Source organism: Humulus lupulus, chromosome 6 (genome assembly GCF_963169125.1).
Source record: "Humulus lupulus chromosome 6, drHumLupu1.1, whole genome shotgun sequence".
Classification (NCBI taxonomy): domain Eukaryota; kingdom Viridiplantae; phylum Streptophyta; class Magnoliopsida; order Rosales; family Cannabaceae; genus Humulus; species Humulus lupulus.
In genome coordinates, this window is record NC_084798.1 from 213620627 (window position 1) to 213692715 (window position 72089).

Sequence of the window (72089 nt, forward strand, 5' to 3'; positions counted from 1 at the left end):
CTTGTCTTATTTAAGAAACAACCATTTTTATCATCATTTGGGAAACTTTATAAGTGTATAGAGAAAAATGAAACCAAAAAAAAAAAAAAAAGTTAAGGTGAGTTTTTGTAAAGTTGACTAAAATTCATTTAAACGCAAACTTACATAATAACGAGCTACAATAACAAACAACATACATTTAAACAAAATGAAACACAATATACTAAAAATGTAAACTAATCTCTTCTCTCAATTTCCAACATTTGGACGAGCCCTTTTCTGCTTTGATCTTTTTGCCAAAAGATGCCATTGTTCTCCTTTCACTGTTTTGACAAGCCCATCAATGATTTTATCTGAAAGGAACATGTATCCCACCGAAATTCCAATAACCATTCCACTTCCAAATCCCATTAACACAATTTTCCAATCAAATCCATTCACATGCTCCTCATCGTCTTCTTGCTGAAATTGGTGTGTGGTGTTCTCGTTGCATGATTCTGAAATTGGAAACCCACATAAGCCCAAATTCTTTTTGTATGAATCGTTTGTGAATGTATCAAATTGTCGACTGCGAGGTATAAGCCCCTCCAATTGGTTCACAGAAAGATTTAAAAATTGGAGTTGATTTAGATTTGCTGCCAATTGCCATGGAATCTTCCCCACAAGCTTGTTCGAGGAGAGATCTAACCCTTCTAGATTGGTCAAATTTCCCAAGGATGGTGGAATACTACCAGAGATCTTGTTATGTGAAAAATTGAGCCCTTTGAGTGAGTTGAGCTTACCAAGCAATTCTGGGATCTCTCCTGTGAAGTTATTTCTTGAGAAGTCAATGACCATAAGCATGGTTTGGATTTTCTCTAACTCAGCATAATATCCTTTTATTGTCAACGAAATGATTTCATAGTAACTACCATATAGATTTGCTTGCATGTATCTCAAGTCATCTGAAGTAGCATTCATCATTCCCACAAAATTCTTAAAATACTTTTGCGGCAAATGACCAGTGAATTCATTGCCTGAGAGATCCATAATTCTCAAATTGTGAAAGGGATGTCTCACCTTGGGATTGCCTATTGGACCTTGAAATCTATTAGATCTCAAGATAAGAACTTGAAGATTCAGAAGAGATTCCAACCACCAGGGAAATGATCCATTTATCTTGTTGTTTCCAATATCTAAAAATTCCAACCATTCACAATTGAGCAAAGACTTTGGTAAGGACCCTTCCAATTGATTTTCGTTGAGATTCAAAACATGTAGGTAGTTTCCCTTTGCAAAATGTGAAGGAATGATGCCATGAAGCTTATTCTTGTGCAAATCTAGCACATAGAGACTTGAATTTCCTAAGCATTGAGGAATGTTCCCACTCAAATTGTTATTTGACAAATCAAGGACTAGAAGCTCACTGAGATTGCAAATCAAATGTGATATTTCCGTTGTAGGTGGTGGGATTGGAAGATGACCTTGAAGTCGGTTGGAGCGGAGGTTAATGTATTTTAGATTCTTCCATGGAATCTGATCTATTTGCGTTAAAGAGTTGTGAGAAATATCTAGGAATTCCAATGAATCCTTACCCACATTCCACAGCCATTTGGGAACACTGCCTTCAATTTGATTGTTGGAGAGATCCAAGTATACTAAATTTTCTAAGCTTCTTAAGGAGTATGGGAACTCACTTATTCCACATGAAGACAAATATAATTCAAAAAGAGTATTGGGCAAGGTATCATTATTATTACTAATAGATACCAGTGATAAGCTATTATTAGAAAGATCAAGAACTTGGAGCTTTTTTAACTTTGAAAAGTGGTCAAACTGCAAGGCGTCACTCAAGTTATTTGAGGAGAGAAGCAAATTCGTGAGATTGACTTGCTGAAAAATTGATCTTGGGAAAGAGCCTTGTAAGTTATTAGAATATAAAGAAAGATACTCCAAAGAATTATGTTGGAATTCCTGAATGCTACCACTGAATTTGTTGGAAGTTAGATCTAAATATTGTAAAGATGGAAGGGAATATAACCAAGATGGTATTGTCCCATTAAGCTCATTCATATTTAAATCTAGATATTTTAAATTCAATGGAGGAGAATCCACTAATTGATGTTTTGAAGAGACACACGAAAATGATTTTTTTGTTGAGTTACTACAAATTTCTAGAATTGGGCCTACGAAATTATTGTATGAAAGATCCAAATGGGTTAGTTGTTGTAGATTTAAAATGGATGACCATGGGATATAACCACCAATATAATTAGAAGAAAGGTATAAGGAAGTGATTTGTGTGCAGTTGTCAAGTAATGTGAGAGAAAGTTTTAAGAAATTGTAATTCGTTAGAGACAAAATTTGTAAATACTCCAACTTTCTACAAAGATGAGGTAGATCTATCACGACTCCAGATTCGGATAGATTCAATACTTTAAGTGGGCTGCTCCAATTATATTGTGGAAAAGAACCATTGAGATTTGGGTTGTGACTCAAATCAAGTTGTTGAAGGTTTGGCAAACTGAAAACATTTTCTGGAAGTTTCCCCTGCAAATCACTGTTACTAAGATCAAGAGATGTCAAAGAAGTTTCCCCTGCAAACATTGGATTTTTTTTTTTTTGACAAAATTATTAGGTTGGATTTGGTTCAGTTGTGAGTAAATTTTATTTTTATTTTTTGTCACAAAGATATTAATTTGATAAATGAATTTACACTTATGTAAACTCTTCCTCAATCCATGTTGTCATTTTCGATTTTTTTTTTCTTTTCTTTATTTTGAAGTGGTCATTTTTGAATTGGGTTGATATATCCTAATTTATTATAACTTTTAAATGATAGTTTCAATAATATATAATTAAAAATATAATTTTTTTTATAATGAATAAATTTATTATTACTCACTTGTGTTTTTTTATAATTATTTTATGTTGAGTATTTAAAAATTATTTCTTGGCGGATATAAATTGATTAATCTATAAAATGATGTATAATGAAATCTTGTTTAGTGCTAAGTGTTTATATATTAACAAATCTTGTTTAGAGATCCTTATATGTAATGCATTCAATAAAAAGAGATCTATGGTCTGCCATTTTATTTGTAATTTTGTTAAAGTAGAAATAAAAACTTTTATTGAGAATACTAATAATAGTTCAATAGTACAGTGTGAGATAATGATAAAATTTATTCGACTCAAATCTTATATCACGTGGTCTAGTATACATAAAACAGTATTGGTCTTATTATGTTTGTTTTGTTTTTGTTTTTTTATTTTTTATACTTTTCAAAAAACACAATCATTTACTTAATTTATGCAAAAAAAAAACTTCCTTAAAAGGTAAGCATATAGATATATTATGATTAACATGAACACAAACCAAAAATTTGTATTATTATTTGGATGAATTAATCAAGTAATTAATATGGCTTTTTTCTTTTCTTATCCTAGTTTCTTACCAAAGAAATTAAAAAGAAAAATTCTCTATCTTATTGTAATGCACATCATCTCTTTATTTTTAGTTTTATTTTTCATTCAAGTAAAGTATTTTTATTGAAAACAAAAAAGAGGAATATATTGCAATGGGAAGAAATGTATGTCCAAACCATAAATTAATTTTGGAATTGTATTTGAGTTATACATTTTCTTGTCTTATTTAAGAAACAACCATTTTTATCATCATTTGGGAGACTTTATAAGTGTATAGAGAAAAATGAAACCAAAAAAAAAAAAAAAGTTCAGGTGAGTTTTTGTAAACTTGACTAAAATTCATTTAAACACAAACTTACATAATAACGAGCTACAATAACAAACAGCATACATTTAAACAAAATGAAACACAATATACTAAAAATGTAAACTAATGTCTTCTCTCAATTCCAACATTTTGACGAGCTCTCCTCTGCTTTGATCTTTTTGCCATAAGATTCCATTGTTCTCCTTTCACTGTTTTGACAAGCCCATCAATGATTTTATCTGAAAGGAACATGTATCCCGCTGAAATTCCAATAACCATTCCACTTCCGAATCCCATTAACACAATTTTCCAATCAAATCCCTTCACATGCTCCTCATTGTCTTCTTGCTGAAATTGGTGTGTGGTGTCATCGTTGAATGATTCTGAAATTGGAAACCCATATAAGCCCAAATTCTCTTTGTATGAGTCGTTTGTGAATGTATCAAATTGTGGACTGCGAGGTATAAGCCCCTCCAATTGGTTCACAGAAAGATTTAAAATTTGGAGTTGATTTAGATTTGCTGCCAATTGCCATGGAATCTTCCCAACAAGCTCATTTGATGAGAGATCTAACCATTCCAGATTGGTCAAATTTCCCAAGGATGGTGGAATATTGCCAGATATCTTGTTATGTGAAAAATTGAGCCCTTTGAGTGAGTTGAGCTTACCAAGCAATTCTGGGATCTCTCCTGTGAAGTTATTTCTTGAGAAGTCAATGACAATAAGCATGGTTTGGATTTTCTCCAACTCAACATGATTTCCTTTTATTGTCAACGAACTGATTTCATAATAGTCACCAGCATCTAGTACATATGTATACATGTAGCTCAAGTAATTTGAAGTAGCATTCATCATTCCCACAAAATTCTTAAAATATTTTTGGGGCAAATGACCAGTGAATTCATTGTCAGAGAGATCCATAATTCTCAAATTGTGAAAGGGATGTCTCACCTTGGGATTGCCTATTGGACCTTGAAATCTATTAGATCTCAAGATAAGAACTTGGAGATTCGGAAGAGACTCCAACCACCAGGGAAATGATCCATTTATCTTGTTGTTTCCAATATCCAAAAATTCCAACCGGTTACAATTGAGCAAAGACTTTGGTAAGGACCCTTCCAACTGATTTTCGTTGAGATTCAAAACCTGTAGGAAGTTTCCCTTTAAAAAATGTGAAGGAATGATGCCATGAAGCTTATTCTTGTGCAAATCTAGCACAAAGAGACTTGAATTTCCTAAGCATGGAGGAATGTTCCCACTCAAATTGTTATTTGACAAATCAAAGAGATAAAGCCTACTGAGATTGCAAATCAAATGTGATATTTCCCCATCCAATGTATTATTTGAGACTGAAAAAAAATGTGTATAAGGTGGTGGGATTGGAAGATGACCTTGAAGTCGGTTGGAGTGGAGGTTAATGTATTCTAGATTCTTCCATGGAATCTGATCTATTTGCGTTAAAGAGTTGTGAGAAATATCTAGGAAATCCAATGAATCCTTACCCACATTCCACAACCATTGGGGAACACTGCCTTCAATTTGATTGTTGGAGAGATCCAAGTTTCTTAAATTTTCTAAGCTTCTTAAGGAGTACGGGAACTCACTTATACCACATGAAGACAAATATAAATAAAAAAGAGTATTGGGCAAAGTATCATTATTATTACTGTTAGATACTAGTGATAAGCAATTATTATAAAGATAAAGAGCTTGGAGCTTTTTTAACTTTGAAAATTGATCAAATTGAACAACACCACTCAAGTTATTTGAGGAAAGATCCAAACCCGTGAGATTGACTTGCTGAAAAATTGATCTTGGGAAAGAACCTTGTAAGTTATTAGAAGATAAAGAAAGATCCTCCAAAGAATTATGTTGGAATTCCTGAATGCTACCACTGAATTTGTTGGAACTTAGATCTAAATATTGTAAACATGGAAGGGAATATAACCAAGATGGTATTGTCCCATTAAGCTCATTATCAGATAAATGTAGATATTTTAAATTTAATGGAGGAGAACTCACAAATTGATGTTTTGAAGAGACACAAAAAAAAAAAATGAATTTTTTGTTGAGTTACTACAAATTTCTGGAATTGGGCCTATGAAATTATTCTCTCGAATATCTAAAAGGGTTAGTTGTTGTAGATTTAAAATGGATGACCATGGGAAATAACCATCAAAATTATTGGAAGAAAGGTCTAAGAAAGTGATTTGTGTGCAGTTGTCAAGCAACGCGGGAGATAGTCGTATGAAATTGGAATTAGAGAGAGACAAAACTTGTAAATACTTAAACCTTCGACAAAGGTAAGGATCTACCACGACTCCGGATTGAGAAAGATTCAATGCTTTAAGTGGGCTGCTCCAATTATATTGTGGAAAAGAACCATTGAGATATGAGTTGTAACTCAAATCAAGTTGTTGAAGGTTTGGCAAACTGAGAACATTTTCTGGAAGTTTCCCCTGCAAATAACTCTCACTAAGATTAAGAGATGTCAAAGAAGTTGACAGATTCATAAAGGAATCAGGTGAAGTAGAAGACATATCAACATCATTAAGAAACAATTCTTTGAGATTTGTTAGGTTTGCTAGAGTTCTTTTCCAGCTAGATGTCTCTAGTTTCAAATCATAATTCCTACTCAAGTCAAGTGTAACCAAGTTGGACAAGTGAGACAATTGGAGAGGGGCATGACCAGTGAAAGAGTTATAAGTTTAGTGACTATTTATGGTTTGATTTTTTTGACTTGTAATCTCGGTTGAAAGAGTTTGTTGGTTTTTTTAATTTTTATTTAACTTGTATAAGAAATTTTACCTCATTAATCTTATTTGTCTTTTAGGTGGTCTATAAGCCAATTTTTTGATCGCTCGTGCTTTTCTTGAAGGACTTTTTTGGGACTCAAGTGATTGATTGTGTCAAGTGGAAGCTCTTGCTTTGTTTTCTCAATTGTGTAATTTTTTTTCTAATTTTCTTGGGATAATTCTCTCTTTTGTTGGTTGCTTTCTTAAAAAGTAGCTAATAAATTTGTTTATATGTCTTTTGGCTAGACAATAAGTTAATTTGATGGAAATAATTCACCCATTTAGTTTGTTCTCTACAATTCTATCTATGGTGATTTAATTACTTTGTTTTTTTTTTTTTAGAAGTGTAAAAACTTGAATAAGAATGGATGACCTCAATGTATTAGATTGGAAACTAATATGGTATTTTATTCGTTATGTCTTCTTATTATCTATCATTAAGACACTATGGACCTCATTATTAAACATCTCAAAGTCTTCCATGTAAAACAAAAGTATACATAACATAACCACTTTAATAATTGTTTGTCTAAACTTTTTTTTTGGGGTTTGGAAATATTGATTCATCCTATCTTATTCTATGCTAGACTTTTTGACACATCTATTGATTGTAGTAATATTGCTATGGTCTAAGACGTGACTTGCATTAAAGACTTTGATGTAGAGTTTTTTCTTTCTAAAACTTGACTGTATGAAGTTTTGTTAGCTGAATTTTTTTAGCTCGTGATAGTTACTTTCACTCTATCCATCGAACTCACTGTTTACTTTATCAAAATTATTTGAATGGATTTTTTTTTACCTCTAATTAGCACTTTTTATTAAATAAAAATCGAATGAGAAATTTAGGGTTGTCATCATTTTAATTTGTGCATGTTCTTGTTAAGTAAGTATTGATTTATATATAAAATTTGGAGTAAACATATTAAAATTTGGCCGTCACATAGAATAATATATTAACAAAAAAAATTTATAAAATTACCTTTGAAGTAAGTTCTTTACTTTTTACTGCAGCAACTGATTTTCCAATTGGTTAAACACTTTGTTTAATAAGATTTTTGAATTTTGACATAAAATTTTACTTTCCAATTCCATTGCAAGGGCATATATATATAGACAAGTTCTTTGTTTTCTATTTTTTTTAAATAAATTTATATATATAAAAAAAAAGCATGAATTGTTTTCAAAAGGTTTCTTACCATTGATATCATATTTTGATATCATGATCACTTCAATTAGTAATCACTATTCTCGATAACCATTTTTTGTTGAAAGAATTTGGTCATTTTTTAATTTTTTTTATTTATGTGTGTTATTAAAGAAAATTGTTACAAGTATGATTAATAAGGATTGAATTTTCTTAGGCCACTTCAAACCTAACAATTTAATAATTTATGCTAGAAATGATAAGGCTCATCCAACCAAGTATTTGTTTCAAATGGTGACTCTTTTGGCATAATATGCACATCTATTAATTGGCTCTTTCAACATTTACTTTTGGGACTTTGAATTTTCATTTCATATTAATTAGTTATGAATTTGTCAAAGTCTTTTCAAGTAAAACAAAAGTATTATCATTGTGGAATGGGACATAACAATATGACTTGATCATATCATCAATTATATGAATCTTCTAACTTATATTTTGGGTTGGAAAATTCTTATGTGGACGAGTATTATGTGGTGTAGAAGTAATGAATTTGACATCCACATACATTTTAAGGCCTTGTTTGGACCATATTTTTGAAGCTGCAATTCACTAAGAATCAAGAGTAATTTGATTTGTCTTTTCTATTTTTAAGAAATCTTTTCCTCGTATAGAAAAGATAAAAAAAATGTGTATTTTTATAAAGACAATTATTTTTTTATGTGATTAATTATCTTATTTGCATATTTCATATATCTCACTAAACAGTGCAGTAATTAAGATTTTCGAAAATGAATATGGTTCTTATGGTGAATTAGATTCGTAATTGGTTTGTTGAGTCAACTGAGAGAGTTGCTCAGGCAAACATGTTTCCTTGAAATATTGTCTATTTTGATTGTCTTTGATTTTACATAATCAATTTGATTGCTGTGAAGGTTTTTGATTAGTTATTGAAAATGTATATTTAATGTTCTTAATATTTTGGTTAATATTTTTATGAACTTAATGTAATATATTTTATTATTGAAAATATTTGATTTGAATTGAGTTTATGTTTATTTTGCATAAATAATAATGCATTATGACAAATATGAAGAAAGAAATTAAAAAGAAATAAAGATGCAAGCTTTGAAAGAGAAATTGACATTTCTGAAAATTGAAGGCCCACAGAAATATGACATTTTTAGGGAAAGAAGCCAAAAAAATAGAAGTGACATTTGTACAATGGATCCTCATATTGATATTTAAGGCCAGTTTGGCATGAATTTCAAAATTTAGAGTTGTTTTAATATTTAATGAGTTTAATTTTATTTTATTTTTAACTTTTTTTAAAAAAAGCTCTTAAATTATTTAGTGGCGTATTTCTAAAGTTACAGTAAATGATATTTTCTATCAAAACTAAATCAATGTATGTTTTTGTTGGTTACAGTTCTTTTAAAAGTTTTAAATGGTATTTTTTTCCCTATATTGAGATAGTACTTTTTCTTACCTTTTTGATATGCATGGAAATGAAATATAAATCTTTTCAAAAAAGAAAAAAAGAAAAAGAATTATAAAAAATTCATTAAATGAAAAAGAAAACAAATTTTTTTAACGTAAATGGTGATTAGTTACTTACTCATATCACGAGAACCTCTTGTGATGAGTAAAACGATATAAATTGTTATATTATTTTATATAATATAATATTAGATTAAACAATGTGACATAATGTGATTTGTCACACTTTTTAATATAATATTGAGAATTACAAAATTTGACATATGTGTATGTCCAAATGTAACATATTTGGAGTTACAAAATCAGTTACAAATTTGTAATTCTGAAATGCTAGCCAATAATGTGTAGATTGAGAGTTATACATTTTGTTTGAATTTCACAAAGTCATAATGTGATATGATTGTTGACGATATGATTCTAACTCCCATTATGTGTATAGAGGTTACAAAATCAAGTAAGAAAGAATTTGAGACATTTTGGAAAAAGTGGAAAATTTGGAAGGCTGAAATAGCACGCTGGCCCCGGCCACCAGCATCCCAGACTACGAACTGAGAGTTAGGGACTAGCAGTCGCGGCCGTGAATGTCACTGGCTGCAGACGGGTGTGCTGACAGCCAAATCCCAATTTTTTGTTTTTCAATTTTGAACGGTTTTAACATCCCAAGTAACTCTCAAAACTTCATTTTAATTCCATAAATATCCAATTAAACATTGATAACAACCAAGCAGGTTAGTGGAATTTGAAATTCAAAGGATGTCTCAAAACTCTATAAATAGGAATAAAATGCTCACTTGCATGAGACACAATTTTCTATCCACAAAGTGTAACGACCCGACTTTTCTTAACTAGCCCCACCGAAATACGACTATGACTATCTGGGGTCAACTGGACCCTTACAGTCAACTTTGGTAAAAATCAAACATTAAGAACTAAATAAATTTTAAAGTAAACTTTAGAAAATTTTACATTGGAGTACTTTGAAATAAAATAGTGATTGGATGGGATCCCATAGTTTTAAAAACAAAACGTAGTTAAACGTAACTTAAGAAGTTGTCTGTGGCCATAGGGCCTTCTTTAAATAAAACTAGTAAACATGAAATTGATAAAACTGTTACTAGACTTAGCGGAAAACTTAAGAGAACCCTGACAACCCTGCAGGTCGGTTGTTTCACAGTATACATACTTCAGACGGAATCCCCTCCAGCTTATTGCGCCGCTCCTTAAGCTTTGCCCTTACCTACACACACAGAGTAACTGATGAGCTATAGCGCTCAGTAAGGAAGCTAGCTACAACTTATGATTCTACTAACCAAAACAAGCTTTGCATAACGAAAATGCACAACTGGAAATTGTAAACTGAGCAATATGTCTAGCATATTCACATAAGTCAAAGTATTGCATAACATACTGAAAACATATAACTGAGCCATCGTGTTATTTGTGGGGTCTTAATCCTCGTGTGGCCTCCGCGGCCCAGAGAATACTCACCTCCCGTGCCAAAGGGGTACACTCCGCTAAACACACGATGACTTTACTGACTTGGCAGCTAACCCTACTACACGACTGCATGGGATCCACCCTCACAAGGTTTCCCTTGTAACTGAGCCATCGAGTTATCTGTGGGGTCATGATCCCCGGGTGGCCTCCGTGGCCCATAGAATACTCACCTCCCGTGCCAAAGGGGTAGACTTCGCTAAAACACGATGACTTTACTGACAAGGCGGCTAACCCCACCACACGGCTGCATGGGGTCCACCCTCACAAGTTTTCCCTTGACAATCACAAATATTGCACATTTGCATTCATGATAACTTTATTGTACTAAGCACATTCAAACCTGATAGATGGGTACTATTATGCACATCCAGTCATATTATCACACACACACACACACACACATATATATATATATATATGTGACGACCCTAAGGTAGGGTACGTCCGCCACATACTCGTAATTCGCCACATACTCGTAATTCTAGGGTTTACGAGTATGTTAGGCACTTGAACAAAATAATTAAATTAAATAATACGAAGAAATACAGACAAATTCAAAACTTTTATATAAACTTATTAATAGAAATTATTACTGTTAGGCTAAGTTTAGCCTACTTTTTTAGTGTCTTGATCATTGTCTTTTTAATGGTTTATGTGTTTTTGGAGCAGATTTATGCTTGTTTTGCTTGATTTCAGGTTTAAGCATATGTTTTGGGCATTTGGAGTGGATTGTGGAGAAAATATGCTAAACTGAAGGGTTATTCAAGTTTTGCTGAAATTGCATTAGGGCCGCGGTGCTAATGTGTATTAGAGTCGCGGCGAGCCCTTTTCCAGAAACTCAAGATTTCGAAATTTCCGAGTAGGGCCGCGGCGCAGGAATTGGCGCCGCGGCGCTGACGTCCGTACGCCTCAGAATTTTAAGGGCAATTTCGTCATTTTGGGAAAGATATAGAATGAGGTCTTCATTTTGAAAAGGGGATCGCGATTTTGACAGTGGAGACAGACAAAAGGAGAGAAAAGACAAGAGAAGACAGATTTTGGGACAAGCGTGGGCGATCTCCGACAACTCCCCATCTAGTTTCATCCTCTTTTTCTTTGATTTTTCCTATGTTTACATTCAGTTTGATTATGGATATGAATATTGAGATTATGAACTAAACTCTTATTAGGGATTTGATGGATATTGACTGAGATCACCCCATGGTTAATGTTATTTGATTATTTCTTCTTGCTTGTTTATGAAATTTGTTCATCTTTATGCTTAATGTATGTTTGAGATTGATCACCTTAAGCATGATTCATGATCCTAATGTGAAATCTGAAAAGTGAATATTAGGAATGCTCTAAATGAATGAACATATGTTTTGATGCGAAACGAAAGTATTCCCATAGCTTATGTGACTTATGGATTATTACTTAAAGCGAATTGATTGTTGTGCTATCTCAGAAATGCAATAGTTGACAATGCAATTTAGAACCTAAATGATCTGAAAAGAGTTTAGGTAATTTTATAATCTGTCATTTCATTGAAAGAAGAAGAATAGTCAACTAGCGTTAACAATTGGGTAATCGAAGCAATTGAAATCATATCCCTATCTTCACATCCATTGTTAAACCCTTAATTTCTTATTTGTTGATTTTGCTTGTTTAGTTTTCTGCATTTTTATTTAAACACCAAATTTTATTGTTGCCAAATAGAAATATAAATCCAATTTTGTTGGTACTTAGCTACAATTCCCTTGGGTTCGACCTCACCTGTGTGAGTACTACTTGTATGATACGTGCACTTGCGTGTATTAAAATTTAACCAACAATTACACGTATGAATACTTTAAATTTAATGTAGCCATATGAAAACTCTAAACCACTATTGTATTGCCACTGAGTCCGTGCTCCACAAGTTGCTCAACAGCTAAAGCCACACCTGGAAAAATGTTGGAAAATAACATAATGAGCTAACACTCAGTAAGCAAATCTCATGCATACACATACACATGAATGTCGTGAGTTTATAGTGCACATATACTAATATGCTGACTTATATACTTATGCATTTCATTTATTGCTCATGCACTTTCAAACTTTACTTTTATGCTCTTTCTTTTAGTTTCACATTTTTATGGGCCCGATTTCACTTGTGCACACTGTTTGATTCGGCCAATACCTGCAGGGCTTGTTACACATATCATATAGAATCTCATGGGTTCTCCTCCGGCTAGCCATCATCGCAGCTAAGCTCATCATAACACTCATTTCATCGTTGTCATAGCTGCCATACTTATTACACATATGGAGGAGAAAGACGGAAACGTGGCAAACATATCTGAATGGTCAACTCTGACCTAGCCCACACTAGGGGGCAGCCACTATAAGTCTTATAGACCTCCGTCTTCTTCATTTCACTTACTTAATTGCTTCATCAAAACAGTGGCACCCTTTTTAAACATCTTATTATCACTTTTCTTAAGCCTTGTGTCATTAAAATGCTCACTTCACATAAGACCTTTCATAATTTTCCTCATATTTATATGCATGGTCTTATATCACATAATAATGTATCACATAACTGTACATGCCATGCATACATGCTGATGATGAAATGCCAATGTTCATGTTCATGATTCATGTTTGATGGTATTCAATCAAGGCATTGTATCACATCTCATATAACTCAAAACATCTTTAGTCATAATACACGAAGCTTTGGGTTGGTGGCATTGTTATACCTTAACGTAGAGCTATGGCTCAGGTCTAAGGTTTCCAGCCTAAAAACTTAAACGCTTCATATATCATAACATATAACAAAATCATGAACATAAAGTAATCCACATATCCATCAACATAAGAACACCTACTTGCACATAATTCATATCATTCTTAACCAAGTAAGGCATCTTTCACATATCACGAAATTCATCAATTACATATCACACAACACCATTATGATATTCATATAACCATTCTTCACATACGTATCATATGCATCATCATCATCCCATACTTAACTCATTAGATATACACAATCAATGTAGTCATACATCTTACACTTAAGCACAAAATGTGAGATTTACTTACCTTAGGTCCTTAGCTTATTTTAAAATTACTCAGCAAGAGTCAATCAATCAAATCCATACAAATTCTATTCAAGGCACATCATTTATTAAATTCTATCAAAATCGTAAATATACACTATTGATAGTGTATATTAACAATACCATAAACTATATGAATGATAATAATAATTATTATCAACGTAATACAAATAACTCTTTATATAAAACATTGCTCATTTAATAATGTACTCTCATGATGATAATAATAATAATAATAATAATAACAACAACAATAATAATTATCATCTATAAATAAACTTATTTTAATAATAATAACAAAATACCTCAATAACAATACATATATGAATGTATATATTCAAATAGTCATTTTATAAAAGAAATCATATTTTTAACATAAAATTGTAATAATCAATATAATGATAATAATATAAATATAATCAATATTATTATTAATTAGTCATAATATCAATTCCAGTGATATAATAAATATACTTTCTCCAAAATTCACCGGTCTTACAAATATCAATAACTGTAAGAAACTAATATTTGATATTATTTTAATATTCAAATATTAATATACAATAATAATGGTTAAATAATAGGTTTACTATAAATCACACTTTTCATATATATATTTATATATATATGTATTCTTGATTTACTTAACAAAATAATAACAATAATAATTAAAATTAATTAATCATAATAATTTACATATTAATGTAAAATCAATTAAATATGTATTTTTATAATTTATTTAATATTTAATATTTTCTAGAAAATTGGACAGCACAACGGCTATAAAGTGGACAATCCCAAAATCAAAACCTGTATAAAAAATACATATAATCCCAGACAGCCAGTATAATTACAGAAAAATATTCCATATATCAAGAATATATAATTATATACTATAAATACACATAATAGCAATTACTCTAATCAATCACAATTAAATCACAATATATAGGTCAAAGAAATTATACCAAAATGATCGGGTTCCACAACAAGTCAAACGATGGTTTTCTGAGACTCAAAACGTACTTCGAAACCTCGAACACTAAGTTTCGACCGTCGGTCTACGGTGGATCGCGGTGGCTCGTGGTGGGCCCACCTCCCAACTATGGTAGATGTAGGAAAAAGTTATTGGATTTTGAAGCCCACAACACGAGGAACACGATGGTGGTGACGGATTGGCAAACGGATGCCTGAGGTGGCCGAATCGCAACTTTGAAGTCGCGGGGTGGCCGAACTTAAATCGACCAGTTGAGGTGTTTAATCGGCGAGTGAGCTCTAGATTCCCGCGTAGTTGATAGTTCGGAGGCCTCTGAATCCAACGGTCCGGCGTGTGGCTATAAACGGTGACCGCCGGTGGACGTTTGGTGGTCGGGCAGACGCACGCACGCGATAGAGAGAGAAAGAGAGAGAGAGAGAGAGAATAAAAATTTTCTGAGGAGAGAGAGAGAGGGGCTCGGGTAAAAATAAAGGCTGAAGCCTTTTATTTTTTTTTATTTTTTTTAAATTACACTTGGACCCAAAATACTAACATTCTTTTCAAATAAGCCATTTAGCAAAACTTTCTTAATTTTATAAAAATCCCCAATTAAAATTATATGACATTTAGGTCCAATACTTGACTACTCAAGTTTCTCTCTCTTTAATCTCATTAACAATATAAAACCATATTTTAAATACTATTTTTCCATTAGTATTTCTTAAATTTGTAAACTTTGTACATTTTACGTATTAAAACTCTGATTTATAATAAAAATTTGTATTATAAAAATGTTGGATATTACAATATATATAACAACTAGAATTTAACTGGCAGCATACAACCATGCAAACAATTCACTAAGATCACAACAAGCTAAGTTACTCTTGGTGTATACTTCCTTACCTCTTGTCCTTAGCTTTCGCGAATTATGTCTTTGTGAGTATTTCCGATCGCGTTTAGACTCTATAATCATATTGGGACAATATGTCTTAGTTTATGCTTACTAAGATTTTAAATGTATATAAGGGAATTTAAAAACAAGAACTGAAATTCCCAACCCTGGCCCAAACCCGAGCCCTTGGGGTAAAATGACCATAATACCCCTCTCAAAATCCTGAAATCAACTTAGAAAATTATTATTTTCCGATAATAATTTTATCTTAAACTATGTCCGAAATTTCAAGTCAAAACTCTAATTATTTCTTAAAATTATGTTTTCCGATGCTTGAGTCCAATTCACGAGCCCCGAGCCCACCTCTTGACCTTGAGACTTCAAATTGGTAATATTGTACTTCCTAAAATATTTTCTAAGTCCTTCAAAATATTTCGTAGGTTCTAAATCATCAAATCTAAACTTTGAAACTAACTCCCAAATTTAGAATTTTTCTTGAAGCTTACATAATAATTCCTGAGCCTAGCTTGTAATAAATTATTATACTTGGACAATTAGCTAGAGAATTTTTATCCTTAATTCTCAATAATAAGATTTTGATCTTAGAGTACCTGATCCCAAGCCTTGGAGTAACTTTCTAAAGTTTCGGGACCAAATACCACTTTTAGTCCCTTTTGGTTACAAATCTGTAACTATTTGTAACCAGTTGAACACATGCACACCACTACATGCACACGTGACCACCAATGGTCACCATCTTCACACACACCTTCGGCCTCTCCCCTCAAGTCTTGGCCGACCCCATGGTTCAACAAGAAGGCAATCATGGCTTCTCCTCTACACCACCACAACCATCCTCTCGGCCACCACAACCACCCCATCACCACCACCGGCCTTTCCTCCCTTCCCACGTCGACCATGGAGCCAAACTTCCATATCCGCCTCTACCACTCATCACCCATCACCAAAACACCCCCAAACTTCAAGCCTTATCATATTAAACCATTCACAACCCCTTAATGAAAGTTTCTAGTCCCTAAACACAGATTAAAACTATATAAAACACCCCACAAATTCATAGCCATCCTAAGAAATGAAAACAAAAAATCGGAACCGTAAACTACAAAGGAAATCTATGAATTTGTACCTCTTACTGTGGCCGGTTCTTGATGGTTCCTTCTTCTCCTCAACTTAGTCCACAACGCTATGAACAGAAAAAAAACCATTTGACATGAATTTGGTACTCAGAATCTAAGAGAAAAATCAACGCAAAGTAGGTTCGGACTTACGTTTTTCTTCTAACTATTCTTGTACAGAACTTCCAATAACACTCCCTTCTTTCTCTTGCTTTCTTCTAAAATCAAAACAGAGGTTCTAAGGACGTTATTCATAGACTCTTAGTGAATAAGTCACAAAATCATAGTTTAAAATGATTCTAAGATTTTAGTGGATTCCAAACACATAGTCTAAAGCGATCAACTCACACTTTTTTAATTAAAATAATATTCACCAAATATTATTTTAATTATTTTTCATCTCTTAATAATAATAAAAAAAATTCACAGAATAATGTTTACATAAAACACAATAAATAAATAAAAATTTCGAGTTATTACACAAAAGACTTGGCTGGAAAATACACCAAAATACTTGATAATTCCAGAGAGCTATTTCCAAACTTGAGAGTCCCTTAGTGCTTAGAGAATATGAGAAAATAAGCTTTTGGACACTTTGGTGATCCCCACTACTCTACACTTTGGTTGTGTGTGTTAGAGTGTTCTTGTTATTTTTACTTTGTTTTCTATTTACTATTATTCTTATTTCTTTCTTCATGTTCTTCTTTGTTTTTTATATTTACATGTACTATTTTTCTTTGAGTTTGTAATCTTCTTCTCCTCTACTTCTTCTACACCCCTTCTATTTATTTTTATTTTTAGCAATTGGTGTGACAATCTAAGCTCAGTTATGCTTGCTGCGAACCTAGTCCTCCACACTCGAACCAAGCACATAGAAATTGATCTCTACTTTGTTAGGGACAAGGTGCTGCAGCATCAGCTTTTGCTCAAGCATGCTCGTGCACTTGATCAAGTTGCCGACTGTTTATCCAAGCCCATTTCCGGCCATCATTACTCAGATTTGAAAGAGAAACTCACTGTGGTTTCCTTATCCACACTAAGTTTATTTGAGGGGGTTGTTAAGGAGTAGCTATTGTGTTAGTTAGTTATTAGTGCTTGTCATGGTTTATTAAGTTGTTAGGTTCGTTATTGCTTTAGCTTAACAACTTCTTTAGTTTTAGTTGTAACCAACTCTACTGATTGTATATGAGGGGTTGATTCTTTTTTAATCAGCTAAGTCAATACAATACAATTCTTCAATTCATTCTTTTTGCGAGAAATCTAATACTATTGAATAATTAATTAAAGATTATTTGAGAAATGATGTTCATACTTTGAAGTTATAAACAGAAGAAAACGGAGAAAAACAGGACAAAGTTAAAAAAAACAGTTGAGTTAAGAGAAAAAACAATTAGTAGTCAAAACCCAATTTGGATTTTCCATCGGTCATGAGAGGATACAAAATGATGATATGAGGATGAGTGGGGATGATGGTGATAATGAACATTTGTTTACAAAAACTAACTAATTATTACTCTAACTTACACCAAAGAATTATTTTATAAATTAATTCCACCCATAAAGACAAACAGAAGAAAAAAAAAAAAGGAAAAACAGAGTAAAGTTGTAAAAACACAAAAACTACAGCTAGAACATGAACATTATTACAACATGAAACTAAATATATTGAAATCTAAATAAATAACATTGCTCTACTATGACCACTTCGCAAACAAAATTGCTCTTCCATTTGAGAAAAAATTAATATAACCTATGAAGATCCCAAACACAAAGCCACATCCATACCCTAATAGCACAACTTTCCAAGTAAATCTATTTGCATCCTCCGATTCATTTTCTTGCTCCATGGTTGATCCTTCATATTCCTCATTGCATGGTTTGGACAGTGGAAAACCACACAAATCTAAATTTCCTTTGAATGAATCACTGCTAAAAGTATTGAACTGCTTACCATTGGGTATTGGTCCCACAAGTTGGTTTTCTGAAAGGTTTAAGATTTGGAGCCATATTAAATCGGTCAACTGCAAAGGAATATTCCCACTTAGCTTGTTAGTAGAGAGGTCTAACCACTCAAGGTTAGTCAACTTTTCCAGCGATGATGATATGGTACTTCTTAACATATTATGAGAAATGTTGAGGCCCTTGAGCGACTTAAGCCTTTCAAGCAACCCTGGAATCTCTCCAATAAAATTGTTGCAGGAGAAATCAAGACTTACAAGGATAGTTTGGATATGCACCAACTCTAACTCATATCCTTTCATGGTCACTGTTATAGAGTCTTGGTAATAATCATCTCCCATGTACTTCAGTTGGACATTCTCTGTATTCATCATAGCTTTGAACATGACAAAATATTTTGTTGGAAGAGCACTGTCAAACTCATTGTGGGATAAATCTATAATCCTTAAATCAGGAAAATGATATTTGGTTTTAGGTTTTCCTATGAGACCATAAAACCTATTAGATCTCAAGACTAGAACACGTAACATTGGGAGAGATTCTAGCCAGTGAGGAAATGAGTCATTAAAGATGTTATTTCAAAGATCTAGAACTTGAAGATTTCTACAATATTCCAATGATCTTGGCAATCGTCCTTCTAGATGATTTCCATTTAGATTGAGATTTCTCAAAGCACTTCCTTTCGAAAATGTGTCGGGTACAGTGCTATACAATTTGTTCCTAGCAAAATTCAAGACTGAAAGTTGTTTGCTAAATTTTCCATGCATTCAGGAATGATGCCACTCAAATTATTAGAAGATAAATCAAGCACCACAAGGGATGACTTGTTGCAAAAGGAAGTTGAGATCTCTCCCTCAAATTGATTTTTGGCTACTGAGAAGAACCATAGAATTGATGATGAAATAATTGGAAGAGGTAGTCTTGAAAACAAGTTGGAGCTAAGATCAATGTATCTTAGCCAATTCCATGGAAGTGGCTCTATGTGTGTTAACAAGTTGTGAGAGAGAGTCAAGTTGTTGAGAGAATTGTTTCCCACTTCCCATAACCATTTAGGAACACGTCCTTGAATATGATTATGGGAGAGGTCTAAGCTAGATAATATTTTTGAAGATTTTAAAATGTGTGGCAACTCAGTAATGTTGCAAGAGACAGGAGTAAATACTCAAGATTATCCAGACCATAGATTTTGGAGTTTCCAAAAGTCACTGAAATATTATTAGAGGAAAGGTCAAGATATGCTAACCTTTTGAAATTTAAAAGCTTTTCCAATTCCAGAGTACCACTAAACTTATTTGATGAAATATCCAAACGTTGAAGGTTTGGACTTTGAAAGCCACCAATTATCTCCCCAGTGAATTTATACACCCTTTTGCACAACTCCTAACCAACTTTCTTAACTAATTATAAAATTCAATATGAAATTGCTACTGCTCTAGAGAAAATTAGACATATTAGATGACTCAAAACACATATTAAAACAACAATTATTCTTAGTTCTCACGGTTTACAATTCAATGACTTCGATGTCAATTTGTGATCTAATACAACATTGCAAAAACAGCAATTAACAGCAGAAGTGTTTTCCTATTTTTCATAAACAAGTTCTTATCATTTTCCTCCATTTGCAGTTCCTATTTTTCATAGCTTTTAATAGTAATTTCTGTTCAAATTCAAATCAGAGCATTTGAAACCTCAAACAATAAAACATGTTAGTTTTCAGTACCAAAACAGTTGAAAAAACTAAAGACTAATATAGCACCATTAAATTTCAACTTCCTCAAATGAATAAAAGGGAAAAAAATAAAAAGAAGAAAAAACCACCTAAAGGAAAGTGAAAAGAAGTGTTCTTGCTAGCTCAACAGAATAGAATCACTGAAACACATATCTAAAACTTATCTAAAAAAGACAAAAAAGATCAAATCACTCCAGCCCCATGCCTCTTATGAATAAATCTGGATGCAAGTTGCAGTTAAATAGTAGAGTGGCATACAATTCTTACTAACAATATCCTAACAATTCTATCCTACAAGATTCAATTATTAATGAATCTAGAAAGAGATGTAGCCATAAGTTAAAACCAGCCAAAAAGCTACCTGCCTAGTTATATTCCAAATTTTCTAATGAATCACCAAATACTAAACCCCAAACTCTTAATAACTAAGTCATATGTTGGGGGAAAATAAAAAGAAATCATTACTAGTTCACAGCAAACTTTTGATGCTATTAGAAATTTGTTATTCATGAAATCAGAAAGTAAATGTACAGCTAAAAAAGCTGACTAAACAGAGCTTGGTGCAAACATGGAGGATATTAAATAAACAAAAAACATAATTTTTATTTCTCATATACGTACTCAAAAGATAGAAAACTCATCCATAAGCTTAATAACCTAAAAAACAAAAGCATCAAAGCTAGTAAAAATTGGTTGTTGCTGAAGTACTAGTATCAAGCTACATGAAAACGAAATTTTAAAAAATACAGTAAAGGTGTCTAATTTGTGTACCTGAGAATGAGTGAAACAGCTGGTGGGTTTGAGGTATTTCTCAGAATAGAAGAGGCTCCTCCATTGATAGAGCAAAGAGGAACTTGGTACAGAGAGGAAGAGGCTCTAACAGTGACCTTCATTGCCAGAAATAATGCAGATTAGAAAAAATGTATAAAATCACAGCTATCTCCTACTTCATGAAAATATCAAATAATATATGTCAAAAGAACTATAAAACACATACATATCATATTTTTACGGATCAAAATCGCCGTCCAAGGAGGTGAGGGCCGGTGTCGCAGGGAGGAGGAAGTAGAACTCCGGTTAGCTTGAGAAGAGGAATTTGCCGAAATGGATGGCCTTTATATATATATTTTTTATTTATTAATATTTTAAAATCTGATAATGTGGCATTCATTAATATTAGAGTAATATTAACTTAATACATATAACAAAACCTAAATACGAGGAACCCATTGTCTTCCTCCTCTCTCACGTCTCTTGACCATCCTCAACAACACAACGTATTTATTGGTATTTATTTTCTTTTACTTATTTCTACAATAGTTTCACTTTCACTCGTTCTCTTACTCTCTTAATCTATTTGTTTTGAAAAAAATATAAATGAACCAATGGAAGAATCAACTGCATTTTGTCAGCCCTCATCAAATCGTATAACTAATATCATTTTTGACATTGAAAAATAGCACTAACATAAATTAGTCACTTAACCATATGTTCTTACTGTAATTTGATTTGGCCACTTATTCTTTTCTTTTTGGCAACATATATATTTTTGGCATGGAGGTTTCTTTAAAAAAAATCAAATTGGTGGAAATTGTTTGTTTTTGTTGCCATTTCCTTCGTGGGTTAGTGTTCTCATGTGTGTGTGAGTGTGTATATATTGTTGGGAATGCTAAAATTTTGAAAGGGATACCAAATTCCAGGCAGTATTGGTAGGATATTACATGTCGAATAGTTAATTTTTGGGGGTTAAAAGATTATAAATTGCTATCTAAAATTTTCAGTTACTAGCTTTTGTTGTTTTTGACTTACTTATCTAATTTATTTTTAGTTAAAATTTTCAGTTGAATTGGCAGAAGTAGGAGCTTCTGTAACACGGGGCCAAAGTTTTGGTGCTGTTGAAAATGGCTAGGCATCAAGTGATATTTATTCTCTCGTATCTGGAAAGGTGACTGAAGAGAACGAGGAGCTTAGGATCTCGCCTGTTTTGGTGAGTACATATCTTAATCTGCTTTATTCATTATACATTGTGTGGAGATCTTTCCTACGAATCCTAACTAACCCAACTGTATTAGCTGTCAACTAATCTTGGCAACCTATATATATGTGTGTTGTTGTCTTTCATTTTAAGGAGCGTGAAAAAGAGAGTGTGAAAGAAAGAGGAGAGAAGATGTATTGAATGAAAGAGAGAATACAGAGAAAGAGAATTTGAGCTTGTGTATTGTGAGGACTGAGAGAGAAACACAACTGTTAGAAAGTGTTTGAGATTAGAACCTTAGAGAGAGAAAGGTTCTTGGGAGTCCTGAAGTGCTTGTTCTCAACTGTAATTGTATTCAGAGATATTGATGATGATGATAGTGGATCAAACAGGATGTAGGCCAGATTGATCTGGTTCGAACCTGTATAAAAATTCTGGGTGTTCTTCCTTTATTTTTCTGCATTTATGTGATGCCCCACATCACTATGGCTGCTTTCTGGAATGACGACTGGCCTTACAAACCAAGACAAGTCTTTCCAGCGTGCTTTGTCCTCACTCGCACACTTCCACATCACTATGGCTGCTTTCTGGAATGACGACTGGCCTTACAAACCAAGACAAGTCTTTCTAGCGTGCTTTGTCCTCACTCACACACTTCCTGGGAAAACTTCCCAGGAGGTCACCCATCCCTAGATTACTCCAGGCCAAGCACGCTTAACCATGGAGTTCTCAAGTGATGGGCTACCGAAAAGAAGATGCATCTTCCTGATATAGGTAGTACCCATCAATCCATTTAAGCCCTCTTCAACTGTGTAGTCCCATACCTACATAGTCTTAGAATCATTACACTTGACCTTCCCCAGGCGGTGTGGGATTGCACAGCTTACCCGGTCTTTCCCCTTACGGATCACGGGATTCTGACTGTCACAATTTAACTTTTGATTACTAGCATTTCCTTATAACTAATCTGATATATTAGTTATTGCAATTGTTTATGTCATTGCTGATTAAATTCTAAGAGTCTTGATCACAGAAAACATAAGAGTTTTCCTACAATATCAAAGCCAGGTTTCACGATCAAGAGGAGAGATCAAGATTCAAAGATTCCGCATAAAGAATTGTTCAAGAACAGAATCAAGAAAGTATGTCAACAATGGCAAAGTTTGAACTGGAGAAATTCGATGGCACCAATGATTTTGCCTTATGGAGAGAGAGTTTAAAAGGTATCTTAGTGCATCAAAAGGTGGCTAAAGTGCTCGGAGATCAAATGTAACGACCTGACTTTTCTTAACTAGACCCACCGAACACGACTATGACTATCCGGGGTCAACTGGACCCTTACGGTAAACTTTGGTAAAAATCGGACGTTAAAAAGTAAATAAACTTTAGAGTAAACTTTAGAAAATTTTACATTGGAGTACTTTGAAATAAAATAGTATTTGGATGGGATCCCATAGTTTTAAAAAAAACAAAATGTAGTTTAAACATAACTTAAGAAATAGTCTGTGGCCATAGGGCCTTCTTTAAGTAGAACTAGTAAACATGAAATTGATAAAATTGTTATTAGACTTAGCAGAAAACTTAAGAGAACCCTGACAACCCTGCAGATCGGCTGTTTCACAGTATGCATACTTCATACAGAATCCCCTCCAGCTCATTGCACTGCTCCTTAAGCCTTGCCCTTACCTACACACACAGAGTAACTGATGAGCTATAACACTCAGTAAGGAAGCTAGCTACAACTCATGATTCTACTATTCTAAACAAACTTTTCATAACAAAAATGCATATCTCGAAACTGCAAACTGAGCAACACGTCTAGCATATTCACATAAGTCAAAGTGTTGCGTAACACACTGAAAACATATAACCGAGCCATCGTGTTATCTGTGGGTTTTTAATCCTAGTGTGGCCTCCACGGCCCAGAGCAACCTCACCTCCCATACCAAAGGGGTACACTCCGCTAAAACACGATGACTCTACTGACTTGGCGGATAACCCCACTGTACGGCTGCATGGGGAATCCGCCCTCACAAGGCCTTGTACTGAGCCATCGAGCTATCTGTGGGGTCATGATCCCCGGGTGGCCTCCGTAGCCTAGAGAATACTCACATCCCGTGCCAAAAGGGTAAACTCTGCTAAAACTCGATGACTTTACGGACTGGACGGCGAACCCCACTACACGGCTGCATGGGATCCACCCTCACAAGGTTTCCCTTGACTGTCATAAACATTGCACATACATTCATGATAACTCTACTGCACTAAGCACATTCAAACACGATAGATGGGTACTATCATGCGCATCCAGTCATATAATCACACACATATATAACATCTAGAATTTAACCAGCAATATACAAACATGCAAAAAATTCACTAAGATCACAACAAGCTAAGTTACTCTTGGTGTATACTTCCTTACCTCTTGTCCTTAGCTTTCGCGAATTATATCTTTGTGAGTATTTCCGATCGCGTTTAGACCCTATAATCATATTGGGACAATATGTCTTAGTTTATTCTTACTAAGATTCTAAAATATATAAGGGAAATTAAAAAAAACAAAACTGAAATTCCCAACCCTGGCCCAAACTCGAGCCCTTGAGGTAAAATGACCATAATACCCCTCTCAGAATCCCAAACTCAAATTAGAAAATTATTATTTCCAATAATAATTTTATCCTAGGCCATCTTCAAAATTGCAAGTCAAAACTCCAATTATTTCTTAAAATTCTGTTTTCCGATGCTCGAGTCCAATTCACGAGCCCCGAGCCCACCTCTTGACCTTGAGACTTAAAATCGGTAATATTGTACTTTCTAAAATATTTTCTAAGTTCTTGAAAATATTTCGTAGATTCTAAGTCATCAAATCTAAACTTTAAAACTAACTCCCGAACCTAGAATTTTTCTTGAAGCTTACATAATAATTCCTGAGTCTAGCTTGTAAATTATTATACTTGGACAATTAACTAGAGAATTTTTATCCTTAATTCTCAATAATCAGATTTTTGGTCTTAAAGTACCTAATCCCAAGTCTTGCAGTAACTTTCCAAATTTTGGGACCAAATACCACATTTTGTCCCATTTGGTTACAAATCTGTAACCATTTGTAACCAGTTGAACACATGCACCCTACTACATGCACGTGACCACCCCAACTTCCATCATCCTCACACACGTTCACCACCATGGCCAGCCGAACCTTGCTTGGACCCAAGGTTCCCCACCATGGCAGCCACGGCTTCAATCCCTACACCACCATGCCCATCCCTCGGCCACCACTACCTCCACCATCACCACCACCGGTCTACCTCCGTGACCACCAAAGTGGTATCCTCCCACGCACGGCCAGCCACACTACCATCTCTAACCATCACCAAAACATCCCAAACCTCAAGATCACTCATTTTAAAACTATCCCCAATGCCTTGATGAATGTTTCTAGTAAACACTAATTAAATCCATACAAAACAGCCAACAAATTCATAGCCAACCTAATAACATACACAGAAAATAATCGGTACCGTAAACTACGAAGGAAGTTCACGGATTTGTACCTCTTACTGTGGCTGGTTTCTTGGGGTTCCTTCTTCTCCCCACTTTAGTCCACAATGCTATGAACATAACCAAACCATTTCACATGGATTTAGTATTCAGAATCTAAGAGAAAAATCAACGAAAAGGTAGGTTCGGACTTACGTTTTTCTTCTGATTATTATTGTACCGAACTTCCTATAACACCCCCTTCTTTCTCTTGCTTTCTTCTACAATCAAAACAGAGGCTCTAAGGATGTGTCTAAAGCCTGTAACCCAAAGAAAACCAAAGAAAAACTCACCTTGACTTCTCCTTCTTGGACCCGAAATGGTCGTGCACTATAAGAATACAATGTTCTCTTTCTCCTATATCTTTCTCAGTTTCTTCTCTCAAGTTCGACAATGGCTGAAAGAGATAAGGAAGAAAGTGATTCTAATTCCCACCCTTCTAACCTCTAATAACTGCCTTGAATATTCAAAAAAATTCCCACCAGCCGAACCTATGCATTTGTTCAGAAAATGCATTTAACTATATCTAAAAATAATTAAATAAAAAACTATAGTGTAAATACCAAAATGTGACTTTAGCTTAAATTTATGCTTATGATTTCATGTGAATCCTTTCATCATAAAATGACCACTTTAATCCCATAAAATTCTTCTTGAATTGTTCATAGACTCTTTCTTAGCGAATAAGTCACAAAATCATAGTCTAAAATGATTCTATGATTTTATGTGGATTCCAAATACATAAAATCATATACTAAAACTCTTTGAACAAGATGTCAATTTTAGATCTAAATCCCCACACTATGGTCTAAAGCGATCAACTCACATTTCTTTAATTAAAATAATATTCCCCATATATTATTTTAATTATTATTCCTACTCTTGAAACAAAATTCACATAATAATGTTTACATAAAACACAATAAACAAATAAATAATAAAAAAAAATTCCGGGTTATTACATCAAAAGCTTTTGGCAGAGAAGAAACCAGAATAAATTGCTGAAATGGAGGAGATGGCTTATTACACGATCATCATGTATCTTTCCAATGGAGTAAGAAGGAAATTAACTTCAGAAAAGACTGCAAAGGGTCTTTGGGACAAGCTGGAACAATTGTACCTGAAGCCATCCATTTCAAACAAAATAAATCTTCTTGAAAGATTATATGGTTTTAGAATGAACTTCTCTATCTCTTTAGATGAAAATATTGATAAATTTAATGAGATTATTGTTGGTTTGGCTAATATTGAACATAAGGTAGATGAAGAAAGTCAAGCAATTATCTTGCTCAGATCATTACCAATTGCCTATCAAGAAGTCAAAGCAGCAATAAAGTATGGCAGAGATGTGATTGCTTTGGAGGATGTTCTTGGAGCTTTAAAGTCGAAGGAGTTTGAGTTACAACTTGAGAAAGAAACCAGGAAAGATGAGGCTTACTTTGTTCGAGGAAGAAATCTAAAGAGAGGCTCATCTAGAGGAAATCAATCACACCATTCAAGGTCGAAGTCAAGAGGGAAAGACTCAAGACAGTGTTATCACTGTGGGAAAACTGGACATATTAGGAGATTTTGCAATCTGTTAAGAAATCAACAAGGGTCCAGATCAAACCAGGACCAGAGAAGACCAATCTACAATCAATTTCATAATGAAAACAAACACCAGCAAGGAATGAAGTCTCATAATGATTCTGCAGCTATGGCAGAAACCAAAGATGACTGCTCATCAGGAGGAGAACTTTTCTCAATATCTGAGAAATCAGATATCAAAGAGTGGATCCTTGATTCGGGATGCACTTACCATATGTGTCCTAACTTAGATTCATTTTTTGATTATAAAGAAACTGATGGTGGTAGAGTACTAATGGGGAATGATGTTTCTTGCAGGGTAATTGGTCTAGGAAAGGTGGCAATTCGACAGTTTAATGGAGAGGTGAAAGTGCTCAACAATGTGAGACACATACCCGAATTGAGAAGGAATTTGATATCCTTGGGAGCTCTTGAAGAAGAAGGATATGGCTACAAGTCTTTGAATGGGAACCTAAAGATCACAAAAGGATCTTTACTGGTCATGAAAGGAAAGATAGTCAATGGACTGTATGTACTAGAAGGAGAAACTGTAGCCATTGCTGAAACATCTGTAGTTAAGACTCAGGAAACTGAGATGCATCTGTGGCACCAACGAATGGGGCATATTAGTGAGCAGGGGCTGAGAGAGCTTCACAAGCAAGGGAGCATAGACAAGTTGAAGACTTGTGCATTACCTTTCTGTGAAGCATGTGTATTTGGAAAGCAACACAAGATTAAATTCACAACTGCTACACACAATACAAAGAAGGTTTTGGAGTATGTTCATGCGGATTTGTGGGGGCCAAGTAGAGTTCCGACTCATTCTGGTAAGTTTGATTTCTTATCCATTATAGATGATTTTAGTAGATGTGTTTGGACATATTTGCTTAAGACTAAAGATGAGTGTCTAGAGAAGTTTAAAATTTGGAAAAACCAAGTAGAAAATCAAACAAATCTTAAACTTAAGACACTTAGAATTGAAAATGGATTAGAATTTATAAATAATGAGTTTGATGATCTATGTAATGAGTATGGAATCACAAGGCACAGAACTGTAGTTAGAACCCCACAACAGAATGGAGTGGCTGAACGCATGAATAGGACCTTATTGAATAAAGTGAGATGTTTGCTTATTAGTTCTGGTCTAGGGAAGTCATATTGGGGAGAGGCTTTAGCAACTGCCAGTTATCTTATAAATAGAAGCCCAAATCGTGTTATACAACTTAAGACCCCATATGAAATGTGGTATGGAAAGCCTCCTAGTCTTAAACACTTGAGAGTTTTTGGTTGTGCAGCATATGCACACCAAACAGAGGACAAACTAGATGCTAGATCCATTAAGGGAATTTTTCTTGGATACCCTTTAGGCACAAAAGGATATAGAATTTGTTTGAATCAAAATGGTAGACCTAAGGTCATAATTTCAAGAAATGTAGTGTTTAATGAATATGATTTTCCTCACTTGAAAGCCGAGAAAGGTTGTGATGTTTATGGTGCAGGTGCATTGAAAAAGAATGATGACTTGACTGAGTTTGAGATAAAAGTGAAAGGATATGAACCAGAAAATGAGCAAAGCAATGCACCAGGTGAAGATTATACTGAAGATCAATCAGACCAGTCCACAGATTTAACAGGATATCAGCTAGCAAGGGATCGTGTGAGAAGTGAAATTCACCCACCTGCAAGATATGTTGAGGCAGATCTAATAGCCTATGCTTTGGCTATAGTCCAAACATGTGACATACCAGAACCATTAAGCATAGAAGAAGCTACTTCAGGAAAATACAAGAAGGAGTGGAATCAAGTATAAAAGAAGAGACGGACTCTCTGAACAGAAATGACACATGGGAATTGGTGGAAAAACCAGATAACAAGAAGGTGATAGCTTGCAAGTGGATTTTTAAAGTAAAGGAAGGAGTAACACAGGAAGAACCAGTGAGATTTAAGGTCAGGTTAGTGGCTAAAGGCTTTACTCAGGTGGAAGGAATTGATTACACTGATGTGTTCTCACCTGTAGTAAAGTATAAAACCATAAGACTGATGTTATCTATGGCTACTCAACAAGATCTGGAGGTAGAGCAGCTAGATGTAAAAACAACATTTCTAAATGGTTATTTGGAAGAAGAGGTCTACATGCATCAACCACCTGGATTTCAGGTGGAACAAGAGGGAAAGGAGCTTGTATGCAAACTTAAAAGGTCCTTGTATGGCCTTAAACAATCTCCACGGCAATGGAACAAGAGATTCAACAATTATGTCCAGGAAATTGGTTTCACAAGATCAAAGTTTGATCACTGCTTGTACTATAAGCATCTTGAGGAATCAACAAGAGTATATTTGCTGTTGTATGTAGATGATATGCTCATCATGGGCAAAGACAAAACAGTGATAAAGGGAATCAAAGACAAGCTTAAAGAGGAATTTGAAATGAAAGAGCTCGGGCATGTTAAAAAGATACTTGGGATAGAAGTGACAAGAAACAGAAAAGATGGGATTCTGAATCTTAAACAAGCAAGTTATATTCAGAGGGTACTTCAGAGATTCAACATGTAGGATTCAAAGAGTGTTTCAGTACCTCTAGGAGGACAATTTGTACTTTCAAAAGATCAAAGTCCAAAGACAATCGATGAGACAAAGGAAATGGCAAAAGTCCCTTATGCTATGGCACTAGGGTGTTTAATGTACATCATGGTCAGCACTAGACCAGACATAGCACATGCTCTAAGCATTCTTAGCAGGTTTATGTCCAACCCCGGATTAGAGCATTGGAATGCTCTTAAGTGGCTACTTAGATATCTAAAGGGAACTACTGAGATAGGACTGAGATACAGACAAATGGATCAGAAAGTTACACTTGAAGGTTTTGTAGATGCAGACTATGCAGCAAGTAAGGATACAAGGAGGTCAACTACTTCATATGTATTCACAACAAATGGAGATTGCATATGTTGGAAGTCCCAACAACAGTCAGTGGTGTCACTATCAACAACTGAAGCTGAGTTCATGGCCACCACCGAAGCATTCAAAGAGGCAATATGGTTACAAGGAATCTTAAAGGAGCTGAAACTTCTCAAAGGCAAAGTTACTGTGTACTCAGATAGTCAATCATCGATTCATCTATGCAAGAACCCGGTTTACCATGAGAAAACCAAGCACATCGATATTAGACTATTTTGGATTAGAGAGAAGATTGAAGAGGAAGTAGTTGAGCTGGAAAAGGTGAAGACAGAAGAAAATCCTGCTGACATTGGTACTAAGGTGTTATCTGTAGGCAAATTCAGGCATTGCTTGGATTTGCTTAACCTTAGTAACTAAGCAAGGATTTTATGGTCCACTATTGGAGTCAAAGACAACTTTGCTGAAGCTAGGATTTGAAGAAAAGAGGTGGAATTTGTGGAGATCTTTCCTACGAATCCTAACTAACCCAACTGTATTAGCTGTCAACTAATCTTGGCAGCCTATATATATGTGTGTGTTGTTGTCTTTCATTTTAAGAAGCGTGAAAAAGAGAGTGTGAAAGAAAGAGGAGAGAAGTTGTATTGAGAGAAAGAGAGAATACAGAGAAAGAGAATTTGAGCTTGTGTATTGTGAGGACTGAGAGAGAAACACAACTGTTAGAAAGTGTTTGAGATTAGAACCTTAGAGAGAGAAATGTTCTTGGGAGTCCTGAAGTGCTTGTTCTCAACTGTAATTGTATTCAGAGATATTGATGATGATGATAGTGGATCAAACAGGATGTAGGCCAGATTGATCTGGTTCGAACCTGTATAAAAATTCTGGGTGTTCTTCCTTTATTTTTCTGCATTTAACTTTTGATTACTAGCATTTCCTTATAACTAATCTGATATATTAGTTATTGCAATTATTTTTGTCATTGCTGATTAAATTCTAAGAGTCTTGATCACAGAAAACTTAAGAGTTTTCCTACACATTGTTGTGAGTATTACATGATGAGAATGTGGTTGAGTGAATGAATTTACGTTTCTCCATTGTTCTTGTTGTTTTTGTTTATGAAACTCGAAAAAAATCTCATATGAAATTAATGGAGCTAAATTGAGCTAAATTACAATGGAACATTGAATGATTTTATGAAATTAATTTGTTCGAGTAATATAAATGATCCACTTGCCACATTGGTACTATTTAATCGTGTTGAAAAGGTTTTTAATTGTATGGCTCTGAGTAGTTTTAGACCTTGCAGGAGCATCATATAGAATTTTTCCCTCTTCTTTTGGTTTTTAGTTTTTGTGTGTTCGTCTCAACCGGATAAAATTAAGTTTTTTATTCCTTCTGCTTTGATTGTCTCTTCATGTCCAGAGCATATGATTTAGCTGAATGTCTTCTTTATGGATTCAGCTTACAACTTAAACATCTTATGGAGCTTTTGTCTATGTTTTCTTACTGACCACGATTAAGAATAAATTGAGTCATGTTTTTTTTTTGTCTTCTGGCTCTGTATATGGTGGATTAACTTCTTAGATATAGTTATATAATGCTTCAAATAATTTTATTTGAATGGTTTAGAGACTTCATATTCCCCCAATTCGATACACTCGTAATATCGAAACTTCCCAAATGGTTGACTCAGTCTTTTACGCAATCAGTGACAAAATAATAATTTGGATATCAACTAAGTTGTCAATATTTTCTCTTCTTTAAACATGTGTATTTTACGAGCAACTTCAACTAAACTTTACCAAGTGTAGTCTGAATATTTCATTAATTATGTATGTTCTACTACACACCAATTATTTTTTTTAACAAAAATCCAAAAGATTAATCATCAAATAAATCCTAATTTCCAAATTCACCAACAAAAATTTGACGAACAAACTAAAGAAATATATGGGAAACAAACAATTTCCCTAATCCACAAAAATAAAATAATAAAAGAAAATTATTACAAATTTAGCATAAAATATTTCACAAACAAGTAAGAAAAGAAAGACACCTAATACATCAACCATCTAGTTTATTGATCACTCTAATACAATATAAAACCAAATATAAAAAAAATGATAATAACGCAACAAAAAATAAATGCAAGTTACTACTAATTCCACAAAAACAAATAACAATAAAAAATTGTAAATGAAAATAATGACTCTTGATTATTCAACCATTTACTTAATATACTCTGTTACTATATTCTGCTTATGCTCCACTAATCCAATTTTTTTTTAAAATTTTGACTGTGAGGGACTGCAGAAATGACATTCTTTATTTATTATTTTATTTTTGCCATTGGATTTAGTTTTATTTATTTATTAAACATTAGATCAAATGGAAAAAGGAATATTTAAAGGGCATAAACAAACAAAAATAAAAATTGGGTCAGTAAGACTGTCTACTCTTTCACACGCACTTCACTCACTCCTCTTGTTCCAAAATTGAATCTTTGAAAAAACCCAGAACTCGGATTAATCAAATGAGGCTTAGAATCATCATCACCATCGCCATGAACTGAGGAAGTTTTATGGTTCAAGCAAAATGCCAATGGATTCTTTGCTTCTGGGCTCCTTTACCACTCCTTCTATATATTAGCAAAAGGTTTGTTTTTCCCACTTTTGTCCATTTGTTGATGCACTACTTTATTTGGTTTTAGCCTCTATTTATTTATTTTGGACTCATAGATTTATATCTCTACTGTTCTTTGATTGATTTTTGTTTTGTGTGTTTTGGGTTACTTGTAACTTTACTCAGAAGTTGTTCTTTATATTTTTAATGTCAAAAACTTGAATTTGTTCATATGTTTCATCTAAGACTTTTTTGTCTATTATTGCACTGCATTTTTTTTTTATTTCACCCTTTCTTCTTATTTTGAGCATTTGACAAGGCTGAGGGACACTAAGTTTAGTCTGTTTAATGCACAAATTTGGGGTTTTCAGTTTATGATTTTAACATTTCTGTAGATATTAGGACCTGCCTTTTTGGTATGTTTAGTCTAATGCTTGGTATATATATTCACATGTGAGAATAATTGGAGAAGGTACAATCTAAATAATGTTGACTTTTCAGGTAGGATTTATGACTCATGTTATGCTAACATTTTATATGATTGTTTTTCGTAAATTTACTTGTGTTTGGTTCTAGTTTTATATGATTATTATAGCCCTTTGTTAGTTTATCTTGTTTTATATATATATATATATGTATATATATATATTTTAAGCATTAGTTAGTTTCTAGTATAATAGAATGTCATATTTGTTTTTTCCTTCTTGTCTTTTTTTTCTTCCTTTTCTTGGAAGATCTTTATCCAATCACTTAATTTTCTCCCTTTAAGTGCCTCATTTAGCCAAATGAAATAAAATTGGATGAGTTGCCCTGTTTAGTACTCACATATATTCTTAACTATGATTGATGTTGAAGTGTAACTTCTTTGTTGCTTTTGTGCTTGTGTTGCATCAACAGATTTTCCTGTTGGTTAAATACTTGGTTTAATAAGATTTTTAACATAAAACCTTACCTCTCACTGCTCATTACTTTTTTATATAACCTTGTTTTAGGCATTACTTTTTTTTTTTGAAGCTTTCTTACCATTGGTTTTAATATATGTTTGTCTTTGCTCTTGAAAGAAAAGTTCTGTTCATTGGGATAGTTTATTGGGTTTAAATTAACAATTTCCAATGTACTGCTTGTATAGTCTACTGTGAGAATTTTTGTTTCTATTTTTGAGAAAACAGGTTCATATGTGGCAAACAATGTATCAGAGAAAAGCATTGCTTTGTTGGGTTCCAACCCAGTTTGTTGAAGAATTGCACAAAAAGTACTGAAACATCTATAATAGCTAAATATATTAGTCATTACAGTGATCATGTAAACTATATTAGATATGTGGTAAGATCAAATGCACTTTCAAATTTCAAAGGTTTTCCAAGTACTGAAATATGGATTGCTTTTCAGAGACCAGCTGCTTTATGAGACCAGCTGCTTTCTCAATGCCTATCATCTTTGCAACTTCATTTATGAGCTTCTTCTCAGTTGTTGTTATAACATTATTTAAAGTATCAACTTCTTTTTCTCCATTTCTATTGAACTTTTAAGTTGTTTGCTTTCCAAATCTGTTTGTGCTTTTGGTTGGGCACATGCAACTCTGTCATAAATAAAATAGCTTATTTTTATTTGTTGGTGAATAATGTATAGGATATACCTGATATTGATGGAGATAGGATATATACGACATCCTATCATTTACCGTGCGCTTAGGTCAAAAGCGGGTTAGGCTTAAATTGGAAACCTTGTTTTGTTTCCACACTAAATCATATTTGTGTAGGTGTTTTGGATATGCATTTCACTACTTGAAATTGCTTATACATTTGCACTTTTAGAGGGAGCACCATCCGGCTTCCTGTGGAGCAAAGTTGTTACATATTAATATTTGAGTCACATAAATATCACTATCCTTGTTGTTTTTTCTGCTTGCTACAATGTTAAGGGCTCAATAGTGATAGGTTGTATGAATGTTGACTTATTATATGTATGTTTCCTTGTTTAGGTATTGGGACACACAATTTTGGTTTCAATACTTTGGACTAATGCCAAGTTAGTTGATTTGAGCAGCAAAGCTGCAATAACATCTTTTTACATCTTCATATGGAAGGTAAGTAACTATGGTGCCAAACTTACTTTGTTCAACACTTATTCTTGGGCATCCCCTAAATTTTTGTGTCTTCACTCGAATTGCATTGATTCAAAATTCAAATCTCTTGTTCCCATTGAATGATATTTCTTTTTATTTATTTTTACATGTGCATTGATTGTCATTTTAAATGAGTTGGCTGCTATTGAGTAGTGGGATATAGAGGAGACCAAAAATATGATTAGAAATATGAATCCATTGATTCAAGCATTTGACCACTTGCAAAAGTGATAAATACTTAATATTTCGATGTTATTTTAACTATGAATAATGCTAAAGATCTCGACCTTTAATAACAATTGATGCAACAGATGAGTTTGTCATACATTCATTCGATGAATCATGAATGCTATAAATCCACCAATTCTAATGTTGCAACTAATATGCCACATCAATTGACATTAAAATGTTAAAGAGTTAAAATTTCTAGCATATCCTTTCTTTTAACATGAATAGATATCTCAACATAAGCCTTTAATCATCCTTCAAAACGAAACTAGATTGCAAATAGTTTTCTTGAAAATTATGTTACAAATTAATTTTCTCTTTAAAGTTATTTCTACAAATCATTTTCCTCAAAGAGTAATGCTATTCATTATGAATTCATGATTCATATGTAAAATATTTATTGTTTGCTAAAAATTATTATTATATAAAATTATTTATTGGCATGTTTTGTGCTATTATGTAGGCATCATGAATTGTAACATGTAATGAATTAAAAAAAAAAGTGACAGGACCTCCCTCTTACTCTATCTCTTAGTTGTGTTTGTGATTATAAATTGTCATTTATCTTTGGGGCATTACAATAACACCCCAAAATTTGATTAAGACACCCTATTTTTATTAAAAATTAATATAAAATATATCTTCTTTTTTTTATTATTAACCCATGATTGTATTTTTTTTAGAAAAATCTTCTTTTGCATATTCTAAAAATACATATAAATAAAATACAATTTCAATATTTAGACATAAAAAATTAAAACAAAAAAAATATATATGAATTAAAGTAAAAGTTTTAAAAAATAGTGAACATTATTTTTAAAAAAAATTATGAAAATAAGAAAATAAAGTGATTGAAATTAACACAAAAAAAAAGAAATTAAAAATTAAAGAATTTAAAAAAATTAAGAAAAATATGTTAAGAATAAATTATAAAAATATTATTTATTTTAATTCTTTTTAATATATGAAGTGCCTATATTGATTATTGGGGTGTAAATATCATTGCTCTTTCATATTGAGTGATTATATTTGCACCCCAAAATTTGATTCACACACTATTTTTTTTTTTTTTTTTTGGAGAATCAGAAGAAATTGTATTGAACACAAAAACAAGTTACAACTTAGACAAGAACAACCAACTAATTACAATATTTGTATAATGGCTCCACCCAATCCTTATCTATTCTATTGAATTTGTTAGTGTTCATCAATTGAATTCTATGACACAGAGTATTTTATGTTATGAACAGTAACTTGGACCATAGGGAGTTTATGCTCCCATAGAACACTATTCCTACTTTGCCAGATGAAGTAGACTAAGGCAGCAATAGTACTCATGAAAACTTTCTTTCTTCCTTGAGACACTTTCCTCTTCTTTAGGTGCTTAACCAAACAAAACAAGTCCTGACTCCTCATATTCCAGTCAAGCCATTTACTTATTTCATCCTTAACTTTCCTATTGTAACAGCAGGAAAAGAAAAGGTGAGAGTGTGATTCCTCATAGTCTTCACAAAGCATACAAGCACTAGAACTCACCACTGCAAATCGAATAAGCTTATCCTTCGTTGGAAGCCGAAGTCTCAAAGCTAACCAATATATAACTCTATGCTTTGGGGTACAGAAAGAATCCCAAATCAGAGCAAAAGGCCACAACCCACCTGATTTCGACCTTATTTTTGAGTAAGTCTCAACAACAGTGTAACAAAAGGTCTGGAACTCTAATTCAGTAAAGACTTGCTTAAGTTTGTTTTTAGTCTGCATTATTTTTTTCCAATACCAGCTAGCATCAGCAGGGGCTTCATAATTCCACCAACTACACTGTTTAATGTAGACTGCATTAACCCATTTCACCCACAGATTGTCTTTCTTATTAGAGATAACCCAAACATGTTTCCCCATAGCACAAAGATTCCATAAAGCAATACTTTTCAAAAGATAAGCATGACATAGCTGATTAATTTTCTGAACAACACCCTTAGGTAGGATAACAATCTGAGACCAAAAGGAGTTTATGGAAAGAAGAACTGAGTTTATGAGTACTGTAAGGAATATGATTGAATGAGTAAAATGATGTAATTCTCATTGAATTAAACAGTAAATTACAGAGCAATTATATACAAGGGTTAGTTAGATGCTAGCTGTACAAATCAGTTACAAGAACTGTACAATAACAGAATGGTTGTTAGAACAGTGTTAACTAACTAATGCTAACTAATCCTAACATCCCCCCTCAAACTTAGAGGGGATAGAATAGACACTCTAAGTTTGTGCCGAAGAGATTCAAAACGAGCAGCGGTAAGAGGCTTTGTGAGCACATCAGCAACTTGGTCAGATGAAGAGATATGCTTGATAATGAGTTGTTTGTTGGACACCCTTTCACGAACAAAATAGAGATCCAACTCAATGTGTTTAGTCCGAGCATGCTGTATTGGATTTGCAGCCATGAGAACCGTGCTTAAATTGTCACACCAAACAAGTGGTGTTGTTGGAAGAGGAAACTGCAACTCAGAAAGTAAGGACTGAAGCCAGAGCATCTCAGCAGTAAGATGAGCAAGACTTCTATATTCAGCCTCCGTGCTAGAACGTGATACTGTATGCTGTTTCTTAGAAGCCCACGACACCAAATTCTGACCAAAAAAATTACACAATACCCAGATGTAGATCGCCTGTCATCCAGATCTGATGCCCAATCAGCATCACAAAACCCAACAAGATCAAGGCAAGTGCTGGAGTGAAAGGTGAGACCATGATCCAAAGTGCCCCGAATATATCTAAGTATTTTTCTTAGAGCTTTCCAGTGAGATAGCAAGGGCGCCTGCATGAATTGAGACACCTTGTTAACAGCAAAAGATAACTCAGGACGAGTTATAGTAGCATACTGCAAGGCACCAACCAAACTCCTGTAAGTAGAGACATCATCAAAAATCTCACTGCCTTGAGCAGTTAACTTTTCTCCAGCTGTCATAGGAGTTGGTAAAGGATTGGCATGTTCCATTTTGGCCCGATGAAGTATATCAATGAGATATTTTCGCTGAGAGAGATGAATACCAGTAGGAGTCTTGAGGAGTTCAATGCCAAGGAAGTATTGAGCTTCTCCAAGATCTTTGAGAGAGAAGGCTGCATTAAGCTCAGCAACAATTATGTCAATCTCAGTAAAGGAACTTCCAAGAAGCAAAATATCATCCACATAAACAAGGATGAAAGTTGTATGAAATGGAGTAACACGAATGAACAGAGATTGGTCTGACTTGGCACCCGTGAATCCAAAGGTAAGCAATGTATGTTTGAGCCTATCAAACCAGGCCCTAGGTGCCTGTTTTAAACCATAAAGAGCCTTATGAAGTCTGCATACCCGTGATGGATAGTCCTTATCAATGAAGCCTGGTGGTTTAAAAACACCTACCTTGGACCTTGTAACCATTTTGTGGATGTTGGTAGTTTCTGTGGTAGGTAAAGTTGGTATGGCTGCAGATACAATGTCATTCACAGAATTGAGATTAGAGTTAGATGGAGGAGGAAGTGAGCTGGATGGGACATGCGGAGTGGAGTTTTGAGATAGAGTAGGAGAGGAAGTGGGAGTCGGGTGAATAGAAGATGGAGTAATGGAAGAAGTATGTAAAGGGAGAGATTGAGACACTGTCTCAGGAAGTAATATAGTGGTAGTAGAAGATGGAGTAGAGTGCACTTTATTAGTTGTAGGGATGGATCCCGAAGTTGATTTTGAAGAGTTAGGAGTAGAAGAAGCATGAGGAGTAGAACTGGCCGAGGCAAAAGGAAAAAGATGTTCATTGAAGATGACATCTCTAGAAATAAAGATTCGACCAGTAGGTGCAAGACATTTAAATCCCTTATGCTTCAAAGAGTAACCCAAAAAAGTGCATTCAATAGATCTATATTGTAGCTTATGTGCATTATATGGTCTAGTGTTAGGAAAACATGAGCAGCCAAACACTTTTAGTTGAGTGTAATCTGGGAGTTTGTTAAACAACATTTGAAAAGGACTGTGATTAGCTAAGACATGAGAAGGTAATCGATTAATAAGAAAAGCAGAAGTCCTTACAGCTTCATCCCAATATTTCATAGGCATGGATGCATTTGCTAAAAGTGTCAAGGCTGTTTCTACAAGATGTCTATGCTTCCTCTCAGCAACACCATTTTGTTGGTGTGTAGTTGGACATGAGAGTCTATGACTAATGCCCTGCTGAGTTAGATATGACGAGAATGCACGATACTCACCTCCCCAGTCGGATTGAAACGATTTTAGTTTACAATTAAACTCATTTTCAACTTGAGTTTTAAAATTGATAAATGTTTGTAAGGCTTCAGATTTGGTTTTTAAAAGATAAACCCAAGTGTACCGGGAGTAGGCATCAATGAAATGAATATAGTATTTATATCCATTTGAAGAGGTGATGGGAGCAGGACCCCAAAGGTCCGAGTGAATGAGCTGCAGGGGAGAATCATAAACAGTTTCTGAAATTGGAAATGGAAACTTATGTATTTTACCCAAACAACATGCATTGCAAAAATCAGAGACTGTTTTATTAGAAGATGGCAAATTGCACAATGACAAAACAGTTCTTACAGTTTTGGCTGCAGGATGACCCAGCCTGCTATGCCACAAATGAAATTCAGACTTGGAAGAAACACAATCAACATTACAAGAGGTAGAAGCAGAAGCAGAAGCATTATTTTGAACAGACAAAACAGTAGAAAAAGACACATTAGAACGACAAGAAGTTGAAGAAGCAGTGGAACCAAACAATTTTGATGTTGTAGGGAAAGCATAGAGGCCATTACTGAGGTTGCCTTGCATCAGGACCTCCTTGGAATCCTGATCTTTCACAAGACAAAAGTCAGGATGAAATTCAAAGAATACTTTGTTTTCTTTTGTGAATTGAGATACTGAAATTAGATTCTTTGTGATATATGGGACATGAAGAACATTATTGAGGACAAAAAATTTAGGAGATGAAGGAGATTGTATAAAAGCCTTACCAACATTAGACACCATCAGACCATTACCATCACCCACATGTAATTTGTCAGGTCCAAGATATTCCTGTTTCTGAGCCAAATGCGAATCATCATTGGTGCAGTGATTTGTTGCTCCAGAATCAGGGTACCAGCATGGATCATTCACCATATCAGCCGTGGCCACCATAGCTGACATCTGAGACTGTTGTCTATCAGTAGGACCAGCACCAAATCCAGGGAAATCAGGATTAAATCGCATGTAGCATTTAGAAGCAAAATGACCCTGCTTAGAACAAAGTTGACAAATAGGTCGTGATGCGCCTGATGTATGGAAGCCTCCTCGTGAGGAACCACCAGATTGAGAAGGCATGCTGGGAATCAACCCTCGACCTCCGGTAGCATAGGGATTCCAGAAAGGTCGATTTGGAGCAGTAGGAACATGAGAACGGCCAGATCCAGATGAAGGGATAAACGACTGAGAATTTGCAAATGGATTATGAAACATCGATCTCTTCTTTAAATTGTTACTATTCACAAGATTCGCCATGGCTGGTGCAGAATCAAGCTCAAGATTGTGCTTCTCCAGTCGCGTCTCTTGAGCAAGCAACAGAGATTCGATTTCAGCAACCGTGTACGCTTGTGTCCGAGATTGAATCGATATGATGAACACATCATAGTCAGCTGGTAGACCATTGAAAATTGCACTTATATGTTCTTTTGGAGAAATAGACTGGCCAACAGATTCCAGTTTATCAACTAGAGTTTTGATACGAAGAAGATACTCATTCAAAGACAGCGAACCTTTCTTGATGTTTTTGAGTTGAGTTTGATATTGATCTACCTTAGCTGAGGTTTGAGTTGTATAGTATGTATCAAGAATCGCCCAAACTTGTGCAGATGTCTTGCCACCAATTACACGAGTAAGAATCCCTTCCGTCATTGAAGATAATAACCACGAGTATAGGAGCTGATCTTGCTGCTCCCATTTGAGATACTCTGGATTGACCTTGCTTGCAAATCGATCAATCTCAGTCAGGTACTTTTCTGGCACAGGGAAGTCTGGATCAATAAAATCTTGAAGAGAATGGCCACGAATTGCTGCATACACTTGAGGTCGCCAAAGCAAAAAATTATGAAGATCAAGTTTGACAGAGAGATTGTGTGAAAACACGACTGGAGAAAACGATGGAGTCGAAGAACCAGTAGGATTCGCCATGAATTAGAGAACAAATTGAGAAATCAGAGTTCGCGGAAACGGAAAGAAAAAAAAAACGAGAAGAAAATTGAGAGAATCAGATCGGCTCTGAAACCATGTAAGGAATATGATTGAATGAGTAAAATGATGTAATTCTCATTGAATTAAACAGTAAATTACAGAGCAATTATATACAAGGGTTAGTTAGATGCTAGCTGTACAAATCAGTTACAAGAACTGTACAATAACAGAATGGTTGTTAGAACAGTGTTAACTAACTAATGCTAACTAATCCTAACAAGTACCATACGCCCAGCATAAGACAGATTTCTACTACTCTAAGTTCTAATCCTGCTAGTCATTCAATCCACTAAAAATCACAATCAGCTGAAGATAACCTTTTGGAGCAAATTTTCATTCCAAGATATTTAAAAGGAAGGCAACTTCTCTAAAAACCAGAAGTTAATTCAATACGATTTAGAGTGAAAGTGTCCAAACCTGCCCCATATCTAATATAGTTACCACAAACTTATCATTTTGTATTTGCAGCCTATTTAATGCACAATATATTAGATATGTGGTAAGGTCAATGCACTTTCAAATTTCAATGGTTTTTCAACTACTGAAATATGGATTGCTTTTCAGACCCATGTCTTTATGAGACCAGATGCTTTCTCAGTTGTTGTTATAACATTATTTAAAGTATCAACTTCTTTTTCTCTATTTCTATTGAACTTTTAAGTGGTTTGCTTTCCAAATCTATTTATACTTTTGGTTTGGGCACATGTAACTCTGTCGTAAATAAAATAGCTTATTTTTATTTGTTGGTGAATAATGTATAAGATATACCTGATATTGATGGAGATAGGATATACGACATCCTATCATTTTGTTTCCATACTAAATCATATTGTGTAGGTGTTTTGGATATGCATTTCACTACTTGAAATTGCTTATACATTTGCACTTTTAGAGGGAGCATCATCCGGCTTCCTGTGGAGCAAAGTTGAAATTGCTTGTTGTTTTTTCTGCTTGCTACAATGTTAAGGGGTCAATAGTGATAGGTTGTATGAATGTTGACTTATTATATGTATGTTTCCTTGTCTAGGTATTGGGACACAATTTTGGCTTCAATACTTTGGACTAATGCTAAGTCACTTGATTTGAGTAGCAAAGTTGCAATAACGTCTTTTTACATGTTCATATGGAAGGTAAGTAACTATGGTGCCAAACTTACTTTGTTTAACACTTATTCTTGGGCATCCCCTAAGTTTTTGTGTCTTGACTCGAATTGCATTGATTCAAAATTCAAATCTCTTGTTCCCATTTTCTCATCCCTTTTATGTTGGATCATAGAATAACAATTAACTCATTAAAGTGGTAATTCTTTTTTATTTACTTTCACATGTGCATTGATTGTCACTTTAAATGAGTTGGCTGCTATTGAGTGGTGGGATATAGAGGAGACAAAAAATGGGATAAGGCATATGAATCCATTGATTCAAACATTTGACCACTTACAAAAGTGAAAAATACTTAATGTTTCGATGTTATTTTAACTACGAATAATGCTAAAGATCACGACCTTTAATAACAATTGATGCAACAAATGAGTTTGTCATACATTCATTCGATGAATCATGAATGCTATAAATCCACCAATTCTACTGTTGCAACTAATATGCCACATCAATTGAAATTAAAATGTTAAAGAGCATATCCTTTCTTTTAACATGAATAGATATCTCATGAAATCTTTATAGGACTTTTAGAAATCTGAATTATAATCTATTTGTCATAGAAATAGGAACTTTAGGACTCTTTATTGTTAAGGGATTGTCATGATGTGTAGTGTTTTTCAGTTAGCTTTAGGAAACTTTACTTTTTGTTATAACAGACATTTAAATTGACTTAATGATGTGAGAAAGTGAAATTAGCATAATAATCTCGTTTTTATATTGAATGATGTGTAGGGTTGCTTAATCGATCTTGAAAATTATTCTGTAATGGCAAAAAAGAAAAAAACATTTGGTGAAATTATTTTGTAATCTTTGGTGTTGTTGAGAAAATTACTATGCAAATGATATATCAACATAAGCCTTTAACCATCCTTAAATAAAACTAGTTTACAAATAGTTTTCTTGAAAATTATTTTACAAATAAATTTTCTCATTAATTAATGTTATTTCTACAAAGCATTCTCCTCAAAGAGTAATGCTATTCGTTATGAATTCATGATTCATTTGTATAAGTATTTATTGTTTGCTAAAATTTATTATTATATCAAATTATTCATTGACATGTTTTGTGCTATATACATCATGAATTTTAACATGTAATGAATTAAAAAAAAATTATGGTACCTCCATCTTACTCTATCTCTTAGTTGTGTTTGTGATTATAAATTGTCATTTATCTTTTCAATTTCATCTAGGGGCATTATATTAACACCCCAAAATTTGATTAAAATACCCTATTTTTATTAAAAATTGATATAAAATATATCCTTTTTTTTAACTTATGCTTATTTTTTTTTAAAAAATTCTTCTTTTGCATATTCTAAAAATACATATAAATAAAATATAATTTAAATATTTAGACATAAAAAATCAAAACAATAAAATATTTGAATAAAAGTAAAAAGTTGTAAAAAAATATTGAACATTATTTTCTAAAATATTATGAAAATAAGAAAATAAAGTGGATTAAATTAACACAAAAATAAAATAAAAAATCAAAGAATATAAAAAAAATTAAGAAAATAATTTATTTTAAGTTTTTTTAATATATGGGGTGCCTATATAGATTATTAAAGTGTAAATATCATTGGCCTTTCATGTTTTGGAGAAAATTTCTATGAAATGACAATGATACCCTTAAAGGTTGATACTAGTCATTGTCATTGTTGTGTACATGAGAGGAGGTTGTTGATTTTAGGATATTTTTTTTAACAAAATTTCATTGGATTTTTTTTTTGACAAAATTATCAGGTTGGATTTGGTTGTCAGTTGTGAGTAAATTTTATTTTTATTTTTTGTCACAAAGATATTAATTTGATAAATGAATTTACACTTATGTAAACTCTTCCTCAATCCATGTTGTCATTTTCGATTTTTTTTTTTCTTTTCTTTATTTTGAAGTGGTCATTTTTGAATTGGGTTGATACATCCTAATTTATTAAAACTTTTAAATGATAGTTTCAATAATATATAATTAACAATATAATTTTTTTATATAATGAATAAATTTATTATTACTCACTTGTGTTTTTTTATAATTATTTTATGTTGAGTATTTAAAAATTATTTCTTGGCGGATATAAATTGATTAATCTATAAAATGATGTATAATGAAATCTTGTTTAGTGCTCAGTGTTTTATATATTAACAAATCTTGTTTAAAGATCCTTATATGTAATGCATCAATAAAAAGAGATCTATGGTCTGCCATTTTATTTGTAATTTTGTTAAAGTAGAAATAAAAACTTTTATTGATAATACTAATAATAGTTCAATAGTACAGTGTGAGATAATGATAAAATTTATTCGACCCAAATCTTATATCACGTGGTCTAGTATGCATAAAATAGTATTGGTCTTATTATGTTTGTTTTGTTTTTGTTTTTTTATTTTTTACACTTTTCAAAAAACACAATCATTTACTTAATTTATGCAAAAAAAAAAAAAAAAACTTCCTTAAAAGGTGAGCATATAGATATATTATGATTAACATGAACACAAACCAAACATTTGTATTATTATTTGGATGAATTAATCAAGTAATTAATATGGCTTTTTTCTTTTCTTATCCTAGTTTCTTACCAAAGAAATTAAAAAGAAAAATTCTCTATCTTATTGTAATGCACATCATCTCTTTATTTTTAGTTTTATTTTTCATTCAAGTAAAGTATTTTTATTGAAAACAAAAAAGAGGAATATATTGCAATGGGAAGAAATGTATGTCCAAACCATAAATTAATTTTGTAATTGTATTTGAGTTATACATTTTCTTGTCTTATTTAAGAAACAACCATTTTTATCATCATTTGGGAAACTTTATAAGTGTATAGATAAAAATGAAACAAAAAAAAAAGTTCATTTAAACAACACAGTTTTGTAAAGTTGACTAAAATTCATTTAAACACAAACTTGCATAATAACGAGCTACAATAACAAACAACATACATTTAAACAAAATGAAACACAATATACTAAAAATGTAAACTAATGTCTTCTCTCAATTCCAACATTTTGACGAGTCCTCCTCTGCTTTGATCTTTTTGCCAAAAGATGTCATTATTCTCCTTTCACTGTTTTGACAAGCCCATCAATGATTTTATCTGAAAGGAACATGTATCCCATCGAAATTCCAATAATCATTCCACTTCCAAATCCCATTAACACAATTTTCCAATCAAATCCATTCACATGTTCCTCATCGTCTTCTTGCCGAAATTGGTGTGTGGTGGTCTCGTTGCATGATTCTGAAATTGGAAACCCACATAAGCCCAAATTCTTTTTTTATGAATCGTTTGTGAATGTATCAAATTGTCGACTGCGAGGTATAAGCCCATCCAATTCGTTCACAGAAAGATTTAAAAATTGGAGTTGATTTAGATTTACTGCCAATTGCCATGGAATCTTCCCCACAAGCTTGTTTGAGGAGAGATCTAACCATTCTAGATTGGTCAAATTTCCCAAAGATGGTGGAATACTACCAGAGATCTTGTTATGTGAAAAATTGAGCCCTTTGAGTGAGTTGAGCTTACCAAGTAATTCTGGGATCTCTCCTGTGAAGTTATTTCTTGAGAAGTCAATGACTATAAGCATGGTTTGAATTTTCTCCAACTCAGCATAATATCCTTTTATTGTCAACGAACTAATTTCGTAATAATTACCACCACCAAAATCTGCTTGCATGTAGCTCAAGTAATGTGAAGTAGCATTCATCATTCCCAAAAAATTCTTAAAATACTTTTGCGGCAAATGACCAGTGAATTCATTGCCAGAGAGATCCATAATTCTCAAATTGTGAAAGGGATGTCTCACCTTGGGATTGCCTATTGGACCTTGAAATCTATTAGATCTCAAGATAAGAACTTGGAGATTCAGAAGAGATTCCAACCACCAGGGAAATGATCCATTTATCTTGTTGTTTCCAATATCTAAAAATTCCAACTCTTTACAATTGAACAAAGACTTTGGTAAGGACCCTTCCAATTGATTTTCATTGAGATTCAAAACACCTAGGTAGTTTCTCTTTGCAAAATGTGAAGGAATGATGCCATGAAGCTTATTCTTGTGCAAATCTAGCACATAGAGACTTGAATTTCCTAAGCATGGAGGAATGTTCCCACTCAAATTGTTATTTGACAAATCAAGGACTTCAAGCCAACTGAAATTGCAAATCAAATGTGATATTTCCCCATCCAATGTATTGTTTGAGATTGAAAAAAACGATGTATAAGGTGGTGGGATTGGAAGATGACCTTGAAGTCGGTTGGAGCGGAGGTTAATGTATTGTAGATTCTTCCATGGAATCTGATCTATTTGCGTTAAAAAGTTGTGAGAAATATCTAGGAATTGCAATGAATCCTTACCCACATTCCACAGCCATTTGGGAACACTGCCTTCAATTTGATTGTTGGAGATATCCAAGACTCCTAAATTTTCTAAGCTTCTTAAGGAGTACGGGAACTCACTTATACCACATGCTGACAAATATAATTCAGAAAGAGTATTGGGCAAAGTATCATTATTATTATTGTTAGATACCAATGATAAGCTATTATTAGAAAGATGAAGATAGTAGAGCTTTTTTAACTTTGAAAATTGATCAAATTGAACGACACCACTCAAGTTATTTGAGGAGAGAAGCAAATCCGTGAGATTGACTTGCTGAAAAATTGATCTTGGGAAAGAACCTTGTAAGTTATTATACTCTAAATAAAGAGATATCAAAGAATTATGTTGGAATTCCTGAATGCTACCACTGAATTTGTTGGAACTTAGATATAAATATTGTAAAGATGGAAGGGAATATAACCAAGATGGTATTGTCCCATTAAGCTCATTTCCATATAAATATAGAGATTTAAAATTCAATGGAGGAGAGCCCACTAGTTGATGTTTTGAAGAGACACACGAAAATGAATGTTTTGTTGAGTTATTACAAATTTCTGGAATTGGGCCTACAAAATTATTCCCTGAAAGATCCAAAAAGGTTAGTTGTTGTAGATTGAAAATGGATGACCATGGGATATAACCACCAAAATTATTACTAGAAAGGTCTAAGGAAGTGATTTGTGTGCAGTTGTCAAGCAATGTGGGAGAAAGTTTCAAGAAATTGTAATTCCTTAGAGACAAAATGTGTAAGTACTTCAACTTTCTACAAAGATGAGGTTGATCTACCACGACTCCAGATTCAGAAAGATTCAATACTTTAAGTGGGCTGCTCAAATTATATTGTGGAAAAGAACCATTGAGATATGAGTTGTAACTCAAATCAAGTTGCTGAAGGTTTGGCAAACTGAGAACATTTTCTGGAAGTTTCCCCTGCAATTGACTCCTACTGAGATCAAGAGATGTCAAAGAAGTTGACAGATTCATAAAGGAATCAGGTGAAGTAGAAGACATATCAACATATCTAAGAAACAATTCTTTGAGATTTGTTAGGTTTGCTAGAGTTCTTTTCCAGCTAGATGTCTCTAGTTTCAAATCATTATTCCTGCTCAAGTCAAGTGTAACCAAGTTGGACAAGTGAGACAATTCGAGAGGGGCATGGCCAGTGAAACCAGAGTAAGAAAGGTCAAGGTGAACCATATTTGAATCATCAAAAAGATTGTGAGAGAGAATAAGAGATTGGAGATGAGCAAGAGAGAAAAGAGAGTTGTTGGAGTGAAGAATGCCTTGAAGGCCACTGCATGTAAGGTCAAGACGGATGACATGAGCTGTGACCTCATCACATGTGACTCCACTCCATTTGCAGCAATCCATGTTTTTGTTCCATGAAATTGTATTATTAGGATTATTAATCCCATAGAACTCCATACATAACCATGTATCGTTATAGAAGGTGAAAGAGTTTCTAAAGTGGAGCAAAGCAGAGCTTTCATGGGGATGACACAATGGAGGTGGAGAAGGAGAAGACAAAGAAGTAACAAAGAAGAAAAAGAAGAGAATGATGAGAGAGTAGAGCCATGAAAACTGACCCATCATTTTCACTATAATGGAAGAGAAGCAGAAATTCAAATATTAATGTTGGATGAGTTATATGCTATATATTGTGGCTGATCATCCATATATATAGGCAAGAGAGTTAATTAGTTAAAATAATAAAACTTTGTTTAGTCCCAACGTTTGCTTGATTAAATTTCACTTAGCTGATGACATGTATTTATTATAGTCAAGAAAATAATGTTGAAAAAAAAAATTATATTAGAAAATACCTACAGATCTCATTCTCCTGGTTTTGAAAAAAAAAACAGAAATTAAATAATTCTAGGACATCAGTCCTTATGTGCAGTGTTATTTCTCTTATTTTTATATTTTAATTGACTGTAATATATATAATTATGAAATATCAGACTAAATTATATTTTTATATTTTAATTGACTGTAATATATATAATTGACTAAATTATATTATGAAATATCAGACTAAATTATATTGTTGATTGATATCAGTCTTCCACGAGCACAATACATCAACGACGTGATTTTTTTTAAAAAAAAATCTACTTTATGTTGAAAATTTTAAATTATTAAATTATAATTATTACACTTTGTTAAACTCACTATTTTTAGGGATAAGGTTTCCAAATAACAAAAAATTATAAAATAAAATTTAAGAGGTATTTATGTACACATTTATAAAATTGTAACAAATTTCTCTTTAAAACAATCCCATACTATTTAATTTATTAAATAATAACTTACAAAAAATTCCTATAATTTAGCAATCTAATGCTATTTCACTTTCTAAACATCACCTATCACAATAATAATAAAAAAAAATAGACAGAAAAAGAATCTTAACTTCAATACAATTTCAAGAAAAAAAAAAAACTAACCTTCAATAATAATAATAATAGGTCACCTCAACTTGTATTTTGGGTTGGTCCTATAGTGTGTGTGGTATAGAATATAAGTAATAAATAATTGAAGAATTATTCAAGTCAACAAATTGATTCATGCCATTTTAATCAACAAAGTGAAATGTATTGATTTTATACTTAGGGAAAGATTTTGACTCAAATAACTCAACTTGTGTTTTGGGTTAGAAATCTTGTAATTTTATCTCCGTTATATATATATATTTATACTAATTATCTCGAATTCAAGTGATACAATCTATTAAAATATATATTGGATGAGTTAAATCACTCCTCTATTTTAGCTCATCGTATTTTCAACTCCGCATATAGCTAAGATTTATCTCTCTTTCAAATATTTTTTATTATTATTTTAGTCATTTTTGTTCTCTCTTTCTAAATTAATTATTTGTTTATTCTTTATCTCATTTTTCTATTATTTTAATTAATAAAGATATTTAAATAATGTAGAGAGAAAATATAAAAAAATTCATGTATGGTGTAATGTAAAAATTTGAGGTAAAATATAAAACGTAAGTTTTAATGAGGTAGTTTGAAGGATAATAAAACACCTGTTGGAAGTGCTCTTATTTTAATATTACTCATGCAAGTTCCTACACTTATTTGTCAAGAAAATAATGTTGACTTATAAATAAGATAAAAAAAAGTACTAAATTATCATAAAAATTATTAAAACATAATTATTACACTTTGTAAAAGCAAAATCGTGAGGGATAAGGTTTCGAAATAACAAAAAAATTATAAAATTAAATTTAAGAGGTAAATTTATAAAATTGTAACATTTATAACTCACAAAAAAATCATATAATTCAACAATCTAATGCTATTCCACTTTTGAAACATGACCTATCAGAATAATAATATAAAAAATAGACAGAAAAAGAATCTCAACTTCAATACAATATAATAAAAAAAATTCAACTTCAATAATAATAATAATAATAATATTGGGTCACCTCAACTTGTGTTTTGGGTTGGTCCTATAGTGTGTAATAAATATGTGACAGTTAGAGTCTCGTGATCCGTAAGGGGAAAGATCGGGTAAGCTGTGCAATCCCACACCGCCTGGGGAAGGTCAAGTGTGATGATTCTAAGACTGTATAAGTATGGGACTACACAGTTGAAAATGGCTTAAATAGATTAATAGGTACTACCTATATCAACAAGATGCATCTTCTTTTTGGTAGCCCATCACTTGAGAACTCCAAAGTTAAGCGTGCTTGACCTGGGGTAATCTAGGGATGGGTGACCTCGTGGGAAGTTTTCCCAGGAAGCGTGCAAGTGAGGACAAAGCACGCTGGAAAGACTCGTGTTGGTTTGTAGGGCCAGTCGTCATTCCAGAAAGCAGCCATAGTGACGTGGGGCGTCACAAATGGTATCAGAGCCTTAACCCAGCCAGAAGTGTGGCCGACGGGGATGTCGGGCCCGTAAGGGGGGGTGATTATGACAGTTTGAATCTCGTGATCCGCAAGGGGAAAGATCGGGTAAGCTGTGCAATCCCACACCGCCTGGGGAATGTCAAGTGTGATGATTCTAAGACTGTGTAGGTATGGGACTACACAGTTGAAAATGACTTAAATAGATTGATAGGTACTACCTATATCAACAAGATGCATTTTCTTTTTGGTAGCCCATCACTTGAGAACTCCAAAGTTAAGCGTGCTTGACCTGTGGTAATCTAGGGATGGGTGACCTCGTGGGAAGTTTTCCCAGGAAGCATGCAAGTGAGGACAAAGCACGCTGGAAAGACTCGTGTTAGTTTGTAGGGCCAGTCGTCATTCCAGAAAGCAGTCATAGTGACGTGGGGCGTCACAAATGGTATCAGAGCCATAGTGACGTGGGGCGTCACAAAATAATTGAAGAATTATTAATCCAAGTCAACAAACACATGTCAAGTCAACAAATTTTCTACAACTCACAATTCTATTTCAGCAAGTAGGAATGTGTATTGACTTTATAATTAAATGAAATCAAATATAATTTGAGGAAAGATTTTGATTCAAATAATAATAATATTGGGTCATCTCAACTTGTGTTTCAGGTTCGAATAAATCTTGTAATTCTATCTTCGTCCTATATATATATTATATATATATATAGCTAAAACTATAAAATTGAGCTCAAAATTATCAAAAATACACTCCATTGGAAGAGTTAAATCACTCCTCTATTTTGGCTTACTATATTTTTCAACTCTACATGTAGTTAAGACTTACCTCTCTTTCAAACATTTTTTTATTATTATTTTAGTTCTTTTTAGTCTCTCTTTCTAAATTAAATATTTGTTTATTTTTTATCTCCTTTGTCTATTATTTTAATTAATAAGGATATTTAAAAATATAATATTTAAATAATTTAGAGGTAAAATATAATTTGCAATCCTCGGATTTCAGCCTCCTTCCATCGGATTGTCAGATTTCTGCCTTCACGTCAGATCCAAGTGTTGTCGAACCTCTGCAGTCCTTAGATCCAGATCTCCTTCTGACAACGATTTCACTACAGGATTCGACTTTGGCCTGATCTCCTTCCACCAGTTTGTCTCGCACCGACGACTTCAGCTATGTGACTTTGCAATGCACCCCTCCGACAACAACACCTGAAGAAGATGAAGCAATACAGGAGACCAAGGATTCAACTTGGGTTACTTTGTTTAATTATTTTTTATTTTAAAATGAATTTATATAATTTTTATTTAAGATGTATTTTTAATTATATAAATAATTCATGAATTGAATCTCAAGGGTATTTTGGTCATATTTTAAAAAAAATTGACCAAAATCAGACTCAGGTTATTCTTTTGTTTCATTTTGCAAAATACAGAGTCAAAATTGTCATTTAACAAAATAGAATGTCCAATTAGTAACTTTTGCAAAACACATAGTTCAAAATGATATTTGAGGTAAAAATATGAATCTCATGCAAGTTCCTACACTTATTTTGCCACCTCTGTAGTTTATTGCTTTTTTGATATGTATATCCATCCTTTTCAAAATAAATAAGTCAATTAGATAAAAAAAAATCGTCCAGAACTCATTTCTCGCTCCATTAATAGTATATGAATTTTGAATGAAATCTAATTAAACCTATCCAATTGTGAGGAGTTAACATGGAGAGCTTTTCAATGGTAATATAAATTATAAACTTAAAATAATATATCTCGTAATTGTAATAAAAGAAAGCAGTTCAATAAGCAAACAAAATTTCTTAGTAAAAGAAGACATTTTTTATTTAACAAACTTTTTCTCATTTCACAATTAATTACCTATAAGGACTAACTGCACAATAAGAAATAAACAAAATTATAATGATAAAAATAGATAAATGAAGAAATCTCAAAGTCTTTCAAGTAAAATAAATAAAAGTGAAATCTTGGTGCTAATTTGGTTTTAGCTTTGTCTTGTGCCAATTTTAATTTAGTTTTATCTTTGTGTCAACTTTATTTTTGGTTTGTTTTGTGTCAATATTTATTTGACTTTGTTATGTTATTAGTATTTTTTTTTTAAAAATTGATGTTATAAGTTTAGTGACTATTTATGGTTTGATTTTTTTGCTATATTTTTTTGACTTGTAATCTCGGTTGAAAGAGTTTGTTGGTTTTTTTAATTTTTATTTAACTTGTATAAGAAATTTTACCTCATTAATCTTATTTGTCTTTTAGGTGGTCTATAAGCCAATTTTTTGATCGCTCGTGCTTTTCTTGAAGGACTTTTTTGGGACTCAAGTGATTGATTGTGTCAAGTGGAAGCTATTGCTTTGTTTTCTCAATTGTGTAATTTTTTTTCTAATTTTCTTGGGATAATTCTCTCATTTGTTGGTTGCTTTCTTAAAAAGTAGCTAATAAATTTGTTTATATGTCTTTTGGCTAGACAATAAGTTAATTTGATGGAAATAATTCACCCATTTAGTTTGTTCTCTACAATTCTATCTATGGTGATTTAATTACTTTGTTTTTTTTTTTTAAAAAAGTGTAAAAACTTGAATAAGAATGGATGACCTCAATGTATTAGATTGGAAACTAATATGGTATTTTATTCGTTACGTCTTCTTATTATCTATCATTAAGACACTATGGACCTCATTATTAAACATCTTAAAGTCTTCCATGTAAAACAAAAGTATACATAACATAACCACTTTAATAATTGTTTGTCTAAACTTTTTTTTGGGGGTTTGGAAATATTGATTCATCCTATCTTATTCTATGCTAGACTTTTTGACACTTCTATTGATTGTAGAAATATTGCTATATGATCTAAGACGTGACTTGCATTAAAGACTTTGATGTAGAGTTTTTTCTTTCCAAAACTTGACTGTATGAAGTTTTGTTAGCTGAATTTTTTTAGCTCGTGATAGTTACTTTCATTCTATCAATCGATCTCACTGTTTACTTTATCAAAATTATTTGAATGTATTTTTTTTTACCTCTAATTAGCACTTTTTTATTAAATAAAAATCAAATGAGAAATTTGGGGTTGTCATCATTTTAATTTGTGCATGTTCTTGTTAAGTAAGTATTGATTTATATATAAAATTTGGAGTAAACATATTAAAATTTGGCCGTCACATAGAATAATAGATTAACAAAAAAAATTATAAAATTACCTTTGAAGTAAGTTCTTTACTTTTTGCTACAGCAACTGATTTTCCAGTTGGTTAAACACTTTGTTTAATAAAATTTTTTAATTTTGACATAAAATTTTACTTTCCAATTCCATTGCAAGGGCATATATACAGACAAGTTCTTTGTTTTCTGTTTTTTTTTTTAAAATAAATTTATATGTATATAAAAAAAGCATGAATTGTTTTCAAAAGGATTCTTACCATTGATATCATATTTTTATATCATGATCACTTCAATTAGTAATCACTATTCTCGATAACCATTTTTTGTTGAAAGAATTTGGTCATTTTTTAATTTTTTTTTTATTTATGTGTGTTATTAAAGAAAATTATTACAAGTATGATTAATAAAGATTGAATTTTCTTAGGCCACTTCAAACCTAACAATTTAATAATTTATGCTAGAAATGATAAGGCTCATCCAACCAAGTATTTGTTTCAAATGGCGACTCTTTTGGCATAATATGCACATCTATTAATTGGCTCTTTCAACATTTACTTTTGGGACTTTGAATTTTCATTTCATATTAATTAGTTATGAATTTGTCAAAGTCTTTTCAAGTAAAACAAAAGTATTATTATTGTGGATTGGGACATAACAATATGACTTGATCATATCACCAATTATATGAATCTTCTAACCTTATATTTTGGGTTGGAAAATTCTTGTGTCTGAATGCTAATTTGGACAAGTATTATGTGGTGTAGAAGTAATGAATTTGACATCCACATACATTTTAAGGCCTTGTTTGGACCATATTTTTGTAGCTGCAATTCATTGAGAATCAAGAGTAATTTGATTTGTTTTTTCTATTTTTAAGAAATATTTTCCTCGTATAGAAAAGATAAAAAAAAATGTGTATTTTTATAAAGACAATTATTTTTTTATGTGATTAATTATCTGATTTGCATATTTCATATATCTCACTAAACAGTGCAGTAATTAAGATTTTCGAAAATGAATATGGTTCTTATGGTGAATTAGATTCGTAATTGGTTTGTTGAGTCAACTGAGTGAGTTGCTCAGGCAAATCATGTTTCCTTGAAATATTGCCTATTTTGATTGTCTTTGATTTTACATAATCAATTTGATTGCTGTGAAGGTTCTTGATTAGTTCTTGAAAATGTATATTTAATGTTCTTAATGTTTTAGTTAATATTTTTATGAACTTAATGTTGTAGAGGTGATTTTCTACAATTGATTAGATGGGCACCAACAACCTGTCAAGAACAAAGAGAAGAGAGACGAGAGTTCAATTGGGAGCACCAGTGGGGTGTCAGCCAAAGGGACTCTGACGCTCAAGTCAGTCGGGTTGTAATGAGAGCTAATAGAAAGCAATAAAATTAAGATATAAATAATTGAAATGATGATGGATGGAGGAGTCGTAAAATGGTCAGAGTGACGGTGGCGATGACGGAGGGGTCAAGCGACTAGGTCAGGTCCAATCAGACTGACTAATTAGTCTTGCTTGACTATATTGCTCAGAAATAGAGTAGCCTTCGTTTCAATTAGAGAGTAAAGAAAGTTCAGTGATTATCTGATCCCTTTTCTCAACCTCTGATGGTCTTATTTATTGTCCTCCTTCTCATTCTGATTCGTTTGACTCGCTCCAAGTGGTTTCGTTCTGAGATTCTTGGCGAGCGCGATGGGAGCCTTGACTGTTTCAAGGTCCCTGGCTGACTGAGTATATCCGAATTCGGGTCCGGGTATGGTTTTGGGTATTTGGATGGTACTTTGTATATGCGAGCCTATTTTACATGGGCTTGGGCCTTATTGGCTAGTTAGATAGCTTATTGGGCTGACTGACTGCTTGTTGGACTATTATTTATCAAGTATATAGATTTTGTCCACTACAGTTTGTCCCTCACTCTTTGGTATAGAATTCATTCTTTATCAAAGAGTAAAAAAGAAATTAATTCTATCAGAATTTATCCATCTCCCCAATAGTTAGAGAAAATTGTTAGAATATGCCTTGACTCAATTTACCCCTTTCAGCAATTATTTACGTGGTTTAAATTGTTTCCCGGACCCATGTCCGAATGTCCGAGTACGTGGCCTTATGCGGTCACGTCACGTGCATGTGGCCGAGTGTCCGGTTGGCTGTGGGTGCATGCAGACCTTGCTGGCCGAGTGACACGCACTCGCGCGCGGCTGGTTGTCCGAGCGTCCGAGAGGTTTGACGCGCACGCTGGCTGACTGATTGTCCGAGTGTCCGATTGGCTGTGGATGCATGCAGACCTCGCTAGCCGAGTGACACGAACTCTCGCGCAGCTGGATGTCCGAGCGGCCGATAGGTTTATTGACGCGCGCGGCTGGCTGACCGGTTGTCCGAGTGGTCGAGGGGCTTACTGATGCGCGCGGGCCTAGTTGGCTGGTTGTCCGAGTTGCCGAGGGACATGCTGATGCGCGCGGGCCTTGGCCGAGTGGCATGTGCCCGTGAGTTAGGTAGTCCGACTGTCCGGTCAATATGTTTACTAGCCAGGTCTATACACGGCCAAGTGGTCGATTGTCCGAATGCCTTGCGGACTAGAGTGCATATTGTTTGGTACGAACTGTGCGCATGAGGGGAGCCAGGTCCGATTGGAGCTCATAAATTTTATCAATCTTTATATGATTTTTCCTGGGTTTATATTTTACTAAGTATGTCCAAACCCAAAGATGCTTTTTGGTGAGTTTGTTTGTAGGTGTACTATTTTCCCCATTGGATGGTTGACACTTGTCATCCATCCAAGGTCCCTTTGAGCCTATAAAAGTGAGCATTGTTTACAAGCTTTTCACATTTGGTGGAGCATTTGGTGGGGCTTATCTTAAAGGCTTGGAGGAAAGCTCTCTAGAGGTTGGTTTCCTTTTCCTTTCTTTCTTTGAATTTTCTTATGTCGTTCTTCGTGTTCTTCTTTGATCTTCAAGTCGTTTTGTATGGGTTGTAGTTGTAACTTTAGTTTGATTCACTTTTTACTGCTGTTTGCATTTGATCTTTGTTGATAGTAGGAACACGTTTTTTTTACTGTTTGCCATGTATTATGATAGTTTTGCCTTTGTGAGTACATTCTCTTAGGACGAGTGACCCTATGTCCGACCGTCTGGATGGTTAGATGAGAACTAGTTGTCTGTCTTTCTGTTAGTCAATAATTTTTTTTTTCTATATTGTCTTGCTGTCTGGTAGGCCGATAGTGTTTATAATTACTTTTACGTCCACTCGAACTTAGATAGTGCATTTGTTCTAGGTGGTCTTTCGAGCATGTCATCCAGTAATCGAGGCAGTCTTGCTGGGTCTTCTGGTAGGATGACCTGTTCATCTAGTGATGATGGTAGCTGCACCAATCCTAATATTCCTATTGGCATTGTCGGCATTGGTGTGGATAGTGATGGGCCTATAGTTGGTGGTCTCTCTAGTCGCATGCTTCTGGGCTATAACCCGAAGTCAAAGATTACTTTAGAGGATTTGCCTTGGCTTCGTCGGGCTTACGATATACCTAGTTATGCTAGTCTGCATGCCCCGTCTGGTGGGGAGCGGGCTAATTGGAATTTACCTGGCTGGGTGTGCATGTATGAGCTTCCTTTCAAGGAAGGGTTCAGATTTCCTCTTCCTAGGTTAGTGAAAGAAGTATGTGAGTATCATACTGTATCACCCAGCCAGCTGATGCCGAATGTCTGGCGTGTTCTGATGGCCATGGAAGTTTTTAGTGAGAAACATGGCATTGAGTTTTCTGTCGAAGAGGCGTTACTTGCATACTCTTTAAAGGAGCATCATACGGAAAAGGGTAGATACCAATTCTTGTCTCAATCGAAGAGTTCCCTTATTGTAGATCTGAAAGATTGTGACAAACGTTGGAAGGATCGATATTTTTTTGTCTCTCATAATGTGTTGGGGTTGCCGGCTGACTGTAAGATTCCTCATGCATGGTCTTCAGCCAGTGAGTGCTTGCGTAAATGAGTAATTTCTTTATGTAGTTTTTGTTGACATTCTCCTGACTGGTTGTTTTGTTTAATTTGTAGGCAGAGTGAACATCCCCTTTGCCTGGGTGTGTCGAGGAGCTCAAGGAAGGGTTGATCGATTTGCTGAGTTTCGAGAAGAAGATCGTAGGTGGCAAGTGATCTTGTCTGAGGAGAATCTTCGTGGTAGCTCTTTGTGGAGTCAGGTTCCTCGTCATCCTGAAGGTATTACCCTTCCTATGAGTCGTATTCAATCTCGCATTATACTTATCACACGAAGTCTTGAGATTTTGGGGTATGAATCGTCTTTGCTGCCTGAACTAACGCTAGGCGAACGAAATTTTGCAGACCTTCTTATGGCTGGAGAAACGTTTCGCCTAAATCTGACAGGCTCTGGGGCTATGGAACGCCTACGAGCACGTAAGAAGCAGGCAATTGCATCTTCAAGTGCTGAGAAGGATGTTGTCAATGAAGTTCCTCCTCCTCTTCCTCTTCCTACTGCTGGAAAGACTCGGAAGAACAAGAAGAAGCGAACTTCTCCAACTGATTCGTCTGACTGGTTTGCTGAGAAGATAGAGCTTTCTTTTCCGTCATCCGCCTCAGCACATTCTGAGTTTGGTCCTCACCTTGAGGAGGTTAATAAGCTACTATGGCCCGAGGACAAATACAGGTTTGATCAGCTTGGATCAAAGTCATCGCTTTCTGCTTCCATTTCCCACGTCTTTCAGGTTTGTTTGATTTGTCAATTTTATTTCATAATGATGGGTAGTCAGACTGACTGATTGATTGATTGTTTTGTTATTTTTTTTCTTTATCATGTTAGGGTATGCAAGGCCTTATGTGGGCAAATGAAAAGGTTCAAGAACTGGAAAAACAAGTGAAGACATTGAAGAGTCAAAATGTTGATCTGCGGTCTGAGGTCAAGGGATTGAAGACTTGTAAACAAGACCTTGAGAAACTTAATGGGGATCTCAAGACCCAATTGGATGCCAAGGAGCTAGATGCTAGTCGACTACAACCTACTTTGGATACCTTGGCCAATGTTCGAACCAAGGTTGATATGTTAGAAGGTCGTTTGACTGATATTGCCTTAGAGGCCGAGATTCAGTGTCGTGGTCAGATGGCGATTGACTTTCGTGATGGGAAGACTGATTCCTGGAATGTAACTTAGTTTATAGCCGATTATGAATTTACACAGTCAACACATAAGAATTTACATGGTATACTAATTTGATTGGAGTTTGCATTGACTTCACAGACCTCAACAAGGCGTGTCCAAAAGACTCATTCCCATTACCACACATAGACATGCTAGTAGACGCCACAGCCGGTCATGAACTCCTAAGCTTCATGGACGCATACTCAGGATACAACCAGATCCTGATGCATCCAGACGACCAGGAAAAGACAGCCTTCATGACCAACTTAGGCATATTTTGCTACAAGGTCATGCCATTCGGATTGAAGAACGCAGGAGCAACATATCAGAGACTAGTCAACAAGATGTTTGTCAGCTTGCTGGGGAAGACGATGGAAGTCTACATTGACGACATGCTCGTCAAATACCTCATTGCAAATGACCATATCAGCCATTTAAAACAATCTTTTGACATTCTTAGGAAATATAATATGAAACTGAATCCAACTAAATGTTCTTTTGGTGTGACTGCAGGAAAGTTCCTTGGGTACCTAGTAACCCAAAGGGGAATTGAGGCAAACCCAGCACAGATAGAGTCAATCCAAAGGATTCCTTCCCCAAAGTGCGTAAAAGACGTACAGAAACTAACTGGACGCATTGCAGCACTCATCCGATTCATCTCAAAATCTTCAGAACGATGTCACCTCTTCTTCAACACACTAAGGAAGTCAAAAACCTTCGAGTGGACAGCTGAATGTGAAGAGGCACTGGGCCAGCTAAAAAAGTACCTGACCAGCCCGCCTCTCCTCTCAAAGCCAAAAGACAATGAGACATCATTCATCTATCTAGCGGTATCCGAGACGGCAGTTAGCGCAGTCCTAGTCCGGGAAGAGGAAGGCAAGCAGTCTCCAGTCTACTATGTAAGCAAAGCTTTGCTTAAAGCAGAAACCCGATATAGCCAGCTGGAGAAGCTTGCACTAGCACTCATCCACGCAGCAAGGAAGCTACGCCCATACTTCCAGTGCCATCCAATAAAGGTCTTGACCACCTTTCCACTCAAAACAATCCTCCACAAACCAGAACTATCAGGCAGACTAACCAAGTGGGCGGTAGAGTTCAGCGAGTACGAAGTAACATACAAGCCCCAAACTTCCCTCAAATCTCAGGTATTAGCTGACTTCATTGCAGATTTTACACCTAATATGCATGTGCAGGCAGAAAAAGAACTTTGTTGTCTGACCGAGGGACAGTCAGTCGGAATCTGGAAGTTGCAAGTAGACGGCTCAAGTAACACCAGAGGAAGTGGACTCGGACTCGTCCTGACTTCACCCCAAGGTGACGTAATCGAACAAGCAGTCCGATGCGGGTTCAAAGCTACCAACAATGAAGCTGAATACGAAGCAATGATAGCTGGACTCGGACTAGCCAAAGACATGGGAGTAAAAAAGATCGTGGTCTTCAGTGATTCTCAATTGGTAGTCAACCAAATGCAAGGTAGCTATCATGCCCGAGATAACAAAATGACAGCCTACCTCAACAAGACTAAAGAGTTGCAGTCAGTCTTCGACGAGTTCACTATCAACCAAGTACCAAGAGGGGAGAACAGTCATGCAGATGCATTAGCAAACCTTGGATCCTCCATCCAAACAACCGACCCCAAGACAATACCTGTAGTATATCTCAAATGGCCAGCTGTCTGGAAAGATGAAGAAGAGCAAGTTAATGACATCTCCAACAACCGAACATGGATGTCTCCAATAGTCGAGTACTTGGAACAGGACATACTTCCCGAAGATAAGAACGAAGCACGTCGGGTCAAGGCTCAGTCAGCCCGCTTCACTATTATACGAGGTAAACTCTATAAACGCTCATTTTCTGGTCCATATTTGAAATGCATTAACCCTGCACAGGCCAAATACGTACTGGCTGAGTTGCATGAAGGAGAGTGCGGAAACCACTCTGGAGGACGAAGCTTGGCGCACCGTGCCCTAACACAAGGCTACTACTGGCCAACTATGCGGGCTGATTCCTCTGACTATGCAAGACGATGCGACAAATGCCAACGGTTCGCTCAAATATCCCACCAACCTCCGGAGCGTCTCATCTCAATCACATCCCCTTGGCCATTCATGAAATGGGGGATGGATATAGTAGGCAAGCTTCCAACCGCACCAGGACAGAAAATGTACATGCTTGCAGTGACCGACTACTTCAGCAAGTGGATCGAAGCAGACTCATTCCACCAAGTCCGAGACAAAGAAGTAAAGGGTTTCATTTGGAAGACTGTGATCTGTAGGTACGGAGTACCAAAAGAAATTGTGACAGACAATGGCTCTCAATTCATCAGTTTCGACTTCCAAGACTTCTGCAAATTCTGGAACATCAAGCTCAGCTTCTCCACACCAAGGTATCCCCAAGGAAATGGACATGCAGAGTCATCCAACAAGACCATCATGAACAACATCAAGAAGCGCCTTGAAAAAGCTAAGGGAAGATGGGCTGACGAGTAGCCGGGAGTCCTATGGTCCTATCGAACCACAACCAGGACTGCGACAGGGGAGACACCATTCTCACTGGCTTATGGGATGGAGGCAGTCATCCCTACTGAGAGCGAAGTTCAGACAACCAGATATGAGCTGATGACAGACGGAGAAAATTGGGAAAACATGTGCCATGAACTCGACACCATCGATGAAAGAAGGGACAAAGCACTCTTAAGAGTCTCGACCTATCAACAGAGCATAGCCAGACATTACAACAAGAACATCCGCACTCGGACATTCAAAGTAGGAGATTGGGTTCTACGAAGAGTCTTCCAGAACACTAAAGAAGCGGGAGCAGGTAAGCTCGCCCCGACATGGGAAGGTCCCTACCTGATCACAAAGGTAGTCGGACATGGAGCATACATGTAATGACCCACTACTCTAGACTATTTGGACCATTAACGAAACTATACTTAAACTTACATTTTTACGAAAATACCATAATTTTATTGAGTAACTTGTAAAATAAGAGTTACTTACAACTAAATAGAATACTAATAAGGATATGGGATCCCATTGTCTTTAAAAAAACAAAACATGATTTAAATAAAAAGAATTACATAAGAAATGCGGAAAATACATATAAAACCATAAAAAGGTAAAATGAGACTACATCCTCGAATCGAATAACGCTCGGCCCCTTGACTCCATTCACCATCAATACACATCCTCTAAGCGTCACGAATCTTACAGCCTCTAAAGCTTATTTCCTGCACATAAAACAAAAAGGAATGAGCCTAATGCTCAGCAAGGAAAATCTAACACATAGTCATACACATAAATTTCATAATAAACGTAAAGACATATCATAACACATAATACACTTATTATAATGGCCATTATTACTTGGGGTCCCATAGACTAAACAAGCTTATGCCCATGAGATTAGTGGGGTCCTACCAGCTAAATAGGCTTATACCCACAATCTTTTTGGGGTCTTGTTAGTCAAATAGGGCATAAGCCCAAGCCTACAAACATACACATTCATAACATATTCATAACATATCATAACATAACACATAAGATAACATAAACATATAGATTCTAGCCTATTTTCCTTACCAAAGTTACCGGGATATAATGGACTGAGTTGGGACTTTTGGAACACTCCTAAAACCATATGAGAAAGAGTGAGTCTTAAGAAGAAGAAAAAATGAAAAGGATGGAAAGACTAAATCATTGAAAAATATGCTTACCACAACTTATGTGCTTAAGAACTTGGATTCCCTAACCAAAATAAGAATGAGGTTAGGGGACTGAGTAGAAGGTTTTGAGAAAGAAAATAACATGAAATAAATGAAATAGAGTTTCGGTTTTACCTCAAAGACTTGCAAGATCAATCTAACCACAACCGAAATACTAACGAACCTCACTTCCCAAAGTGTTTGATAAGCTTATGATGTTTAATCTTATGATTTTCCCAAACCAGGTGTTTACACTCTCACACTCACTTAGCACTAGCAGCTTCTGAACTTAGAGTAAAAGGTGAAGAAATGGTTGGGTACTAGGTCCTATTTATAGAGTTTGGGAATGAAAGTATCTTGATTTTACTTGAATAAAAATAATAGCTTTTTAGGTGAAAATCATTTGAATAATCATTCAGCAGAGGCTGGAGACTCGTTCAAAAGATGCTGGACTGTTGAAGGAGTTTGAATGGCTGAAAGGAAATGAATTCAAAAGAGTTTGAATTTATGTTGGAGGAGGCGATATATCGCCCCCTGTAGGCGATATATCGCCTGGGCCAGTATGCCCGAGGCGACCGTGCATCGATTCGTGTTTTCCGTATCTACGTGCTGCGATATATCGCCCCCTATAGCTGCGATATATCGGCACACGCTGAATAATTAAACACGAAATTACACATTTTTAGCTAAGTTTGAATGGAGTAAACAGCCTTGACTAAGCCCTCAACGTATTCAAAGTTGCTGACTGACCCTATAACATTCAAACTTTACTCCTTATTAAATTTAATCCTAAAAAAATACTTAATCCTTAATCACCATTCATAACATGTGCTTAAAATCCTATTGGTTGATGTCTAAACCTTATAATATAATAAATATAATCCTTAATATCAGTCACATTAATCAAACCTTAGGTTATACTTAATATTCTTAAACTATAGATTAAACTTAGAAAATCTATAAGTACTACTATGAGTGTCCAAATAATTCCCGGTCTGAACCAAAAATCCACAGTTACAAAGATAATACTAAACATACTATAATACTACTAAATAACTAGTTAAGTAAAGTTCTTGGACTCTACAATACAAGCTACAAACTAAAGATGGACGTGAGATCAACAACAGCTGGAACGCTGTCCACTTAAAACAGTATCACTTTTAACTCAACCCAGTCTTCTTTCATTTTCTTTCATCATTGATCTCACGGGATCTTCATTCAAGCAACATACTGACACTATCATGCAGGAAGTGTCAGAACTACATTTGGGCTTGATCCCTGACAAGGGTATGTAGGCAGCTCTATGGAGTGCAGCCCCAAATTACATACAATGTTTTCTTTTTACCTAAAGATTGGTCGTCCAGCAAGTTAGTCAAGAAAGTGAACTAGCCTGACTATAATTTATCCGAGGACAAATGCCCGAGTTAACACAAAAAAGAAAACCAATAGTCTAAGTCTAAAATTCCAAGTATATTACACTTAGACTGGGGACAAAGTGTAGAGTCCAAGAACTTTACTTAGCTAATTGTTTAGTAGTATTATAGTATGTTTAGTGTTATCATTGTTACTTTGGATTTTTGGTTCAGACCGGGAGTTATTTGGACACTCATAGTAGTACTTATAGATTTTCTAAGTTTAACCTATAGTTTAAGAATATTAAGTATAACCTAAGGATTGATTAATGTGTCTGATATTAAGGATTATATTATTATATTATAAGGTTTAGACATCAACCAATAGGATTTTAAGCACATGTTTTGAATGGTAATTAAGGATTAAGTATTTTTGAGGATTAAATTAAATAAGGGTAAAAAGTTTGAGTGTATAGGGTCAGTCAGCAGCTTTGAGCACGTTGAGGGCTTAGTCAAGGCTGTTTAGTTCATTCAAACTTAGCTAAAAATGTGTAAATTCGTGTTTAAATATTCTGCGTATGCCGATATATCGCAGCTATAGGGGGCGATATGTCGCAGCACGTAGATACGGAAAACACGAATCGATGCACGGTCGCCTCGGGAACAAAGGTCCAGGCGATATATCGCCTATAGGGGGGCGATATATCGCCTCCACCAGCATGTTTTCAAATTCATTTGAATTCTTTTCCCTTCAGCCATTCAAACTCCTTCAAAAGTCCAGCATCTTCTGAACGAGTCTTCAGCCTCTGCTGAACGATTATTCAAATGATTTTCACCTAAAAAGCCATTATTTTTATTCAAGTAAAATCAAGATATTTTCATTCCCAAACTCTATAAATAGGACCTAGTACCCAGCCATTATTCACCATTTGCTCTAAGTTCAGAGGCTGCTAGTGTTAAGTGAGTGTGAGAGTGTAAACACTTGGTTTGGGGAAAAAAACTATAAGCTTAAACATCATAAGCTTATCAAACACTTTGGGAAGTGAGTTCTATAGTATTTCGGTGAAGGTTAGATTGATCTTGCAATCTTTGAGGTAAACCCAAAACTCTAGTTCTTTTCTGTATTTTTATGTTATTTCCTTTCTCAAAACCTTCTACTCAGTTCCCTAACCTTATTCTTATTTTGGTTAGGGAATCCAAGCTTTTAAGCATATAAGTCGGTAAGTGGGTTTTCTATGGTTTAGTCTTTCCATCTCTTTCATTTCATCTCCTTTCTTAGACTCACTCTTTCTTATGGTTTTAGGAGTGTTCCAACAATCCCAACTCATTCCATAATCTCGGTAACTTTGGTAAGGAAAATAGGCTAGAATTAATATGTTATGTGCTTATGTTATCTATATGTTTATGTTATTAAAAGTGTTATGATATGTATATGTGTATGTTTGTAGGCTTGGGCATATGACCCATATGACTAACAAGACCCCAAATGGGTTATGGGCATATGACCTACTTAGCTAGTAGGACCCCATTAACCCCATGGGCATATGCTTGTTTAGTCTATGGGACCCCAAGTAATAATGGCCATTATAATAAGTGTATGTTATATGTGTTATGTTAAGTCTTTATGTTTTCTTATGAAATTATGTATGTGACTTTGTGTTAGATTTTCCTTACTGGGCATTAGGCTCACTCCTTTCTGTTTATGTGCAGGAAAATAAGTTTAAGAGGCGGTAAGATTCGTGACGCTTGGAGGATGTGTATCGATGATGAATGGAGTCAAGGGGCCGAGCGTTATTCGATTCGAGGATATAGTCTCCTTTTATGTTTTTATGGTTTTATGTGTATTTTCCGCATTATTATGTAATGTCTTTTATTTTTAAATCATCTTTTGTTTTTAAAGACAATGGGATCCCAAAATCCTTCTTAGTATTCTATTTATTTGTAAATAACTCTTATTTTCAAGTTACTCAATAAATTATGGTGTTTTCGTAAAAATGTAAGTTTTATGTATAGTTTCGATAATGGTCCAATTAGTCTAGATTAGTGGGTCGTTACAGTTGGTATCAGAGAAAACGGTTCCTTCGCATGAAGTTCTCCTCGATACACATGCTCAAAGCTCCGAATCGGACCGCCAAGTAAGTGTTTAAGTTACAAGTTACAAGTTACTTTGTCTATGTGTATAGCTAACAACTTTAGTGTTTATGTTTCAGTTAAGAATGAATGGAGCTTTAACCTACCAAGATATCCGAGCCATTAAGGCCTTAAAAAGAATAAGGGAGCCAAGAAACACCGTAGGAGCCTTAGAAAGGATTACACGAAGGTTGCTTTTGTTTCACCAAGCAATAGGTGGCCTTCAAGAGGCTAAACAAATAATGCTAAGATCAACGGAACAATATGTATTAGTGATTAGGTTGTTTAAAGATTTCCATCCTGTAATAGCAGCCTTAGAAGAAATATGGGAAGAAATGAATGATGAGGATGAATCACCATTAGCAATGAGATACTATTTCCTCTTAGTTAGGTTCACTGCAAAATTTGAATTTCAATTCACCAAGGAGCAAAAGAATAGGATTCTCACAAACCTTCCTAGAGGGCATTTTGATGCTCATGATAATGATGACTATGAGGCAATAGATGATGATATGTTAGATGACGGATCGGATGTAGAAGATCCCGATTTTTAGATTAGTAGTTTTTATTTGTTTTATTTACTTTTATGTTATGATTGTAATAAGTGAAATGGTTTTTCCAAATGAATAAACATGCTATTTGAATATCATGTGTGAGTTTGAATTTTTTTTCACAATCATAATAAATACTAAATAAAATGAATAATGACTGAGTTCGGTGAGGGTGGATACAAATCAATGAACCTGGTTTCCTTATTGAGAGTTAGGGGGCCTTAGTAGTGGGAACGATTTTACTGATCCCAGCCCTCCCTCAATATGGTTAACTTTGGAACAAAGATAAGTTTCGAGCCTGAGAATTAAGTCATATAGGATTATTAGAAACACACTTAGAAAATAAATATGACTTGTTTTTCTAAGTATAGAAACCCACTCTAATAATAAATAAAGACCTATATAATTTTTCATAAAAAGTCATAATAAACAGGTCCGAGATATGTTTGTTTTAGAATAAGTTTTTGCCTTAGAGCCTATTAGGAAAAGTTCTAACATGTTTCTTTTAACTGTTAGAACTCTGCTACGATGTCTCTCCGAAGATCTGCTCGCACCAACGGGAACGCTTCCAACGATGTTCCAGCGACCAATGCGGTCCCTACCGTTCGCCGAAGGAGAGTGCGTGTTACTGCTCGCCGCAACGCGCCGGCACAGCCAGCTGACAACACTGCAGAGATTGCCAGACTGCGACAACAAGTTGAGGAACTTCTGCAGCAACGACGCCAACAGGCTCAATCTCAGCCTCAGCCTCCGCCACAGCCGCAGCCGCAGCCACAGCCAATGGCCCCAGCACCCCAACAAGTTGGTCCGTATGGGGGATGGCCTATGACGAACTACGCTCCTTATCCTGTACAGCATATGGAGCCAGTGTACGAGAGGTTCCGCAAGCAGCACGCTCCGAACTTCGAAGGGACTACGGACCCCTTTGAAGCAGAAGAATGGCTAAGGAATGTGGAGCCGATCCTAGCCCACATGAACCTCAATAATGCTGACCGCATATCCTGCGTCTCATCTTTACTCAAGAAAGATGCCAGGATATGGTGGGATTTGGTCCAGCAATCCCACGATGCTGCCACTATGACGTGGACCCGATTTGTGGAGCTCTTCCACAAGAAGTACTACAATTCAGCAGTGCTTGCTACGAGAGTTGAAGAGTTCACCAATCTGAAGCAAGGGAACTTAACAGTGGCGGAATATGCTCGTCAGTTCGATCGCTTAGCAAAGTTCGCAGCAGAGTTGGTTCCAACCGACTATCTAAGGGTGAACAAGTTTGTTAGAGGACTTCGCCCGAAGATCGAGATGGGGGTTAAACTAGCAAACCCGGGAAACACTTCATATGCCGACGTTCTTGAGACGGCAATTGAAGTAGAAAGGTTGCAAGCCAACGTGAGCAAAGAAGAAGCCAGCAAGCCGGAACCTAAACAACAGAGCCAACCTCAGGCCAGTCGGAACAGCAATCAGTCTACCAATAGCGGCAACAGTCAGTCCAACAACAACGGCAACGGACATAAGAGAAGGCATCCTGACAACAGGCAAGTTGACAACAACAAAAGGGCACGACCAAATAATGGGGGAAACAAGTCGGGGTACGTGGAATACCCGCCATGTGCCAAATGTCAGAAGAAGCACCCCGGAGAATGCCGTGCCAACACCAAGGAGTGTTTCAACTGTGGTCAAGAAGGGCATCGTAAAAGAGACTGTCCTCAGCAAAAGCCGGAAGGAAAGAAGGACGAAAAGATGGTTCCTGCTCGGGTTTTTGCTTTAACCCAAGGAGAGGCAGATGCTAGCAACAAGGTGGTCACAGGTCAGGTTTCCATCCTCAATAAACTATGTCATGTATTATTTGATTCGGGAGCCACCCATTCGTATATTTCGTTAGGAATGATAGATAAACTAGACAAACCTAGTGAAAGATTTAGAACTAGGTTTGCAACCGAGTTGCCTTCGGGCAAAGTAGTTCTATCATCACAAATTGTACGAGGCGTACCAATCAAGATTGAGGACAAGGAACTAGAAGGAGACCTGATAGAGCTGGTGATCAAAGACTTCGACGTCATACTAGGCATGGATTGGCTAGCACGGCATGGCGCAACGATCGACTGCAGACGCAAGAAGGTGACATTCGATACTCCTGACGGCCAGAAACTGTGCTTCATGGGACAAGCTTCAGGACTACGCACACCGTTAGTGTCATCTCTCAAAGCTCAGAGAATGATGGAGAAAGGATGCCAAGCATTCTTAGCCAACATCACGAATATGGAGAAGGAGACATCACTCAAAGTTGGAGATGTTCGAGTCATACAAGAATTTCCAGAAGTATTTCCCGATGACTTGCCAGGATTGCCGCCAACTAGAGAAATAGACTTCACGATAGAATTAGTACCGGGCACCGAGCCTATCTCTAAGGCACCATACCGGATGGCACCTACGGAACTCAAGGAGTTAAAGACGCAGCTACAAGAACTCCTAGACTTGGGTTTCATTAGGCCAAGCCATTCACCATGGGGAGCTCCGGTACTATTCGTGAAAAAGAAGGACGGAAGTATGCGCATGTGCATAGACTACCGTGAGCTGAATAAAGTAACGATTAAGAACAAATACCCGCTACCTCGGATTGATGATTTGTTTGATCAACTCCAAAGCGCGACTGTATTCTCTAAGATCGATTTACGGTCCGGGTATCATCAGCTCAAGGTAAAGGGGGAAGATATTCCTAAGACAGCCTTTAGGACTCGTTATGGACATTACGAGTTCTTGGTTATGTCTTTTGGTCTTACTAACGCGCCAGCCGCGTTTATGGACTTAATGAATAGGGTCTTCAAGGACTACTTGGATAAATTCGTCGTTGTGTTCATCGACGACATTTTAATTTACTCCAAGGATGAAGTGGAGCACGAGGAACACTTGAGGATAATTTTGACGCGATTGAAGGAGCACCAACTCTACGCGAAGTTCAAGAAATGCGAGTTTTGGCTCTCACAAGTGGCGTTCCTCGGGCACATCATATCAAAAGACGGAGTAGCAGTAGATCCATTGAAGGTAGAGGCCGTGAAGGATTGGCCTAGACCAAGGAACGCATCGGAAGTAAGAAGCTTCTTAGGGCTAGCAGGTTATTATAGAAAGTTTGTAGAGGGCTTTTCTAAGATAGCCACTCCACTCACCAACCTGACCCGGAAGCAACAAAAGTTTAACTGGAATGATAAGTGTGAGGAAAGCTTCCAGTTGCTTAAGGATAAGCTTTGCTCAACACCAGTACTTAGTGTCCCAACACCCAACGACAAGTTCGTTGTCTACTGTGATGCATCAAAGTTAGGATTGGGATGCGTACTGATGCAAAATGACAAGGTGATAGCCTACGCCTCACGTCAGTTAAAGGAGTATGAACAACGCTATCCAACTCACGATATGGAGTTGGCAGCGGTGGTCTTTGCGTTAAAAATCTGGCGCCATTATCTTTACGGAGAACGGTGCGAGATTTATACGGACCACAAAAGTTTAAAATACTTCTTTACGCAGAAGGAGCTCAACATGAGGCAGCGCAGGTGGTTGGAATTAGTAAAGGATTACGACTGCGAAATCCTATACCACCCGGGGAAGGCAAACGTAGTTGCTGATGCACTTAGCCGAAAAAGTTATGGGAACTTAGCAGCCCTATCCGGAATAGAAAAGCCACTGCAACAGGAGCTTATCAGTGCCGGAATAGAAGTGGTTGTAGGCAAGTTGGCTAACTTGTCTATCCAATCGAATCTGCTAGAAGACATACGGAATGGTCAGAGACATGATGATTCACTGGCAACGCACATGGATGCAGTCAGAGAAGGCAAGACTACAGATTTCTCAATATCCAGTCAAGGTTTATTGAGATATAAGGATCGAGTATGCGTGCCAGACAATCAGAGTATTAAGAAGACGATCCTAGAAGAAGCGCACAATACTCCGTACTCAGTTCATCCAGGGTCTACCAAGATGACTCATGACATCAAGGCAGTCTATTGGTGGCCAGGGATGAAGAAGGACATAGCGGAGTATGTATCTAAGTGTCTGGTATGCCAGCAAGTGAAGGCGGAGCATCAGCGGCCTGCAGGATTATTGCAACCGCTTAGCATACCGGAGTGGAAGTGGGACGATATAGCCATGGACTTCGTGACGGGTCTGCCAAAGACAAATAAGCAGCATGATTCTGCTTGGATAGTCATAGATAGACTAACCAAGTCGGCTCATTTTCTGCCTGTTAAGACTTCTTATACGGCAGACCAATATGCAGACATCTACATCCAAGAGATTGTACGATTGCATGGAATCCCCAAGACAATAGTATCAGATAGAGGATCAGTGTTTACGTCAAGATTTTGGAAAAGCTTACAGCAAGCCATGGGTACTAAGTTAAGTCTTAGTACAGCTTTCCATCCTCAGACAGATGGGCAGTCAGAGCGTACGATTCAGATCTTAGAGGATATGCTACGTGCATGTGTACTTGACTTTGGAGGATCGTGGAACAAGTACTTACCGCTGATCGAGTTCTCGTACAACAACAGCTACCAGTCGACGATCGGAATGGCACCTTATGAGTTGCTATATGGAAGAAGGTGCCGATCACCGTTGCACTGGAACGAGGTAGGAGAAAGGCAGCTTCTAGGGCCCGAAGCTGTTTGGCAAGCTCAAGAAGCAGTAACGCATATTAGACAGCGTATGCTTGCTGCTCAAAGCCGTCAGAAGAGCTACGCGGATACCAAGCGACGTGATGTGGAGTTCCAAGTTGGAGATCAAGTCTTCCTGAAGATATCTCCTATGAAGGGTGTCAAGCGGTTCGGGAAGAAAGGCAAGCTCAGTCCCCGATTCATAGGTCCTTTTGAGATATTGGACAAAGTGGGACCAGTTGCGTATAGACTAGCCCTACCGCCAGCACTAGCCGAAAGTCACAACGTCTTCCACATCTCGATGTTACGCAAGTATGTGTCAGACCCATCTCACGTCCTCA

At 35.1% G+C, this 72089-nt stretch overlaps 2 protein-coding genes and 1 long non-coding RNA gene across 3 annotated transcripts; 2 read left to right on the forward strand and 1 right to left on the reverse strand.

The window, feature by feature from the left end:
• Nucleotides 1–228: 228 nt before the first annotated feature.
• LOC133786009 (receptor like protein 22-like) lies at nucleotides 229–2031 on the reverse strand. Its single transcript, XM_062225221.1, has one exon. It carries the CDS (start codon nucleotides 2029–2031, stop codon nucleotides 229–231), a length of 1803 nt encoding a protein of 600 aa, XP_062081205.1.
• Nucleotides 2032–30144: 28113 nt separating this feature from the next.
• On the forward strand, nucleotides 30145–30819 carry LOC133786011 (secreted RxLR effector protein 161-like). The gene has a single exon (XM_062225222.1). The coding sequence runs from the start codon at nucleotides 30145–30147 to the stop codon at nucleotides 30817–30819; it is 675 nt and encodes a 224-aa protein (XP_062081206.1).
• Nucleotides 30820–32849: 2030 nt separating this feature from the next.
• On the forward strand, nucleotides 32850–52342 carry LOC133784474 (uncharacterized). Its single transcript, XR_009871360.1, has 4 exons — nucleotides 32850–33054; nucleotides 35003–35107; nucleotides 42655–42757; nucleotides 52053–52342. It is a non-coding gene; the product is annotated as an uncharacterized LOC133784474 (long non-coding RNA).
• The last annotated feature ends 19747 nt before the right edge of the window (nucleotides 52343–72089 follow it).

Bases quoted from the DNA above. Each gene is read 5' to 3' on its own strand.
- LOC133786009 (XM_062225221.1), bottom strand. From the start codon at position 2,031: ATGAATGAGCTTAATGGGACAATACCATCTTGGTTATATTCCCTTCCA.
- LOC133786011 (XM_062225222.1), top strand. From the start codon at position 30,145: ATGGCAAAAGTCCCTTATGCTATGGCACTAGGGTGTTTAATGTACATC.